The sequence below is a fragment of the Meles meles genome, chromosome 5 (genome assembly GCF_922984935.1).
Source record: "Meles meles chromosome 5, mMelMel3.1 paternal haplotype, whole genome shotgun sequence".
NCBI classification, from domain to species: Eukaryota; Metazoa; Chordata; class Mammalia; order Carnivora; family Mustelidae; genus Meles; species Meles meles.
In genome coordinates this window covers 125,180,108-125,247,632 of record NC_060070.1, presented here as the reverse complement: position 1 = coordinate 125,247,632, position 67,525 = coordinate 125,180,108, and the positions used below count along the sequence as shown (strand labels likewise).

Here is a 67,525-nt window from a genome sequence, read left to right as displayed (position 1 = left end):
CATTGGCCTCTAGGACACCTTGTTCCCTTGGCTCCTTTCTTAGCTCAGCTCCTCTGCTGGCAACTCTTGCCCTGCTCAGCTGGGGCGCCTTCTCTTAGTCACTCTACACCAGTGGTTATCTCTCATTCCTCCCCATGGGACCTTATGGCACATTGCGCTCATGTGTCTGTGCAAAGACACATGTTTTGTTCATTTATTTATTCCATTTTCTTTCAGTTCTAGATCTGTTTCTCTCTGCCTTGGGCAGTCATTCTAATGTGCTCTGTATCTTTCCTCTTGCTTGAATGTGTTTTTGTAAACTGTACTGCCATTTTGTGTACATGTACTCTTAAGTAAACACTATTAAAATGATATCATGTTATAAATTATTTTACTTCTTATTTTTTCATTCAATGTTATGATTTTAAGATCCATCAGTATTGCTATCTTAGAGAACTGAACCCAACCCTTGCATGATTTACAAGTCCATTCACTCATTTATTCAATCAATAAACATTTTTCACACACCTCCTATGTTCCAGGCCCTATACCAGGTGATGGGGATATAATAGGTGACCAGGAGTGGTCAGAGCTGATGGGGCAGCGAGGAAAATAGTGGAGGGATCACAATAGCAGACTTGACTGCTGGGGCTGCCAGGGACTCTAAATCATGGTGGGTAATTTTAACTTCGGTTTAATAGAACAAAGGGAATCACTGAAGAGTTTTAGTCAGGAGATAACATGATCAGAGGTTCATTCTGAAAATTCTTCCCTCTGTGGTGTGGAGGATTGACTGTATTGGCCCAGGGTGAAGGCCAGGAGGGCCTGGATCATTTCAGCAAGACATGTGAATCAAGAGGGTTGATGGAGGTGATGGGAAGACACTGTCAGATTTGAGAAACAGGAAGTAAAATCCATAGGACCTGGTGATGGGTTGAATATGAGTATAGAAGAGGAAGAGGCACCCAGGTGGACTCTAAGAAACTGGGCTTGTCTGGGTGGACAACGACAGGCAACTTTTGAGAGGAGGAACTCCAGAAGAGGTCTAGTTAGGGTGGAAAGGCAAGAAGGAAGGTTTTTGGTTTTTTTTTTTTTTTAATAAGTTTTATTTAAAAAATTTTTTTAAAGATTTATTTATTTGACAGAGAGAGATCACAAGTAGGCAGAGAGAGAGGGAGAAGCAGGCTCCCCACCAAGGAGAGAGCCCGATGCGGGGCTCCATCCCAGGACCCTGGGATCATGACCTGAGCCGAAGGAAGAGGCTTTAACCCACTGAGCCACCCAGGTGCCCCAGAAGGAAGGTTTTTGATGTTCAAATTATTTTTTAAGACTTCAGTAATAACAAATTATTACATGTGTATGTGTGTGTGTGTGAATTGTTTATTGTTGTTTGAAGCTGTTAACTTTTGGGGTGGTTTGTTACACAGCAATAGAAGACAAACACAGTGGATTTTCACCAAATTTGAAAGTTTTATTTGATAAAGTACGATTTAAAATATATGTTATGTGGCATACTCTGTATCTCATTTAGCAGACCTGTAGTGTCACCTCGAAGAAATTGGCAGTCACCCACCAGAGCAGATTAAGTTTATGTACAAGGAGAGGCCTGGAAAGACATTCCAAGCCTACCAAGATGCTGTGGATGAAGAAAACAAATGGTAATCACAGGTAAGAACCTCATATAGGAAGCTAGAACTGTGGCTAAACTTGGCATTAAGAGGTGAGAAAGTTAAAAAAAAAAAAAAAAAGAGGTGAGAAAGTGTAATCCTCCCATATTTTTGCTTGTTCCATTGTCCTTCCCTCCTGATGTCCCAAGATTCCTTCTTTTGTTATCTCCTTTTATCATCTCCATCTAGTTTAGGGTCGGAATGATGAAGACACATTCTCTTAGTTCTTCCAAGAATGTCTTGATTTCCCCTTCATTCCTTAGGGTATTTTTCATGGATGTAGGATTCTGAGCTGACAGTTCTTTTCTTTCAGCACTTGAAAAACATTGTGCCACTTTCTTCTGGTATCCATGGTTTCTGTCATTTGAATTGTTTTTCCCCTATAGGACATGTGTCATCTCTTGCAGCTTTCAAAATTTTTTGCCCTTGGTTTTTAGGAGTTTCGTTATAACGTGTCTTGATGTAGATTTCTTTGAGTTTATTCTGTTCATGGTTCACTCAGCTTTTTAAACCTGTAAGTTTTTGGCATGCCTGGGTGGCTCGGTTGTTGAGCTTCTGCCTTCAGCTCAGATCACAGTCCCATGGTCCTGAGATCGAGCCCCATATTGGGATCCCTGCTCAGCAGAGAGCCTGCTTCTCCCTCTCCCACTCTTCCTGCTTGTATTCCCTTTCTCGCTGTCTCTCTGTCAAGTAAATAAATACAGTCTTAAAGAAAAAAAAGTTTCAAGACTTTCCTTGGGAGATTAAAAAAAAAAACCAACCTATAAGTTTATGTATTTTACCCAATATAGGAATTTTTCTGCCATTATATCTTCAAATTCATTTTTATTTTTATTTATTTTTTTATTTAAAAAATTTATTTATTTGACAGAGAGAGATTGAGCATGAGCATGGTGAACAGGAGGGAGAAGCAGTCTCCACAGTGAGCAGGGAGCCCGATGTAGGCCTTGATCCTAGGACCCTGGGATCATGACCTGAGTGGAATGCAGACGTTTAACCAACTGAGCCACTCAGGCACCCCTCAAATTCTTTTTTAGTTCCACTCTGATTTTCCACTCCTGCTGAGACCCCAAAGACACAAAAGTTAGATCTTTTGTTATAATCGCAGAGGTTCTTTCTGTTCTGCTATTGAGCCCATCCAATGACTTTTAATTTTGTTTATGGTATTTTCTGTTCTAAAAACAACAACAACAACAACAACAACAACACCCTGTAGTGGGGGGCTCTTTACTATTGGGCAGGGATGAAAGTCTGGGATCCTCACTGATTCTTCTCTGATGTTACTCCAGAAAGGGAGAAGAGGTGCTCAGGGTATCAGAGTGCCAGGTCTCAGAGGAAGTCTAGGCTCTTCACTCAGCCTTTGCTGGTTAAAGTGGAGATGGAGCTGCATTTTCCCCCCTGGTGTTTGGCTGGGATAGACCATTATTCTTTTATTTTTTATTTTTTAGTTTCAGAAGTAGAATTTAGTGATTCATCAGTTGTGTGTAACCCCTGCGCTCATTCCATCAAGTGCCCTCCTTAATGCCCACCACCCATTTACCCCATCTCCCCCATCACCTCCCTCTAGCAAACCTCAGTTTGTTTCTTAGAGTTAAGAGTCTCTTATGGTTTGTCTCCCTCTCTATTTTTATCTTATTTTATTTTCCCTTCCCTTTCCCTATGTTTATATGTTTTGGTTCTTAAATTTTACATATGACTGAAATTATATGGTATTTGTCTTTCTCTGGCTAACTTATTTCACTTAGCATAATACCCTCTAGCTCTACCATGTCGGGGCAAATGGCAAAATTTCAATCTTTTTGATATCTGCTTAATATTCCATTGTGTATATATACCACATCTTTATCCATTCATCTATCAATGGGCATCTGGGCTCTTTCCATAGTTTGGCTGTTGTGAGCATGGCTGTTATAAACATTGGGCTGCGGGTGACACTTCAAATGGGATAGGCCATTATTGTCTCAGTTTCCTGTCTTGCTAGGTTCAAGCTGTTACTTTTAAAAATATAAAATTAGTTAAGTTCATTATAAAGTACTAAAACATACCAAAAAATACAAAGCAAAACTTCCTTTCCCCCGCCATCTGTAGTCCTCTTTGGCTCACTCCAGATATTGTTCTACAGCATTCACACAGGTCTGCCTACTCACATACATGTGTACGCACAGGCACACATATGTGTATTTATGGATATCTATGCTAAAGTGCCCAGTCTCTACTTAGAGGCTTTCTCTAGTGCCATGAGAGCTCACTTAGCCTCTGAAGGCAGACTAGAAGTTCCAGGGAATTAACATCTCCACGGGAATCCCCACCAATGAGGGATAGGAGTTTGAGGGTGCTATGGACCTGATGTTTGTGTCCCCCCACCAAAAAGCCATATGTAGCTGCCTTAATGGTATTTGGAGGTGGGGCTTTTGGGAGGTATTTAGGTTTAGATGAGGTCATGAGGACAGAGCCCCCGTGCTGGGATGAGTGTCCTTATAAGAGGAAGAGACCAGAACTCATGTTCTCTCTCCACAATAGGAGGACACAGCAAGAAGGCGGCTATGTGCACACCAGGAAGAGGGCTATCACTAGACACCAAATGTGCCACGACCTTGATCTTGGACTTCCCAGTGTCCAGAACTGTGAGAAAGAAATGTTTTTTGTTTAAGTCATCCAGACTGTGGTATTTTATTATGGTGGTCCAAACTGACTAAGATGATGGGAGACAACTGCTTCATCCCTAACGGGAACAAATCTGAGGAACATTCTATATAGTTCCTTAGAGGGCTCACAGTTTTAAGTCCCAAGGTCCCCCAACAGTAGTCCACAAATTAACACACACATTATTGGCTCTTCTTCCCTCTTTGTCTCACTCCTCCCAGCCCTTCGTTTCAGCTTCCTGGGCTCCAAGTGAATGACTTTTATGCAAGTCATAAGTTCTTGTCTCAGGACATGCTATTGGGAAACCCCCAGCCAAAACCATCATCATTTTCATGGCTCCTCACCACTGTTAATGAACACTTCACTGTCTCCTTTTTCTTTCTTTTGCTATTGTTAATTTCCTTCCTTTCTTTCATCTCAAACAAGGTAATGGAAACCTTGTACATATCTTTGCACATCTGTACAAACATATCCATCTAGTATAAATTCCTAGGGGTAGAATTACTAGGGGAATTAATGCACACTTAACTTTTTCATAGACACTTGCCTTTAAAAAAATCTGTGTACACGTATTTGGGGAAAATTCTACACAATCTCACCTCATTTCCTGATTCTGTCATATCAGTTCTGCTTGGAGTTTTCCCCCGGGTACCTGCTCTATGACTTCCTCACTCTGACTTGCATCCCCATCTCAGTAGCCGAGAGACCCCAAGTTCTAACTTCCTTTCACTGGATCATGAGGGTGAGAAGATTTCTGGTCCTTAACTGGAATTTGATCACTACAGTTTGGCTTTGGAGGCTCTGGAAGGCCCAGGTTTACTTTAGCCCTGCTTTAAAACTTGAGTAATGTATGGACCACTTTGGAAGAAATGTATGGACCACTTTGGAAGAACTACAATTCTCACGGACTTGATTTAAATTATTTTTACAATTTATTTATTATTTTTTAAAAGATTTTATTTATTTATTTGTCAGAGAGAGAGAGAGAGCACAGGCAGACAGAGTGGCAGGCAGAGGCAGAGGGAGAAGCAGGCTCCCTGCTGAGCAAGGAGCCCGATGTGGGACTCGATCCCAGGATGCTGGGATCATGACCTGAGCCGAAGGCAGCTGCTTAACCAACTGAGCCACCCAGGTGTCCCTAAATTATTTTTACAATTTAAATGTGTGCAAGCCCAGCTAACCATGAATTTTTGTACTTCAATACTTGAGCAGTTATAAAGCTGAAGAAACAAAACAAAGTAGAAATAAAAACACATAAAAGTAAAAAGACAATTTAAACAAACTAATTTGATGGGACGAATAGCTATTTCTCTGAAATGAAGTTGCTGCTGGCAGGATGAATACATACTGCCTAATACAGGTGCTCATGAAATTGACACAGTAATGCACTGTGTGCCTGGTGATGACTCAATTCTCCCCACTCTTGTGTCTATTCAGATTGCTAAGAAATCTTTGTCAGAACATGTTCCCTGGACTTCACTTGGTACAAATGCAATGCAGACAATTATAGAAGTGCTAACTTGACTGTGAGAAGGAAAATGCAAACATGAACAAACACAGGTACTTACATTCAGGGCTGGGATCAGTTATTTATGATCCAGAAAATGCTTAAATGCTTTTTAAAAATTACCAGAGAAACAAAAACATGGAATTTAATCATTTTCATGGGGCATCACAGGTTCTCAGGAGTCCAGGGACCTCCGTTTGAGAAATGCTATCTTAGTACTGACCTTGACTTCTGGTGTGACCTTGAGCAAATCTTTGGCCATTGTTGGATCTCTGTACGTTCTTTGTACACAAACAAGAATGATTGGAACCACCAGTATTTTTGGGAGATGAAGAATGTTAAGAATATTTTCAAGGACTAAAAGGAAGGGATAAGGCTTTTTACAGACTCTAGATTTGGGAAAATAATGATGGCTAAGACCCTCCAGTGCAGCTCTGGCTTTGGAGTAAAAAAGACTCGGGTTTGAACTCCAGATCTGCCAGTTGCTATGTCTGTGTGTGGGTGTTATTTGACTTCTCTTATATTGTTTCCGTCCTGGTAACAGTGGGCATATATCAAAATGCCACATCACGGAGCTGTGGCGAGGGCCAAATGAGATGACTCAGGAAAGTGCTGAGGGCAGAGCCTGGCCCTAGCAAGGCTCAGTAATCAGCAGTGTGATCAGGAAGAGGCCAGTGGCTGCTGACAACAGAAGAGAGAAAGAGTCTGAGATTCTGTCTATAAATAACAATATTTCTAATACATGACTATCGGGATATTTCACCCCAATGAGACCTGCAGCGACCCTAAGCCTCCACTCAGCCTTTCTTTTACCTCCTTCCCTATCTGCCCTTCCAAGCCCCAGGCTGGAATCTCTTTCTCTCCAGGCTTTCAAGTCTTAGTCCGTTAAGAAGTGTTGGCACCCGGGAAGCGAGCGCCCCCCCGTGGCCGTCTTCTTCTACAGGGACCACAGCCTCCCAAAAGAGCCTGACGAAAGGCGGAGTTTGTAGGGCCAGCAGGACTTAGGAGACTCAGGTGTCTAGTCTAGCCTCACAGAGGTTGGTCTGGATCCCCTCCTAGTTCCCTCCCCGTTTTGGGAGAGAAAGCCAGAGGAATTTAGGAGAGGAATGGGTGGGAAGCAGCAACTTGCCTCAGATGAGACAAGTTACAACCTCTCTAGCTCTGTTCCCTTGTATGAGGAGCCCTGTGCCACCCACTTCAAATGCTCCAGAGGAGACAACAAAATGATAGGAGAAAATTCCAGGAAAATATCTAGCATGTGCACTGCTTTCCTGTAGAATCTCAGCATTTTCTCATGTATTCTTGGCTGGGGGTGGGAGGTGAAACACTGGCTAGATGTGGACGGGATTCAGTCAGGATCCACTCCTCCCACCCCCTCAGCTGTTGCTCTGCCGGAGTCTGCCAACACTGCTGCCAGAAACCACCTTTAAAATCTACTCCTGCCATTTCCCAGCTCAGTATCCCAAGGTTCTTCCTCCTCACCTTCAGAATAAGCGAAACTCCTAATGAGATTACCTCACCTCACTCTGCCTCCCTGGGTTTACTCACCTGAGCAGACCCTGTCTTCCAGTCACAGCTGCTTTCTCACATACCCATGTTCATGCCCTCCTTCTTCAGCAAGGAGTGGCCCTGCCTCATTTCCGCAAATCCCTGTCTGATTTAAGGCCCAGTTCAAGCTGCAACTCCTTCCTCCATGAAGTCTTCTTGACCTTGACTCAGGAGGACCTAGGCTGCTCCTCCCCTGGGGTTTCCGCAGCCCCTTCCAGCTCCAGTTAGAGCACAGGTGATGCTATCTTCTGTGATTATAGACACACACACACACACACACACACACACTCACACACATACATATATGCATATACATGTCTGGCTTCCCCTCTAGACTGTAAATGCCTGGAGGACATGGAGTGGGTTGTGTTCCTCAATGTATGTCTCAGAGTGCTTGCTTTCAGAGGCCTGTCCTGCACAAACACTTAGTGACTATGGAATCAACTGGGAGGTGGAACTCAGAGATGCAGGGACACAGGAGGGAGCCACAGAGGGAGATCTGTGTTAGTGGACTTCTGGCTGGTTGCTTCCATGAAAAGCACCTGTGGTTTTCAGATGCCATCTCCTGTTATCACAACAGACTCCAGGGGCAGGTATTATCACAACTGTCTTACTGGTGAGGGAACTGGGATGTAGTAGGATGCAGCAGGAGAGGCTAGGTGCTGAGTGGCAAGTTCAATCCTATCCGCGGAGAGGCCAAGCCTAGCTTTCTCCCCTCCCCATTTGGGACTCTGCTTCCTTCCAGCTGTGGGAGAGGGGCTGTAACTACCTCTGTCCCTGCCCCACCCCCTCCCAGCCTAACCTCTAGCTACGAGGATCATATTTTCCAAACTAAGAATTGGTACCCTATCTGACAAGGACATCTGATTTCCGAGCTGACAGGTCAGCATATGTTTGAAATTGGCGCTGTTCTTGAAAACTGAGGGTGTCTTTAGCAAAATCCAGAGAGAAGGAAGTGGATTGTTAGGGACCCAGAAGGAGGCCTCAAAGGACTGCATCCAGTCAGTGCTAATCTCTCTTCCCTTGCCTGAATTTTCCCCCTTCGGCAGGGTCAGAGGCCCCCTGCCTAAGTAAGCCCTCAGCCACAGCTAGCCAGTGCTGCTTCCCCCCTCTCCCTTTGTCTGGGGTCTCTTTGTCTGGGGTCTCCTTTTGGTTCAGTTTTGAAGTCCTCTGCCCCCTCCCCTCCTTTCTTTTTGGCCTGGCTGCTCCCTAGCTCTCTGCGGGGCCAAGCGGCTCGGGGGAGGGGAGCGGGTCTGGGTTGCCATGGTCACGTCGAAGCCGGCCGCAGCTGGCCCCGGCAGCTGCTCCCAGCCCCCGGATAGGCGGATAGGCGGACAAAGCCAGGCGTCTTGGCAGCCCCAGACCTGGAACCCCAAAGGCCTCAGACGGGGGTACTGGGACCCAGGAACACTAAACTGGAGGTGAGAGGGCAGACGCCAGAGCTCAACTGGGAGGGCAGCAGTGGGGACTGGAGCTGGGCCCACACTTCACCGGGAGGGACCTGGAGGTCTGGGCTGGTGGTGTGGGAGGAAGGCAGCCTGGCCACAGCAGGAGGCCAAGGATGCAAGTGGAGTTGGAGGCCGTGGTGTGGCAGATGGACTGAGGGACTCGGATGGCCCCAAAGCGAGGTCTGGGGCCTCTGTGTCCTGTCACCCAGAAACAGGTTCCACCCAGCTGTTCGGCCTGTGTCTCCTCTGGTCCATCCCTCAGTTACCCCTTCCTTTCCTAGCCTCTTATATTTATCATTTCCCTCTGTCTCTTCGTTTCAACCCCAGTGCCTCAGTCTCCCTCCTCTTCCGCCATCTGTTGGTTTCACTCCAACCCCTTCTTTTTTCCTTTGCCCTTGTTTATTGTTCCCTTGGACTGTCTGTGCCTTTTAGGCCTCCTTACTTTTCTGCCCTACTTTCTAAGTGCCCCCCCACTCCAGTTAGCGGCTCTGACCAGCTCTCTTCTCCCCAAATCTCTATATCCCACCTTCTGTTGTGTGTGCCCTCATCCCCTTCCCCCCTTTCCTTCCTGTGACCCCCCAACTCCTCCCTCATCCTCTGAGTTCCATCCATTCTGTGCTGTCATTCCTCACCCCCAGGCTGCCCACTGCTGAGCTGCCTCATTTTCTCCCCATACTATGTCATCTTTCCTTCCTCCTTTCAACTTCTGGGCCTCAGTTTCCCATTTGTACTTGGTGGTACCAAGGCCTGACTCATGGTCGTGGTCTTGCCACCACCCTCTCCTCCCCACCCCCCCAAGTCAGTTCTCATTCTCCCCAGCTGCTGACTGGGCCTGCTTGCTCCAGCGGCAGCTGCATCTCTTGGGAAGCGGACTGCAGCAAGTGTGTGTGGGCCTTTCTGGTCCATCCTCCCTCTCACTGGTCCTGCTGGGCTTCTGTGCAGTGACCGGGTGATTTGCAGGCCTGAAGCTGCTGCTTTCTCCTTCGTGCCTCTCCTCAAGTTTTTTGAGCTCTTTCCCCTCCTCTCCTTCCTGGGCAGCAGGAGGCCATGGGCTTGAAGGGGAGTGCGGGAAGCTCGAAGGGAGGGCATGGATGTGGGAGGGTTGGGCCATCCTTTGGGGGCTCAGGAAGACGTGGGGGGTCTCTGGAGTTGGGAGTGATGCAGCAGATGCGGGATGGGCTCTAGGGCCATGAAAGGCTGTGCGGACTCTCAGTCTTTGGCACTGCTCTAGGGGCCCCTGGATAGCTGGGATTTCCCTCTCTGGCCCCTGGGAATCTCGGCTCAGAGCCCCGCATTCCAGCCGGCTCCAGCCCCCTTTCCGCTGTCACTTGACTCCGCTGGGCCCCAGCCCTGCATCCCTCACACTCCTCCAGCTTTGGGCTGGGGCGAGGTGGGCATCACCGACTAGGAATTTCTCCTGGGGGAGAGACCAGGGGACAAGAGTTTCAGGATTCTATGGTTTCCTCTACTCTCCCCCACTGGCACCCTCTGGCCGCTCCATGCCACCTGGCCCGGGAGCGTGGGGCTGGGGTGTGGAATGTCCCAGCGGGGTGTGAGGGGCTGCCTCTCCTTCCCTCAGGCGTCTGGAAACAGCCCAGCCGGGTCTGCCAGCCCAGGGTTCCTCGGAGCACAGTCCCTGGAAGGAGGGGTCGAGAGTCTGCCCAGGTGAGGTTACTGGGGAAACATCGGCCCCACCCCCAGCCTGGCTCCACCCCCGGCCCAGCCTCTCCAGGGCCCAGATTCCCCAGCGGCTGTGTCCAGCGGGGTACGTGCTCTCGGGAACCCCTGAGGGTTTGGTCGGAGGGGACGGTCGGAAGAGGCAATTCTCCGAGTGACCATGGGGCTGTTTATTAACCCGTAGCAGCTGAGCGTGTTGGAATTGGTGTGTCCCTGGTGGTTTGGCGCTCTTGCCCATACCGAGAGCCAACTTCTTCCTGGTAGTACTTTTGTGTACTTGTCTGCTTGTGACTTAGTGTTTCTTTCTTGGGACTGTGGTTGGGACTGCACGTAGGGGGTGAGCTGATGTCTGCTGTGAGGTGCAGTGGGGCGGGGATCTGCAGTGGACTCAGAGATCTTTCGGAGCCGGTGACATTGATAGGTGGCTGACAGGTGTGGGTGTGGATAGATGGTGGCCTGAGGCAGCGCCCAGGGGGGCGCAGCACTTCCCACCACAGCTCTCTGTCCTGACCCCCTCACCCAGCCTCCTTGCCCATCTTCTCTGGGACTCCTGTACCTGGTTCGTTTGGGCTTTGTCCAGTTTTCTCTTTGTCTCCATCCCCCATAACTCCCTCACCTTGTTCAGGCCCATGCCTGCCAGTGGTCAGGGTCTCGACCTCACCTGGGTCCAAGGGAGGCTTGCCCTGAGGACTCCTGGGCCTTGAGCAGGGAGCCCAAGGGAACCAGGCCCTGGGAGTCTGGGCTGCAGGGTCCTTGAGAGGACGGGTGGGGGGGGGTGGGGGGGTGGAAGGTGGAAGTAGAGAGAGAATGGAGTTGGGCGGGGGCTACATCAGGCTCTGGGGCAATCTGGGTTGGGTTGTAGAGGACAGGAGGCCAGAGGATGCCAGAGAGAAGCAAAGGTTGGTGGTGTGGAAAGTGTGAGTCTGGGACGCCTGGTTGGGCAGGTGAGCCCTGCTCCCTTCCTCCATGCAAACTCCTGCTACTGGGCTGGGCACAGGGCCTGTGGGAACCTGCTCCTTCCCTGTGCCCTGGGGCTGCCCCCTTCACCTCCCTCTCCAGGAACTGAGCCCAGAAAGGGGGAATAGGGAGGGAGCCATTCCCTCACGGGGCCTGGGTATGTGGGAGGCCCCAAGCGGGGCCTCAGCTACGTCTGTTCCATTTAGGGCCACGGGGAGGCGGAGGGGGCTGGGCGCGCAGCGTCGAGGGGACCGCGGCGTGGTTACCTGGGGGAGGCCGGGGCGCGTGGGGGAATGCGGGGTGGGCGTGGCGGGCCGAGGGGAGCGCGAGGCCGGGAGGGCTGCGCCGGGCGTGGGAGCGGCGGGGAAGACGCAGTCCGGGAGGGGGAAGGGCGGCTACCCCAGCAGGCTGGCGGAGGGCGGCGGGAGGGAGGGAAGGAGGGGGAGCCGGGCTGTGGGGAGGCGGCGCCTGGGCCCGAGCCGCCCCAGCCCTGGCTCCTCTCCCCGGAACAGGCCCCCGACAGCTGCTCGCGGGAGCCGCCTCCAGACACCCGAGCCCCGCCGGCGCCTCCCGCTCCCTGCTCCTGGCTCCCTGCGCCTCCCCCGCCCCTCGCCCAGCCGCCGAGGAGGCCCCGCTCCGGGGTCGGACGCCTGGGTCTCCGGGGAAGAGCGATGAGAGGTAGGGGGTGCGGCCGGAGGACCCTTGCGGGGCGGAGGGACAGAGGCCGAGGCCGGGGGCTTCAGGGGAGGTGCGGCGGCCGGGTGAGGGCTTGGCGGCGGAGGCAGGACGCTCCCGAGCTGTTCTAGGTTGCCCGGCTCCGCCAAGCGTGTCCCTGCCCGCCTCCCCAGTGCGCTGGCTTACTGTCTGAAAATGGGGGGGCACCTCCCTGACCTCAGAGAAAGTGTGTTTCAGCATTGAGGAAGGACCCTTTACTCAGTGTGAAGGAACTGACGCCCAGGAAGGCAGGTGCTCTCGTGTGGCTCCATTGAATCATTCCCTCTGGCCCCTGGAGAAGCGGATGTGCCCTCCCTCAGGCCAGTCCCTGCGGGCATCTACCTACTAAGTGCTAAGTCTCTGCCCAGTCAGCTCCCACTGGGGCAGCCTGCCTTCAGCCCAGCAGAGAGGCACTGATACCCCAACCCGCCAGTGACAGCCTCCAGATGGTCAGTTGGTTCTATCGTGAGGCTGTATCACTGCCTGGTGCGCCCCATCCTCAGTGTCCCATCCCCCCTCTCCCTCCCACACCCGCTTGGTCCCCTGCTGGCTGGACTTTCCTTCCCAGCACCTCTACCTGCAGCCAGTGCTATAGGCACATGGGTGCCTCGGGAGTGAGTGCTACAGTGGAGACAGGTGAAAGCTGAGAATCTGGGAAAATGGAGCGGTGCCTCTTTTTCTCATGGCCTTTCCAGCCACCACCTTGACTTCTCTCCAGCTTGGTCTTGGTGTGTATTGGGAGGTGGGCCCCAGTTGTCTTGGGATCCTGTGTCTGAGAGCCTGAGTGTACGTGTCTCACGGTGTCCTCTAATGGTAGGAGCATGTGGTATCTGTCATTTCACGTTCACGGATGTCTGAAGGTGGCTATTCACTAAGTGATGGCATGTGGATGGATTTGATGTGTGCATGAGTGTCTGATTGCCCCAGCTGGGGCAGATGTGTGTAACACATTTAAGTGTCTGTCTCTAAAAGTTTGTGAAGAGTTGTCTTTGACAGAGGGTGTGTGTGTGTGTGTTACAATTAGCCCCAGGGTTTACAGTTGGCTCTGCAAGTTTGCATGACTGATGAGTGGGGGTGGGGTGGGGTTGTGGAAGGTAAGGGGTGCGCAGAGCTGTGTGGCTGGTGTTTGTGGTGGGGGGTGGGGATAGGAGAGGCAAAGGAAGGACCTGCAGCAGTGACCAGGTCCCTGCTTTGTAATTGGGGTAGGGTAGGGTGGGGTTGGGGTAGGTCTTCTCAGCCTGTCCTCTGTGTGCCTGACCCAGTGGAGAGAAGTAGGGTGATTGGAGTGTTGGAGGGATTGCCCCAGACATCTGTGTGTTTTTCTGCTTGGCTCTGTGCCCTGTGCTTCTGAGCCTGCTCTATTTACCTCTTGCTTTGTGTTTCTCGCCCTGTCTCCCCCTGCCTCCTATCCTTTGCCTGTCTTTGTATCTTTGCCCGGGGCTCCTCTAGCTCCGTCTGGCTCCGATGACTCATCTGGGATAGGCATGAAGGTTACCCAGGGGAACAAGGGCCCCGCTGTTCCTGAGAGAGGTGGGGGTGGAGAGCGGCACCCAGGAATTCCAGGCCAGCCGCCTGGGACCCTGCAGCCTGCTGCCCTGCACGTGGCTCCTGGACCTCCTAGGGACCAGGTGTGATGCCTCTGGTTCTAGCTCTTCTTTGATGCCTGGATGCCCCCCGCAACTCAGTCAGCCCCCTCAGCTGCTGCTTCAGAACTGTGGGGTCTCAGCTGCCTCTTACATTCCTGCCCTAGAGCATGATGGGAGCAGCTGGAAGAGGACAAAGGGATGGGGGAGTATCCCCCCACTCTTCCTACCTCCTGGGGTGACCTGGCCTCCCTGCCTGTAGACCCGCCCTCGTCTCCAAGGCTACTCAGGCCTTTCCTCTGCACTGGGCTTTTCCTTCAGAGGCAGCCACCTTCAGAAAGTGGGAACTGGGGGGACAGGATGTCTGGGTCTTTTTTTTTTTTTTTTAAAGATTTTATTTATTTATTTGACAGAGAGAGAGATCACAAGTAGGCAGAGAGGCAGGCAGAGAGAGAAGAGGAAGCAGGCTCCCTGCGGAGCAGAGAGCCCGGTGTGGGGCTCGATCCCAGGACCCTGAGATCATGACCTGAGCCGAAGGCAGCAGCTTAATCCACTGAGCCACCCAGGCACCCCGGATGTCTGGGTCTTAAGAAGGGAAGCAGAATGAGGAGAGCTGGGATAGCAGGCTTTGGATCTGATGGCAGAGGTGGGGGAAGGGCATGAGGGGTGGCACGAGGGGTGGCACTAGGGGTCCCTCGGGATTCCAGGGCCTGGGGAGCTCAGTGCAGACCTCCAGGAAGAGGAGAGGTCAGAGCAGCTTCTGCTGTTCTGCAGAGGGTGGATAACCTGGATTCACAAGGAGATACCAGTTGGAATTGTTTTAGGTAGTGCGTGCCACCCAGGCCCTAGTGAAGAGCAGGGATTCTCGGACTTTCATGGTCATGGATCACCTGGGGGTTGTGTTAAAATGCAGATTCTGATTCAGCAGATCTCGGGGAAGGATGAAGTTCTGCCTGTCTCCCAAGTGCCTGCGTGCTGTGGGGCTGCTGGTCTGGGAGTGACACTGGGCTTAGTGGGGCTACAGAGGACAGTGAGATTGGAAAACCCTGGGGTCCCCACTTTTCTTAGAATTCTGGGATCAGGGCGCCTGGGTGGCTCAGTGGTTTAAGCCGCTGCCTTCGGCTCGGGTCATGATCTCAGGGTCCTGGGATCGAGTCCCACGTCGGGCTCTCTGCACTGAAGGGAGCCTGCTTCCCTCTCACTCTCTCTGCCTGCCTCTCTGCCTACTTGTGATCTCTCTCTGTCAAAATTAATAAATAAAATCTTAAAAAAAAAAAAAAAAAAAGAATCCTGGGATCATAGGTGGGGAGTGGACCAGAGTTTAGCCTGGTGTCTGGCACATGGGGAGCATTCTAAGAACACAGCTGATGCTGTTAAGCAGCTTTTGCTGTTGTCACTTTACTCCTGTTATTCCCAGAGCAACCCATTCTGCCTGTCTGTCCTTGGTTGTGACTTGGGCTCCTTGACTTTCACTCACCCTACCCCTTGTTTGCTCCTCTGCAGAGATGCTGCCCCCGCCCCCTTAGGCCTGAGGAATCAGGAGCTATGGGGCCAGGGGCCCTCACATCTCTGCCGCTGGTGCTGCTGCTGCTGCTCTTGGTGGCAACTGGAGATGCTGATATGAAGGGACATTTTGACCCTGGTGAGGAACCTGGCTCCTGGGTCCCTGAGGATGGGGCTTGGGAGACAGAGCCAGGGGCCTTGACCCTCTGCATGCCTGTGTTCACCCAGCCAAGTGCCGCTATGCCCTGGGCATGCAGGACAGGACCATTCCAGATGGAGACATCTCTGCCTCCAGCTCTTGGTCAGATTCCACTGCTGCTCGCCACAGCAGGTAACTGGCACACCTGGGGCACTGCTCTGGAGGGAACTCCTGGGGCCTCTACCTACCCTTCCGAGTCCTCTGCCCAAGCCCAGAGGCTGCTCAGAGGGCCAGTGCCAATGAAACCCCACCCTGCATCGTGAGGGGCTTGAAATACTAAAGACAGAGGCAGACCAGATGTTCCTTGTGACCTCTTGCTCCCTCCCAGGCTGGAGAGCAGCGACGGGGACGGGGCCTGGTGCCCCGCGGGGCCGGTCTTTCCAAAGGAGGAGGAGTACCTGCAGGTGGATCTGCGGCGGCTGCACCTGGTGGCTTTGGTGGGCACCCAGGGGCGGCACGCAGGAGGCCTGGGCAAGGAGTTCTCCCCCAGCTACCGGTTGCGTTACTCCCGGGATGGCCACCGCTGGATGGACTGGAGGGACCGCTGGGGTCAGGAGGTGAGACCGGTGGGGGCAGCCCCGAGGGAAGGTTGGCTCTCCTCTTGTCCCCAGCTATACCATAAATGCCACCTGTCCACCCATGACTGCCAATTTCTATCTTCTCTAGCCCAAGCCTCTCTCTTGAGCTCCATCTAGCATTGCAAACATGACCACCTTCTGGGCCTTTCCACCTGAATGTCTACTTACCATAAACCTACCTACCATAAACCTCCCAAGCTGAATTTGAATCCCATTCCCACCCCAAACCTGCTCCTTCCCCCAACTCAGGCCAGTTGCTCAGGCCACAAGCTAAGATGATACCGCGGATTCCTCTGGTCTCTCACCCTCCTGCTTCCAAAGCACCAGCAAGGCCAGTCTGTTCTACCTCCACATTTCCTGAATCCAACCATTTCTCACCACCGCCGCCTCTACCACCCCAGGCCACACACCACACCATCCCAGGCTTAGATGAACCTGCTGGCCTCCAGAGTGTTCTCCCTGCTCCTGTCCATTCCCACCTGAACTATCTCCACCTAGAGGCTTCGTCCACTGTGCCTGAGAAAATGCAGATCAGATGAGGCGCACCTGGTCCATGACCTTCCACTGGCTTTCCACTGTGGAACCAAAGCTACGCTCCTTCCTGGGTGCAGAAGCTTAGCCTGGCCTGGCTCTTGCCTGCTTCCCTTACTCCTCCCTCCTGTATTCTCACTCCACTTGGGCCCACTGGCTTTCTTGCTGTCCCTGGAACAAGCACGGATACATCCCACAGCTTTAGGACATTTTTGCTTGCCGGTCTCTGTGCCTGGAGAACCTCTCCCCCAGATGTCCCTGGCTTCTCCTTCCACTCAGTTCCCCTCTAGATATCACCTCCTTAGAGAGCCTGCCTCCCACTGCTTCAGCCCCACACCCTGCCTCTTGTTCTGCACAGCTGTTTTTCCTACTGGAATCTCAGTGTGGCATGGGGAGAGGGGAGGGACGGATGTTTACCACTGAGAACGTGCATGGCTGGCACAGAGTGGGCAGTCAGCTAATGCCTGCCGAGTGGACAGAGAGGATGGGGTGAAGGAAGAGGGGGAAGGTGGAAGCAGAGGTGCAGAGCTCTGAGAACTGGGTAGAATCTGTGCACGGTGGGATGCATGGCTTAGAGACAAATGGAGACAGGCAGGGTTTGGGGCTGACGCTGGAGGTTGAGGACAAAGTGTCGGGCTGAGAGATGTGTCAGAGGTCCTTTTTAAAAGATTTTATTTATTTGACAGAGAGACACACAGAGGGAGAGGGAACACAGGCAGGGGGAACCGGAGAGGGAGAAGCAGGCTTCCCACCTAGCTGGGAGCCCGATGTGGGCCTCAATCCCAGGACCCTGGGATCATGACCTGAGCCGAAGGCAGCCAACTGAGCCACCCAGGCGCCCGTGTCAGAGGTCTTTGCTACAGCCTCTCATTTTAGAAATGCCTGGCTGTACCCCAGAGCCCTGGGTGCTCGACAGCAGCCTTCATGAGTCTCCTTGTGGCCAGGGGATGGCAGCTGACTGGGAAGTGAGATCCAACCCAGAGCCTTTCCCACTCATCCTCCCTATTTCCTGGGCCACAGGTGATTTTAGGTAATGAGGACCCTGGGGGTGTGGTGCTGAAGGACCTGGGACCCCCTATGGTGGCCCGGCTAGTTCGCTTTTACCCCCGGGCCGACCGGGTCATGAGTGTCTGTCTGCGGGTGGAGCTCTATGGCTGCCTCTGGAAGGGTGAGTCGTTCAAACCCCTGAAAATTTGTTTCCTGGGCTGGGGCCTGGGGAGAACGGCCTTCAGAATCCCCTTTCTCTTGTTGGGATGCTGTCACTCTGAGTGTGTGGGGGGGTGCTGGCCAACTTTGTCCCCTCCATGCCCGTGGGCCTGTGGAGGGACACAGGAAGGGACTAATGGAAGGGAGCGGGAGAAAGGCTTCCTGCCTCTAACATCACCTCCACACCCTGACCCAGACGGACTGCTGTCTTACACGGCCCCTGTGGGGCAGACAATGTACTTATCTGAGGCAGTGCGCCTGAATGACTCCACCTACGATGGACACACCACACACGCTGTTGGCGGGTAAGAGAGGCAGGCTGTGCAGGGGGGGAGCCTGGGGTGGGAGGGAGGATGTAGTGGATGGGGTCAAGAGTCTGGCCAGTGAGATGGAAGAACTGGGGAGAGGGATAGGTTAGGTGGGGCCCTGGGGACACAGGATCAGGATTGAAGGGTAGCAAGGCAACTACTAGCTCATGTGACACTTTGTGCAAGTTAGAAAAAGGCACCTCTTTGCTAAGACACATCTGTTGGAAACTGTCACCATAAATACACACACCTTAGGCTACATGGTGCCCCCTAGAGGTGGTATCTTCCTGCAGCGTGCAGCCCCAAAGTACCACGGCAATTCTGGGGGTGAGAGAGAGAGAGCTACAGGGGGGAGGTTGAGGCCCGGGGTGGCAGAGCACATGGGTGGGTTGCCACTCTCTTCTCTGCCACCGTCTGGTTCCTCTGCTGTCCTGCTCTCCAGGCTGCTGTATGGAGGTCTGGGTCAGCTGGCGGATGGTGTGGTGGGGCTGGATGACTTTAGAAAGAGCCAGGAGCTGCGGGTCTGGCCAGGCTATGACTATGTGGGGTGGAGCAACCACAGCTTCCCAGCTGGCTATGTGGAGATGGAGTTTGAGTTTGACCGGCTGAGGGCTTTCCAGGCCATGCAGGTAAGCGTGTCCGGCTCCTCGGAGACCAGGGTGGTTGCTCCTGGGGTGCTCACTTGGGCTCTCCTGGCCTTGACCCTGTGTCCCTCCTCCCTTCCCCCCCAGGTCCACTGTAACAACATGCACACCCTGGGAGCCCGCCTGCCTGGTGGGGTGGAATGTCGCTTCAAGCGGGGCCCTGCCATGGCCTGGGAGGGGGAGCCTGTACGCCACGCCCTGGGGGGCAGCCTGGGGGACCCCAGAGCCCGGGCCGTGTCCGTGCCCCTGGGCGGCCGCGTGGGCCGCTTTCTGCAATGCCGCTTCCTCTTTGCTGGGCCTTGGTTACTCTTCAGCGAAATCTCCTTCATCTCTGGTAAGCCCCTGGTCTCTGCCCAGTCCTCAGCCTCTAGGATTGCCAACCCGCAGAACACCAAAATATCCACTCCCAGCACCAGATCTGTCTACCACTTGTGAGACTTCCCAAGCAGAGATGCCCGGAATAATTGGAATGTCCCCCTACTCCTTCCCCCCAACTCCATCTTTGCTTTATCAGCCCTTCCCTCATGACTGATACTGAGCCGGTAGGACAGTGTTGGCTATAAAAACACTGAAGTACTCTGTGCTGGTTGAGAAATAGCCTCTTCTCCAGGCCGCCTGGTACCCAAGATCCCCACCTGGGGCTCTCTCTCTCTGAGAGTCCTGTATCTCCTCACAACCCAGCAGCTAAACACTTGACATCCACAAGAGCCAGCCCCCTCCTTCGGATGGGTGGGTACCTATACTGAGTATCACCCCTGCTCCTAGTGGTAGAATTCCACAGGTCTCATGCCAGCAGCTTCCTTTTGGGGCCTCTTCCCTCTCTGACTCCGTCCTTTCTTCTTGTCCTTCTCTGTAGATGTTATGAATGACTCCTCTCCAGCTCTGGGGGCCACCTTCCCACCGGCTCCCTGGTGGCCACCTGGCCCACCTCCCACCAACTTCAGTAGCCTGGGTGAGCAGCCTGGGGCCTCCTCCCAAACCAGTGGGTCCTGTGCTGCCATTGCTACTGGGGCTACCCCCACTCTGGTGGGAAGCCTCCTGTGGTTCTGACTCTCTTGTCTCTGCCAGAGCTCGAGCCCCGAGGCCAGCAACCCGTGGCCAAGGCGGAGGGGAGCCCAACTGCCATCCTCATCGGCTGCCTGGTGGCCATCATCTTGCTGCTGCTGCTCATCATTGCCCTCATGCTCTGGCGGCTGCACTGGCGCAGGCTCCTCAGCAAGGTGAGCGGTGTGGGATTGGGGTCTGGGAGTGGGGGGTGTGGGGGAGGGGTGAGGGGATTGGGGGGTGCAGGGGGTTAGAGCGTGGAGAACACAGGCAGGGTGTGGGTGTGGAGACTGAGGCCAGGTGAGGCCAACGTGGATGGGGACGCCTGCATTAGTTTGGGTCCCGTGGGGACCACAGAACACAGTCTAATTAAGATAACCAGAGGTGGGCTCAGTAAAGTGCCAGGTTGCAAAGGAGTGGGCGGCCTTATGGAAATCGCAGAGAGTAGTGAAATTCCCATAGAACTGTCACCACTCATGGGCTGTGGGCATGCAAGATGAGAGGAGGGAAGTTACCAGAACCTGGAGGAGTGAGTCTGGGGAAAGGCTCCCTGAGACGAGCAGTGGACTTTGCTTCAAGGATACAGCTAGCCTGAGTCCTCCTCTCAGGGAGGGGCTGGGAGACTAATCACCCTGACCTTACTTCCCACCTGCCCAACAAACTCCTCTCCAGCCAACCCAAACTGAGCCAGTTGATAAAGTCCACACTTGTCAACCTCTTGGCGTAGGAGCCAGATGGGAAAGGGTGAGGGTGTAGCTAGAGGGGCAGAGAGGAGCTAGAGGAAGAGAGTTTGGTGGGGGGTGATATGCATGAAGGATGATGATTCTATAATTATCTGGTCAGATTTGGGTTGGAATCCATTATGGGACATCAGGGGACTGACCTACATGCTCTTGAATCTTTGTTTCTTTAGAAAGTGAGTTAATAGTGATACCACTATGTGAAATAGAGTTCATAGTAGATACCACTATGTGACTGTTGTGGGGACTGAAGGGGAGAAGGGGAGCTTGTCATTAAATGAGCTGGAATCATGTGCAGTTAACATTCCCATTCCCACAACAAGGCTGAGCGCCGGGTTTTAGAAGAGGAGCTGACAGTTCATCTGTCTGTCCCTGGGGACACCATCCTCATCAACAACCGTCCAGGCCCTCTTGAGCCACCCCCTTACCAGGAACCCCGGCCCCGTGGGAATCCGCCCCACTCTGCTCCCAGTGTCCCCAACAGCTCTGGTAAGACCTGCCTTGTTCTAGTCCTACCTCTGTCCTCTGCTTATTTTCTTATTGTATCCCTTTTTCTCTCTGTTTCCATTCCCTTCTTTTTCTGTCTTTCCAATTTCAGCTCATTTTCTTTATTTCTGTGCCCCAGTCACCACACTCTGTATCACTCCCATGTCCTTACCATATAATTTTTCTCAAGAATTTCCCATGTATTACCCCTAATCCGTAGTGGTCTCATTTTGTTTGTGTCCCATACACATTTCTCGCTTCTTTTTTGTGCCCTTTCATTGTATCTTCTAGCCTCTCTCCTTTCTTCTAGACTTGCCATGTTCATTCCATCCATCCATCCATCCATCCATCCATCCATCCATCCATTATCCATCCTTCTATCTGTATTTATGTGTATGTTCATCCCTCTCTCCATTCATTCCTCTGTCCACCATCTGACCATTTATCCATTATGCATCCATCCATAAATATTCATACATCTATTCACCCATCTATCATCCATCCATCCAACCACCCATCCACTCTTCCATCTCTCCATCCATCCATTCAACCACCCATCTGTCCATTTACCAATCCATTATTCATCCATGTTCATACATCTGTTCACCCATTCATCCATCTGTAGTACATCCATCCATCTACCATCCAATTACTGGATGAATCATCCATCCATCCATCATCCATCCAAATATATTCAAACATCCATTTGTTCATCTCTCCATCCATCCATCCACCATCCAACCATTCACCTATCATACATCCAGCCATGTATATTTATCCATTCATTTCTCTATCTGTCCATTCATTCATTCAACCATTCGTTTATCATCCATCCACCTACCCATCCATCTGTCCGTCTGTTTACTCATTATCCATCCAGCAATCCAGCACTCTCCAGATCCTTGTTTTATCCTGTCCCTGTCTCTCAGTACATTCATTCCCATCAGCCCTGGTCTTGCCCTATTCCAGGTCTCCTTGTCTGTCTAGCCTTGAGTCTCATCCCTTCCCCGTGTCTCCCCCCCTCCTTCTCCCGACAGCGTTGCTGCTCTCCAATCCAGCCTACCGCCTCCTTCTGGCCACTTACGCCCGTCCCCCTCGGGGCCCCGGCCCCCCCACACCCGCCTGGGCCAAACCCACCAACACCCAGGGTAAGCCCCTCTGCCTCTGGGCTCCTCCAGGCTCCCCATACCTTTACAGGGGCAGGGGAAAGTCCTCACACCTTGCATTCCCTCCTCTCCCTGCTGTGGCCTCTTTTGCTCTCCTGAGCTCCCAAGGAGGAAGCTCTAATGCCCTTAGCTCTCCTCTGCTGTGCTTGTTCCTTCTTAAAGCCTTTCCCTTGAGCACAGGAGTAGAAAGCTCCCTGGTTCTCAGCTGTCTTCCTCCTCCTCTTCTACCCCATCTTTTCTGCTCTCCAGAGCCAGAGAGGAGGTTGCTATACTGACCCAGGTTCTCTTATAATTCCTCCTTTGTTTCCTCTCTCTCTAGAGCTGCAAGGAGGAGGGCCTCTCACCCTGGGTTCTTGCTCTCTTCCCCCATGTGTACTCTCTCTGCAGTCCCAGAGGTGAAGGCTCATACCCTGCCCTTCCTGTCTGCTCCTCCTCTCCTTGGTGTTGCCTTCTCTCATTGTTGCTCCTTCCCCAGGGCTAAGAGGGGACAGCTCTGCTTCCTCTCCTCTGTCTGTAGATTCCTTGTTGTCCTGGCCGTGAGGAACTGTTCCCCTCTCCCCCTTTCTGTGTGCCCCTGTCTCTGCTTGTCTTTGAGCTTGGAGTATTGGGTCAGGGAGGGTTTGGGTAACCACGGCAGGGAGGAGCCAAGGCTGAAAGTATGTGTGGGGAGGTGCAGGTACGTAGAACAGCTAAGTGAACAGGAGGGGCTGGCGGTGAGTGGGACAAGGGCTTAGAAGGTAGGGGGTAACCAGATGACTAGCACCATCCTTCTTCTGATGGTGGGTAGAGGAATTCCTCTTCTAGTCAAGACTTCTGTCATGGTCTCTTGGGCTGTGCTGGGATCCCTAGAGAATAGACAGTGTCATTCTTTGTTCAACTGTTTCCATTGCCTTAAACTCTGGAACAGTTCACTCTCATCTCATGCCAGCATCTTCTCTGGTTTGAGGTTGGTGGGTAGAATACCAAGAAGATGGATCATAGACCCAGTCTCTCACCCAGCTGGGAGACGAGGGGCCTCTGGGAGGCTGGGGTGTGGAGAACCATGGCTCTCAACAGCTGCTCCTGATGCTTCGTCTTGTCTTCTTTCCCCTCACCCCTCCAGCCTGCAGTGGGGACTATATGGAGCCTGAGAAGCCAGGTGCCCCGCTTCTGCCCCCACCTCCCCAGAACAGCGTCCCCCATTATGCCGAGGCTGACATTGTCACCCTGCAGGGCGTCACCGGGGGCAACACCTATGCTGTACCCGCGCTGCCCCCAGGGGCTGCCGGGGATGGGCCTCCCAGAGTGGATTTTCCTCGGTCTCGGCTCCGCTTCAAGGAGAAGCTTGGCGAGGGCCAATTTGGGGAGGTAAGGAAGGTCCCTGCCCAGCTATCAGCAGTGTCTTGACTGTCTGGAGCTCTGATGTCATGCCCATATATCCCCATTGGTCAGAACCTGTCATCTGTGACTGTGTTATCCCAGTTGACCCTGTGACCTCAGTGAATCATGTGACTTTCTAACAAAAGAGCTTCTTTCCCCAGGTGCACCTGTGTGAGGTAGAAAACCCTCAAGATCTGGTCAGTCTTGATTTCCCCCTTAATGTTTGCAAGGGACACCCTTTGCTGGTAGCTGTCAAGATCCTACGGCCAGATGCCACGAAGAATGCCAGGTGAGGACCAGGGATGGTGTCTGGTAATAGGGAAGGGAGGCCATGAAGTATGGGGAATATGGTAGAGACCAACAGGGGGAGTGGCTGGGGAAGGAAGTTTGCAACTCAGGCTGATCTCAGGCCAGGTCTCAGTGTCAGTAGTGAGTCAGCTTGTCTGCTGGGGTTAGGGTGCTGGTCTGCGTGAGCAGGAGAGAAAGGGCAGATCAGCCCCTCAGTGTCCCTGCCATCTCCCCGCTTTTCTAGGAATGATTTCCTGAAGGAGGTGAAGATCATGTCGAGGCTAAAGGACCCAAATATCATCCGGCTCCTGGGCGTGTGTGTGCAGGACGACCCCCTCTGCATGATTACCGATTACATGGAGAATGGTGACCTTAACCAGTTCCTCAGTGCCCACCAGCTAGAGGACAAGGTGGCCGAGGGGGCCCCCAGAGATGGGGAGGCTGCCCCAGGGCCCACCATCAGGTACCCTCTTACCCAGGCTGGCCCTTCTCTGATTGCTCCCCGGGGAGGGGGTCTCCTCTTCCCTTGCTCCAACCTGGATCCAGCATGGGATGTGGGGGCAGGTAGTGAGGTTCAGGGGGGTGAGGAATACATGGCCATGTTCATCTGGGGACTGAGAAGCAAGAAGTTACTACAGGGGGTTGCTGAAGGGACTTGGACTCTGTCAGGAATCTCCCTCTGCTCTCGCTCCCCCTCACCGCCTGAGTCCAGACAACAGAGCAGCAGCTCCCTGGGTCAGATGAGCCAAATAAGCGTTGTGTGGGCACCTACCCCTGGCTCTGCGTGGGCATTCCATCTCTGCACCAGCAGTAGGCATGACCCAGTCCCAGGGAGTGGGTCCCCCGTTCCTCTCCCAGGAATCTGTGAGGTGGGTATGAGTCTGGGACTGCCTTCTGAGACTGCCTCCAGGGACCCTCTCTTGTTGGCTCTGTCCTCAGCTACCCCATGCTGCTACACGTGGCGGCTCAGATTGCCTCCGGCATGCGCTATCTGGCCACACTCAACTTTGTGCATCGGGACCTGGCCACAAGGAACTGCCTGGTTGGGGAAAATTTCACTATCAAAATCGCTGACTTCGGCATGAGCCGGAACCTCTATGCTGGGGACTATTATCGCGTGCAGGGCCGGGCAGTTCTGCCTATCCGGTGGATGGCCTGGGAGTGCATCCTCATGGTGAGAGGGCCTGAGAGAGGCAGGCAGGGCAGGGCTGGGCAGGGGTTGGCAGGGGAGGGCAGGACGGGGAAGCACTGGCTGCTCTGTGGTCTCTGTCGTCACTTGCCTTCCCCGCACTGCAGTTCCCTCATCTCTGAAGTGAGGGTTTGGGCCAGCGCTCTGTAAGTTTCCCTCTGGCTCTAGGGACCAGAGAAAGTAGGGAGGAGTGGTATGATGGGAAAGGGTTCAGGAGCCAAGAGTGGGTACAAGAGCAGAAGTCAGGGAGCAAGAGAGGTAAGGGGAGACAGGAGGCTAGAGATAAAAAGGTAGGAGTTAGGAGAGAATCAGGACCGGAAAATGAGGGTCATGGTGGAAAGGAAGGGTGCGTAGAAAAAGGAAGAGTTCAGAGAGAGGACTAGAGCCTGAGAAAGAAGGCAGAGCCTGAAAGAGGGAGGAGCAGGCTTGTTGGGAGGGGCCAGACAGGAGGAGTCAGGCTGGGGAAGTGCTGAGTGGACTGGACGGGGAGCTGTGGGGAGGTGAGGAGGGTCTCTGTTACCTGATGTCTTTCTCTGCCTTTGTTGCTTTATCCACATGCCAGGGGAAGTTCACTACGGCAAGCGACGTGTGGGCCTTTGGGGTGACCCTGTGGGAGGTGCTGATGCTCTGCCGGGCCCAGCCGTTTGGGCAGCTCACTGATGAGCAAGTCATTGAGAACGCAGGGGAGTTCTTCCGGGACCAGGGCCGCCAGGTCAGAGCAGACGGGAGGGAAGATAGGGTTGTGGGTCTGGGAGGGCCAGAGCCTGTCATCTTGGGAACTAAAGACCATTTGTTCCCTGCCTTTCGTCCACCCTGTCATAATGCAGGTGTACCTTTCTCGGCCCCCTGCCTGCCCGCTGGGCCTGTACGAGCTGATGCTTCGGTGCTGGAGCCGGGAGCCTGAGCAGCGACCACCCTTTTCCCAGCTACATCGGTTCCTGGCTGAAGATGCGCTCAACACGGTGTGAATCACACCCAGCTGCCCCTTCCTCAGGGAGGATTCAGGCAAAGCCAGAGGCAATAAACGAGGATTTTCATGGCACCCCCACTCCATTCCCTGTCCCAGGCACCTTTCACCACTGAAAGAGAGGCAGTGTGACCACAGGTAGGCTGGGCCTGCCAGGGAGCTGACGCCTTCCCTTCCAGGGACATACTCTCATGCCCCCTTCCTGCTCCTCTCTTAGAAGCCTCCGCCACCCACCCAGCTGGCCCTGTGGATGGGATCCTCTCTGACCTCTTCTAGCCATCCCTGGGGGGGAAGATAGGGGCACATATAGGACAGACACTGGATAAGGCCTATTGGAGCACCTGGGCCCCACTGGACAACACTGGTTCCAAGAGAGAAGGCTGTGGCCCCCCCAGCCTCTCTCTCCTTCCGTTACACACTGGATCCCATTGGCTGAGAATCTGCAAGAAGGGGAGAAAGATGTTCCCTTGTGCTAACTCCTGGAATTGTCCTTGACTTTGGCTTCTCCCTCCTCCATCCTCTGAAACACTGGACCTGGGGGTGATCCCTGTCCCCCACCCCCAGCCATCCCCACTTCCCACCTGCTGTGTTTTAGCTAGAACTTCTCTAAGCCTGTATGTTTCTATGGATTAAATACTGGGATTAGGGGGAAAGAGGGAGCAATGGCCTGTGGCCTTGGGGTTGGACAACTCTGTTGTAGCTGCCATATTGGTTTTTCTATAATCACTTGGGGTTTGTACATTTCGGGGGGGGAGAGACACAGATTTTTACACTAATATATGGATCTAGCTCAATGCAATTTTAATATCCTGCACTAGGCAGGTAATAATAAAGGTTGAGTTTTCCACAGGTGTGAGTGGATTACTTGCGGTTTTGGTAAAATCTGCTTCCTGTGTCTGTTCCCAACTCATTTCCATTTCCTTCCTTCTTCTCCTCCCCACTCCATTTCCTACTGTATCTTGCCCAGCACAGTGTTCTGTCTATAAGCCAGGCTCTTGCCTGTGGGGACCTCACGTCCTACATGAATGTATGAACTTTGTAAACTCCAGTGGGAGCTCTGCAGGAGGCTTAGAGGGGGCTGAATTAGGCCTGATGGCTTACCCTTGTTTGACCCATGGTCTTTGGCAGACTAGAGCGGTTTCTGATTCCTCCTCAGAATTGTTTTAAAATGCGTTACACATACACACATACACACACACACGTGTGCACACACAAATGTGTATATCTCATATATGGTCATAGAAGAAATCAATTGAGTTTACTAAAATGTTAAAAAAAAAAACCCTATCACATGGTAACCTATGTGTTTTTAAAATATATTTAATAACAATATCTAGCAGGAGGTGTATTAACTAATAACATTCTCCAAATAGTAATAAGCATAAAAGGTACTCAATACTCCGAGATTTCTATAAAAGTAGTGGGATACAAAAAGAGCTGTGGTGTCTCAGTGACAAGTCCTGGGTCCTGCTAATACTACCGGGGGTTTTGCTTATATTCATACTTGCAGGAAATGCTAAATTTCTGTTAGAGGTTAATAAAAACACAGCTGTACATCTTTGGGGCCCTAATTCTAGGACCCCCCTTCAAGGGTCTAGAAGTCCCAGGCAGAGACCCTTTGGATTTGGCTGATGAGATGTACAGATGAGCCGATAGGTGTGAGCTATTTGTGTGGGAACCAGAATCAAGAGCTTAAATTATTTCAGAGGTGTGGAAGGATGAGCCACAACCACCAACAGAGCATTTACAGAATTTTAAATTGGTTGGAAAAAAAATCACTTGCAAGTAGTGGAAAAGGCAAACTTATCTTGATGGAAGTTCGTGTGAAATAAAGACCCTGAGGTCTTGGTTGATGATATTCACCAAATGAGCCAACTGGATAAGGGGAGAAGCAGACTCCTGCTGAGCGGGGAACTTGATGTGGGGCTCGATCCCAGGAGCTTGGGATCGTGACTTGAGCCAAAGGCAGCCACTTAACTGACTGAGCCACCCAGGTGTCCCGTGATCTATGTTTTAAGACACGTTGATGGGTCAGGAGTTTAGAGGCCAGGACCCAGAAAGGTGAACAACAGATGCCATGGCTGTGAGCTGAGAACTCCCACAGCTCTAGACATATGCAATCACCTGGAATTCATTTGAACTTGTCTCAGAATTTTCAAACCTGCTCCTCCATGGGGTCCCGAAGTCAGTGAATGGCAGCACCATCCGTTCGGCTTCACACGCCAAAACCTTGGGGATCATCCCTGATGCCTCTTCTCCCCTCTTCTCACCTTCCAAGGCCAGCCTATCATGAAGCTCTGTTGATCTTGCTTCCCAGATTTCCTTTAAATTTGTCATTTCTCTTCATCTCCATCACCATCTTGGCACATGCTACCTCCATCTTGCCCAGACTACTGCAGTAGTTTCCCAGGGTCTATTCCTGCTCTTTGATTTGTTTTCCGCTGCCGCCAAACATGAATCTGACCCTGCTACTTTATTTCAAATCCTTTAATGGCTTCCTGTTGACCTTAGAATAAAGAACAAAATCTTCCTGACCAAGTTTGCCCACCTCATTCTTCAGCATCCTCCCCCACTCTGTCCTTTATACACCACTGGCCTAGCTCCAGTTCCTGCAACCGCCCACAGTCCCTTCTGCCATGGCCTTTGCAGAATCTTGTTCCCCTCCCTGCTGTCTTTGCCTTAAGTCCTGCTTGTCCTTCAGCAATCTTCCCCCACTTGGCCAACCAGATCAAATGCCCTCTTGCTGCTTTCAGGCACAGGACTTTCTTCTTTGTAGTACTTACTATAGATGTGATTTTACTTTTTCAAGAAAATAATGAATAACAATACTATTTACTGAGCACCTATTACATGCCAGGACAATACTTATTACATATTATATCTTATTTAATACAACATATGAAATAGTTAATGTTATTGCCATTTCACAGAAAAGAAAACTTAATTGTTTTTTTGGAAAGGACTTTATTTTTGCGAGAGCGAGAGCGAAAGCACAAGCACCAGCGTGCATGTGCACGACTAGTTGAGAGGGAGGGGCAGAGGGAGAGGCAGACTCCCCGCTGAGCAGAGAGCCCGTGCAGGACTCAATCCCAGCACCCAGAGATCATGACCTGAGCTGAAGGCGCCAACTGAGCCACCCAGGTGCCTAAAATCTTGTTTTAAGCAACTTGCTCAAGGCCACACAGCCAGGAAACTGCAAAGCTGGTCAGAAGCAGCCAGTAGGCTCTGGGCTCTCTGTTATTTCTCTCCAGGATGCTGCCTGAGGGGAGGAGGTTATGAACTCTCCATCCCAGGTTGGATAATCCTATTTCGGGAAGCTCCCAGGATCCCAGGCTGATTATCCAGCTCTAGAAACAGCCTGTACTCAGTTCTTGACATCAGACAAATTGCCCCCATTCACTGCATCCCTTGAGGCAGGACTCGCCAAGAGAATCTCTGATCACAAAACGGTCTATAGCTGCACCACCCAATAGGTAGCCACTAGTCACATGTGACATTGACTACTTGAAATGGGGCTAATGTGGCTGAGGAACTGAAGTTAAAATTTTAGTTAATTTAAATTTAAATAGCCACAGGTGGCTATAGTGGCTCCTATTCTGGACAGGGTAGCTTTAAAGAGTTTTCTCTACACTATAGGGAACTGTCACCTGGTCCGCCCAGCTTCTGCTGGTTTGCACCTGTCAAAATGAAGCACATGACCTATTTCAGTTTTACACACCCATAAAAAGCTTCTTACAAAGACAGCCCTGAACTAGGCAAGCCATTTTGTAATCTGCTTTTCTCCCCCTCATGATAGTTCGGCCACTATGCATACAGTGTCCTTTCTAAGTGTTGCCAGTATTCTACATTGTTGTGATGACCCACATTTTGGGACATTCAGGCTGTTTCCATTGTTTTCACAATACAATAACAGACACACTCCTTTTTTTTTTTTTTAAGATTTTACTTATTTATTTGACAGAGAGAGATCACAAGTTGGCAGAGAAGCAGGCAGAGAGAGAGCGGGAAGCAGACGCCCTGCAGAGCAGAGAGCCCGACCCAGGGCTTGATCCTAGGACCCTGAGATCATGACCTGAGCCAAAGGCAGAGGCTTAACCCACTGAGCCACCCAGGTGCCCCTAACAGACACACTTCAGTAAATATCTTTGCATGTCTATCTCTGTATCCATGAGGGAGAACTTCAGTATGATACATTTCTAAAGGTGGAGTTGGTAGGTCAAACGGCAGTCACATTCAAATAACTGGACATGACGCCAAAGCCCCCTTAAAATGGTGTGACTGAAGTCGACTTTCAACATAAGTATTATAAGTACTGTATGCTCCTGTGTGGTGACAACGAGGTTGTCAATCCCTAATTTTTTTTTCTAATCAGATATTATATTGTTTCTTTAATTTGCTCTTCCTTAATTACTGGTAAAGATGAGAGCTTTTTCATTTGGTTATAAATAATTCATATTTTTTCTGTTTATTGCTTGTTACATCTTTCTACAGTCTTTTTTTTTTTTAAGATTTTATTTATTTATTTGTCAGAGAGAAAGCACAAGCAGAGGGAACAGAAAGCAGAGAGAGAAGCAGGCTCCCGGCTGAGCAAGCAGCCCCATGTGGGACTCAATGCCAGGACCCTGGGATCATGATCTGAGCCAAAGGCAGAGGCTTAACCTACTGAGCTATCCAGGAGTCCCTCTTCCTACAGTCTTTCTATTCTGTTCTTCTTCTTACCCCTTTGTAAAAGCTCTCTGTAGTGTCTATTTTGTTAAATATTTCTTCCAGACTAATTTGTCTCTTATTTTACTTAAGGTTAACCATAAAAACGCTTTGTCAGTTTTGTGTCATTCTTGAGGATTTTATGCAGGACTGTTAAAGAAACGGAAAAACAAAACAAGCACGAGTGAGCATAACAGGGTCTTACACAGTTCTTGCCATTTTGGTCCGTGTTCCCTCACATGTACTTCAAATCCCAGCCTCAGGTTTTTCCAGATGAACGATTGTGGGCAAATTTCCTAATCTCACTGGGCTTCGGTCTTCTAGTCTGTAAAATGGGAATAATAAAATTTGCTTTATAGGAACTTGGGAATACTTGTAGTTCTGGCTTTGGCTTAAGACGTTCCCTTCCCTTTCCCGGCAGTAGCCTCATGAATCAAATCAGACCCAACAACTGGTTTCTTTAAAAATTGTATTAAAGAAACGGGGTGGTGGGACCCTGGTGGACGTGGTAAAATTAACACTGAGTATATACGCGCCGAGTGAGGAGTAGTGCTCTTACCTCGTAGGAACGCTCTATAGAGTGCTGTTCTCCGTGAGGACCAAAGAGCTGAAGGAGCTCGGTTTCGTGAATCTCTAGGAGCGTCTCACCTAAGCAGCCATATCCCCGCCTCCGCCAGGAAGCCCTCGGGGGTCCCGCCTCCCGCCCAAGTCGGTCGGACTCGCCGTTAACTGCGCGACCAGAAAGCGACGCGGAACCAAGTGGTACGGCCTCGGAAGTCTCCGGCTCTCTCAATTAAAGGCCAGCCTCCTTCCCGTCGGCTTCCTCGCGGTGCCTTTTGGGAGTTGTAGTCAGACGCGCTTCAGCCCACTCCGGGGCGAGCCGAGACAAGACTCTAATTCCCAGAATGCCCCGTGGCGGGCGAATGAGTGCAGCGCCTATTCTTAGCTTCCCTACTTTTCCATTCCTTCCCCTCCTTTCCTTCTCTGAATCCTCAACTCTGGACTCCTGTCTAGTTGTTTGTCCTTCTCCCCATCTTTTCCTCTCATTTTCCTTCATCCATTCTCCTATTCCCAGGAGCCAAGGCGAGACTAGCTCCGATTAAGCGACGACTTGAAACTCCGGGTGCACGAAGGGGGAGCGACACGGAGTGGTAGGGGGCCCGAGGGAAAGGGGATGGGGGAGGTATGAGAGTTGGGTGAGAGGCGAGGAGTAGGAGGGAAGTAGGAGAGACGTTAGGAGACCCGACATGTCGATCAGGGTGAATGGTTCATTGTGCCCGGTAGGACCTGTGGGTCCAAGAAACAGATGGGAAGGACTAACATATTTGGAGCTCATGGACTGATCTGACCAGGAGAGGGCAACGGAGAGGGGATTGGGCTTAAACAAGTTTCCTTGCAACTGCTTAGGTAAAAAATAAGACAGTGAAATTAAAAAAAAAAAAAGTTTTTTCTAATATGGGACAATTAACAATTCTCCAGTTTGGAAATTGAGAGAAGACTGGAGTTGAGGCCAGAAGTGCGGCGAGGGGCAAGAGAGAAGTGGAGGTTGTTCAGGTCTGGGAGAAAGGAAAGGAGATGAGTGACACAGAAGAGGAAATCTTAGAAAGGATGGGTTACTACGGGGGCCAGCGGATCTGGAATAGGAATGAGGTGACGGATGATACTGGCATGGATTGTGGGGGTGCACTTCTAATTTTGCATCTCTCAGGTGATGGAGAGCACCCCCTCAAGGGGTGGACTGAACCGAGTACACCTACAATGCAGGAATCTGCAGGAATTCCTAGGGGGCCTGAGCCCTGGCGTATTAGACCGATTGTATGGGCATCCTGCCACCTGTTTGGCTGTCTTCAGGTAAGGACCCCCTTCATGGCAGGGACCATGTTGAGGAAGTGTAATGGGGCCTTCAGACTGGAATAAGTTATCATGAGTTGAAGCTTAGCCCTGGGGGGCTGGAAGACTGAAATGTGTCAGGCGAAAACAGATGGAGCTAGTGGGAGCAGCAAGACTGGTAAAGGTGTGGGGCATGGGATGAGATGTTTGAGAGGCTGTTGAGGGCAGAGATGCAGATGAGGCAGTTTCTGATATTAACATTTTACCTGTACCCCCTTCCAGGGAGCTCCCCTCTTTGGCTAAGAACTGGGTGATGCGGATGCTCTTTCTGGAGCAGCCTTTGCCACAAGCTGCCGTAGCCCTGTGGGTGAAGAAGGAATTCAGCAAGTGAGTCTCTGTTGCATGCTCAACCAGATACGGATTTCTCAACTAGCTATTCCAAGTGTTCCTTGGAACACTTCCAGGAAATGTTAATGGATACACCACAAAACTTGCATTTAAATAAGTTTGGGAAATTCTGTGTACTGTATCTTTCTTCTTGGAAAGTTGTGATGTCTGCAACATGGTTCTGGTAAGGCATTGCCGTAAAGAAATTTGCCTTAAGAAGGCATTGTTTTTGCTGTGTGAAATGGTGTTTCAAGGGAAAACCAGTTCAGAAAAGGCAGACATGGAGGCCTTTATGGGCCTCCTCCTTTTTGTTCTCCACACACCCCTGCTTCTGTTTCAGAGCTCAAGAGGAAAGCACGGGGCTGCTGAGTGGCCTCCGGATCTGGCACACCCAGCTGCTCCCTGGTGGTCTCCAGGGCCTAATCCTCAACCCCATCTTCCGCCAAAACCTCCGCATTGCCCTTCTGGGTGGGTATGTCACTTCCATCTTCCTAAGCTAGGCCAGGGGAACTAGTATTTAAACTGCCGGTGGGGGAGGGGCCTAAGGGCCTCTCTGGAACCTTGTGGGCTTCTCCTTTAGGAATAATTTGGACGAGATGTAGCTGCATGATGTAGGAAAGGAATATGAGTCTCTCATTCATAGCCCATAGAGATGAAGGGGGAAAGATGACAGAGGAGCAGGCAGGGAACACAGGCAGGGTTCCTTACTCTTGGTCCATTCTGGCATAGGGGCAAGGCCTGGTCTGACGACACAAGTCAGCTGGGTCCCGACAAGCACGCCCGGGATGTTCCCTCACTTGACAAGTATGCCGAGGAGCGATGGGAGGTGAGGACTTGGGACTCTGTGTCTCTGTGTCTCTGCTTGTGCTCCTATGTCTCGTGGCCCTTAGAGGCATTGTTCTCTCTATCCACTTCTTTTCCTCAGGTGGTCCTGCACTTCATGGTGGGCTCCCCCAGTGCAGCTGTCAGCCAGGACTTGGCTCAGCTCCTCAGCCAGGCCGGGCTCATGAAGAGGTGAGGAAACCAGAGATACATCAGATCCCTGCTAAACTGAGTATCTGGGGTGGGCTAGGCGTGCAGGCAGTTATGAGAAAGGAGAGCTGAGTGGAGTATGGCCAGAGAGAAACAACAAAAAAAAAATGTGAGAGGACAAGTGGGGATGATGGCCTCTCTCTGCGTATCTCTGCCATCGTCCCTGTCTGTGTCTCTAGCACTGAACCTGGAGAGCCACCCTGCATTACCTCAGCTGGCTTCCAGTTCCTGTTGCTGGACACCCCTGCCCAGCTGTGGTACTTTATGTTGCAGTATCTGCAGACAGCCCAGGTGAGGAGCTATTTGCTGGCATGCTCTGATCTTCTCAGAACCCACTGAGAAACTACCTTGCAGACTATTCCCTGATCCCTCATTTTCTCCCTCCGTTCCTGTCCCTTTGTCTCTGCGCATTCCTCCCTAGAGTCGGGGCATGGACCTAGTGGAGATTCTCTCCTTCCTCTTCCAGCTCAGTTTCTCTACTCTGGGCAAGGTAAGCAGGGGGATGGAGCTGGGGACTTAAGACAAGTTGGTGGGTAGAGAGATGAGAAGGGGAAATCAGGTTATGGGCAAAAGCGTGAAAGATAAGAATGAATAAAGCATAGACAGGAAAAGAGGGAATGAGAGTATGAGTTTGGGAAGGGGGAGAACGGGATGTTTTGATTTCAGTCGACCACTTCTCTTCCCCAGGATTATTCCGTGGAAGGTATGAGTGATTCTTTGTTGAATTTCCTACAACATCTACGTGAGTTTGGGCTTGTTTTCCAGAGGAAGGTATGCATACCCAGATACGTAGCTTCTAGGAAAGAGGCAGGGTGGTCTGTTGCCTTGGCCTTTAGAAAGGAGTGGGGTCTCAGGGCGCCTGGGTGGCACAGTGGGTTAAAGCCTCTGCCTTCGGCTCAGGTCATGATCTCAGGGTCCAGGGATCGAGCCCCGCCTCAGGCTCTCCGCTCGGCAGGGAGCCTGCTTCCTCCTCTCTCTCTGCCTGCTTGTGATCTCTCTCTCTCTGTCAAATAAATAAATAAAATCTTAAAAAAAAAAAGTGGGGTCTCAGATGGTAGTTACACTTGTAATGAGTATGGCCTAAGTGTAGAATTGCTGAATCACTATATTATGCACCTGAAACTAATGTTACCTTACGTGTCAACTATACTAAAAAAAGAGTGGGGTCTCAGGCGGCAGTAGCTAGAAGGGAGTTGCCAGGACTGAGTACTTGGGTCCCTTGGGGTTGTTAAATTGGGAGTTGAGGCTCTTGCCATCAGAGGGGTCTGGTGCCTCAGGCAGAAAGGTGGTTAGTGACACCTGAGAGTGAGCCGGCCCTCTGTCTTTCCCTTCTGTCTTTTCCAGAGGAAATCTCGGCGTTACTACCCCACACGGCTGGCCATTAATCTCTCATCAGGTGTTTCTGGAGCTGGGGGTACTGCCCATCAGCCAGGCTTCATTGTTGTGGAGACTAATTACCGACTGTATGCCTACACTGGTGAGGCCAGACAGAGGGCCCCAAGCAGCAGATAGGGGATGGAAGTGGGGAGAGGGAAGGGAGCAGGAGGGAGTGCCAGTTTGTGTTCATGTTTACCTGGCAGTTTACAGAGCTCTCTGACATTCCTCATCATACTTGAAGGTCTTGAGGGAATCGGGGTGTGGGAATAGCCTTCTCATCTTCTCTTCCTATCCCTGGGCCAGAGTCGGAGCTGCAGATCGCCCTCATTGCCCTCTTCTCAGAGATGCTCTATCGATTCCCCAACATGGTAGTGGCACAGGTGACCCGGGAGAGTGTTCAGCAGGCCATCGCCAGTGGCATCACAGCCCAGCAGGTATTGTCACTTGGGGAAGGCGGGGGCAGGAAGGTAGGCTGCACTTGAACTGTGGGGTACAGGGCACTCATCTTATAGAAGGCTGATATCGGCTCTGTTGGAGTAGATGGTGGCAAGTTGTCTCTGAGCATAGACCATGCACTTGAAGAGAAGTCAAGGTGCTAAGCGTCAGGAAAAAGCACAGGAGTGGGGGAGGTATAGATTTGTGTCTCTACCGCCAACCCCTTCCTAGCTGCATAAATGTCCTGGTTGCTTCATTTCTCTGAGCCTCATGTTCCTCATCTGAAAAATGGAAATAATAACAGTTCTCCCCTCACAGGGTTTGGGGAGGATTCAATGAGAGAATAGCAGTAAAGCCTTTGGCTCAGAGCCTGTCATGCAGTAAGTCCTTAAAAAATAATAGTTGCTGCTATTTTAAAAAAGAAGAAACAACTATCGAGAGGGCAAATGTGCTAGAGAAGAAATAGCAGACATGACCAGTGGGAACAGCAACTTGGGATGACAGCTGGACAGGGATGCCTTTATGACAGGCATATGGCTATGGATTTTTAAATAGCTGATATTCCAGTGACATTAGGTAACAGTTTAGGTACCTTTCCTGCCCTCTTACTTGAGCCTCTGATTCCATTCTTGTCTGTTTTCCTAGATCATCCATTTCCTAAGGACAAGGGCCCACCCAGTGATGCTCAAACAGGTACCAGGCTGCTGGAGGCTGACAGTTCCTGGCACCTGGCGATGCAGTGATGGGAAAGAGGACAGCCAAATCTGGGGAATGAGTAGAGGGGTGGGGTTGTCTGGGGCAGTATTCCTGAATCTTTACAGCCATTGCTTGCCCCTACAGACACCTGTGCTGCCGCCCACCATCACAGACCAGATTCGGCTGTGGGAGCTGGAAAGGGACAGACTCCGGTTCACTGAGGGTGAGCTGCTTCTGGTGGTTGATTCTTGGTCACTGGCCAGGGGAAGGACAGTTTAGTCTTGATGAACTGAAAAAGCTATTCATGTATTTTATATATTTATTGCATGAAATGGGAGAGAAAAGCTGGCAAGACACTTTATTTTGGGGGTGAGTGTGCAGTGGTAAATAAATTGTCTCAACTCAGTGGAATGTGGATTTAGCTAGAAGAGGGAAATTGGGAGCAACAATTACAGTAATTTCTCTGTGGTGAGCATTAGTTGGTTTTTCTTATTGTGTTATATTGCCTTACTGAACATGGCTGGCTCACACTACTGTTAGGATGAGCTCTAGGACAGACGAGCATAAAGAATTTAGTTTTTAAATTGTGGCTGGCAAGCCCAGACCACTGCCCTGAAGCTGCTCCGCAGGGGCCTCACGTTTTTTGCCCTTTCTGCCTCCCGGCTGCCCCTGCCCTGCGGACTCCAGGTGTCCTGTATAACCAGTTCCTGTCGCAAGTGGATTTTGAACTGCTGCTGGCCCACGCTCGCGAGTTGGGCGTGCTGGTGTTCGAGAACTCTGCCAAGCGGCTGATGGTGGTGACCCCAGCGGGGCACAGCGACGTCAAGCGCTTCTGGAAGCGGCAGAAGCACAGCTCCTGAGAGCGCGGGCTCCGGGCGGGGCGGGGCGGCCGCGTGGAGGCGGGCGCGGCCTCAGAACTCAGGTGTTTTTATTTACACGTCGGACTCTTAATTGTTTAATAAAGTTGTGGAAATGAGCCACGCGGCCCCGGGCCGCTCCTCGCGAGGCTTCCTCTCTCCTCGGAGGGCCCGCTTCCTGCGGCGCCGGCAGCCATTGGACCGGAGGGCAGCGAATGGGGTCGAGCCGGCTACCGCGCATGCCCGGGGCAGGGCCCCGCCTCCTTGCGCCGTGCGGCTCGCGGGTCACCTCCCGGGGTCGTAGTCGCTGCTTCCCTCGGCGCCAGGGGCCGCGGGGCGCCCTGGGATAGCGGCGGGCTGGCCGGGTGAGCGCGCGCAGGAGTTGCCTGCGGAGGGGTGGGAGGCGCCGCCGCCGGGATCCACGCGGTGCGACGGGCTGGGAGGACCGGGCGGAGTGGGCCCAGGGGTAGCGCGGGACTCCTTGCTGGTGTCGCTCTCGGGCGCCCTGAGGTCGACTGTCTCCCAGAATGCCTGAGTCCTTTCCCCGCATGTGTGTCGGCGATCAGCCACAGTCGCGGATGCACAGGTTGAGGGCGGCAGACGCCCGACACCATGCCCTCTGGCCCTCACTAGTAGGCGTTGTGTGGGAGGGGATAGACAGAAAAAAGACCAGTGCTAGTAGAAGGCAGGCAGGGAATAAGGAAGAGGGTGTGAACCACGCAGCCACAGCTCTTATGTGCTCTATCTGGAACAGATCTTGGCCCTTTTCAAGCACTCCTGATGCCTCATTTGCCTTTTGGCTATTTTCGATCACCAGTTTGGGGGCTGAGGCCCTTAGAGGGTCTCCCCAGATTCCGTGCCCTCTCTACCCACTCAAAGCCCCATGGATCCTCCATCTCCCAAAGGAACCATGAAGCCAAACAGAAGCGCCAGCGAGAGAAGCAGGCGGCGCTGGAGGCTGGGATAGCCCGAAAGAACAAGGTTAGGGGTCAGTTTGTCCTTGGTTCTTTGAGAAAATTTTGGAGGGGGCTGGAAGAGAGACTGGTTGGATTCAGATGCCTGGCGTAGGCTGGAAATTGTATTTCCCCACCCCCGCTTTTTGGTCATTCTTTCCAGTCACCTGCAGAATCCAGTAAGGCCTGGACTCCTAAAGAGGTAGTGTTGTATGAAATCCCCACGGAACCCGGTGAAAAGAAAGGTAATTAGGGAACTTGAAGGCCTATTCATTCACATGTTTGTTGCCCACTTGGGCTGCTGAAATGCAGCCCAGGAACAAAGTTCAGGACTTAGTGGAGCTCTCCTCTGCTGCTGCAGATGTCTCTCGGCTTCTGCCTCCTGCATACAGCCCTCAATATGTTGAGGCTGCCTGGTACTGTTGGTGGGTGCGAGAGGGCTTCTTCAAACCAGAGTATCAGGTTAGTACCTGGAAGGGAGGGGTACTAAATAGTCCCCAAGACAGAATGGCCATTGAGCTTGGGTGGGCATAACTGAGCCTCAGAGTCTAGAGCTTACAGCCAGCCTGCCCAATAAAATGGGAGGGCTTGTCTTAACCCCTGGTGTCCAAAGGGTTGTCTTGGCAGGTTTTTCCCTTTCCTGTTACTTGCTGGTTTATCTTTCCTGCAGTTCTTTCTGCCTTGGGGACACCAGAGGGTGCTATTCCCCCACGTAACCCAGTCATCTCTTGCTCTTTGACTTTTCCACTTTATAGACCAAGCTGCCTCAGGCTACAGGGGAGACCTTCTCCATGTGTATCCCACCTCCCAATGTCACTGGCTCCCTACATATCGGGCATGCACTGACGGTGGCCATACAGGATGCCCTGGTGCGCTGGTGAGAGGGGTTGGGGATGCTTGCTCTCCTGGAGGGGAAGGAGGAAGTGAGGTAGTGTGGAAGCATTGAGAATAAACATGCAAGCTCAGGGGTTCATGTGAGGGTGTTTGTTTTGCAGGCACCGGATGTGTGGGGATCAGGTGCTGTGGGTTCCTGGCTCAGATCATGCAGGAATTGCTACACAAGTATGCATTTTGCCACTTTGCCCTTTCGTTGGGTGGAGGAGAGTTTTCCCAAAGTGATCCGATTCTGTGTTCATTTGTCTCCCTAATCTTACTGTAGGCTGTGGTGGAGAAGCAACTGTGGAAGGAGAGAGGAGTGAGGAGACATGAGCTGAGCCGGGAAGAATTCCTTAGGGAGGTGTGGAAGTGGAAGGAGGAGTGAGTACGATGGGTAGAGGTGGAGGGGCTGAGGTGGCAGGCTTGGCCATTCTCCCTGACTCGATGGGCTCTTGCCATCCAGCCCTAACCTCCCTCAGAGAGGGGAACTCTGGGTTCCTTTAGCTTTCAGCAGGGTCTCCAAGCTGTCTCTCTGTGTGTATTTTATATATATATATATTTTTTTTCTAAATGCACATATTTGTGGGTGTGGACATGTATGTATTAATTTTTTATCTACTTATCCCGTTTCCTTACCTTTCACCATCTCTTCTACTTACCTATTCCTCTTCTTCATTTGCCTGAAATTACTCTCATTCTTACAGGTCTGTTACCATGTACCACTTTCTCTGTAAAGCTTCTTTTGGTTTTTCCCAAATTAGCTGCACCCTCCTCTGTTACCATAGAACTTTATGTTTTGTTTTGTTTTAAGTATATTCTGCACCCAGTGTGGGGCTTGAACTCATTGCCTCGAGATCCAGAATCATGTGCTCCACCAACTAAGCCAACCAGGCGCCCCAGAACTTTACACTTATTTTAATGCCACAGAAGTTCCCTGCTGAGTTTGTGTGTCTGTCTCCATTGGCTTCTAGAGGCTAGATTAATGCCATACTCCAATACTCAGCATTGCCGGTAGTATCACTAGGCCTGGTACATAGTTGGTGCTCAGGACAAGTTTGCTGACCAAAATCTGTCTGGGCACAGGAAAGGTGGAGAGATCAGTGAGCAGCTCCAAGCTCTGGGGGCCTCCCTGGACTGGGACCGAGAGTGCTTCACTATGGATGCTGTGAGTGCTCCATGCCTGGCTCCCTGTGGGTATTGAAGCAGTGTCTAGAGACAGGTGTGGGCAAGCAGGATGCTGTGTGTGTTGGGGGTAGTAGTAGAGAGGGAATGCTTGGGTCCCTGAGTGGGATGATGAGCTAAGACGGGGCTGTTGGATAGAGACGCTGAGGTCATTTCCTAGGGCTCCTCGGTGGCCGTGACTGAAGCTTTTGTGCGACTCTACGAGGCAGGCTTGTTGTACCGGGGCCAGCAGCTTGTCAACTGGTCCTGCGCTTTAAGATCAGCCATCTCGGATATTGAGGTGAGGCAGAGGAGGAGGGCAGGTTGGGAGAGCTCCTAGGTGGGCAAAAAAAGCTCAGACTTTGCAGCCAGATGGGCAGGATTCACTGAGTCCTGCCACCTACCAGCCTTGGGACCTCTGGCTGGGCATTAGCCTCTGTCACCCTCAGCTTCCCCAATCAGTTAGGGTTGATGGAAATGCCTATGTCAGGAGGGTGTCGTGAGAATTAAATGAGAATTCATGGAAGGTGTTCAGCATGATACTGGCACACAGTGTAAGTGCTCGGTGAATGTTTCTGTAACTGTGACTGAATTGAGGGGGAGGTGGCTCCTGAATCCTTGGAGTGTCCTTAGATGGGCTGCAGGGAGCCCAGGGCAGGTGGGGGAGTGAAGATGGGAAGCCTGCTGCTTGGATTCCTCTAGGTGGAGAGCCGGCCGCTTCCTGGCCGCACGGAGCTTCGACTGCCTGGCTGCCCCAGCCCTGTGTCTTTTGGCCTCCTCGTTTCTGTGGCCTTCCCTGTGGATGGAGAGCCTGGTGAGGGTAATCCTCAGAAAGGTTGCCTGCTTATCTCTGCTTTCTTGTGCACATGTTGGGTTGATGGGAAGGAACCCACAAACCCATTTCCCACACGGCCTGGTGGGAGGCACGTAAGGAACCTTGAGTAGTATTTGTGTTCTCGTGGGCATTTTTTTCTGTGTCATGTGAGAAAAGTGCACGTGGTAGATGCCTGTCGGAAGCTTAGCATTATTCTACAGGAGGCTGCCACCCTGAAAGAGACAAAAAATTAATTCTGAAGTGTGATTTGAAGAGTGCTTGGTTTTTTTAGTTGCTTTTATTCATGATCTACCTGTTTCTCCCATGCACATTTTTGAGAAATTCCTTAGCACCAGACAGCCTCCCAGGCTTCTGGTCATCAGCTTACAGGAAACCCCCAGCTCCTAATTTTCTCTAGTTGCTCCTGGGGGCCTGTTCAACATTGACAGGTTCTCGCCTCCTCCCTTTTCTGGTTCTTCTGGCTCCAGTTATGGGAGTGAGGGGCCATGGCAATGACCAGTGTTGAGTGCTTGACTTGTCTTCAGATGCAGAGGTTGTAGTAGGAACCACAAGGCCAGAGACATTGCCTGGAGATGTGGCTGTGGCTGTTCATCCCGACGACTCCCGATACACGGTAACACACAGTGTGTTCTCTGCCACTTCTCTGCCACTCGCATGTCTCCCTCATAGCTTTCTTTTCCTGTCCTTTTCGATGGTAGCTCCTTCTTTCCTTTAGTTTCATCTTCCTAAGACTTTTCTCGTGTCAGCTCTCCAGTGTCTCTGATTATATGCCTTTCTTTTCTTGGTGTTCTATTTTTTCTCTAGCTCAGTGGTTGATAAATTATGGCCCATAGGCCAAATCCATCCCATTGCCTGTTTTTGTATGATATGCACTTGCCTGTTTACACATTATCTGCAACTGGGTATCGTGACCTCACTGCTGCAGTGGCAGAGCAGAGTAATTGTGCAGGGACTGGATTTGCCTCTTGGCCTGCAAAGGCTAAAATACACCCTGGCCCCATAAGAAAAAGTTTACTGACCACTGCTCTAGCTCTTTACCTTCTGGTTTTCACCCTAATATTCCCAGGGTTCTCACGCTTAGCCCAGACCTTTGCACTCTACATGTGTGCCTATCCTTGATCTCGCTCCCTTCCTTTCAGCATTTGCATGGGCAACAGCTTCGTCACCCCTTGACCGGGCAGCTTCTCCCCCTCATCACAGACTCTGCTGTTCAGCCACATGTGGGCACAGGTAGGTGGAGGTCACGGAAAGGCAAGTAGGCTGGGGATTCCGGAGGAGTGGGGAGCACCAGGAAGAGGAAAGGAGGGGAGGATAGTCTCAATGAATAGTGAGATGAGAAGGAGGCATAGACCAAGAAGAGAAGGGAGGGATGGGGGCATAGGCAATGACAGAACCGCTGGAAAAGGTGAGGGGTCAGTGCTCACGATGGTTCTCCTCTCCCAGGGGCAGTGAAGGTGACTCCAGCGCATAGCCCTGCTGATGCTGAACTGGGGGCCCGGCACAGCTTGAGCCCCCTGAGTGTCATTGCGGAGGATGGCACCATGACGTCCCTCTGCGGGGACTGGCTGCAGGTGGTACTGGCCTCAGTGTCACCCCATTCTGTGGGGGCACTCTCTGCCTTTTCTCGCCTCCTCCCCTCTCACTTTCTTGTTTTTTTAGCAACCTTTACCTTTTATTGTTGCCATCATCTCCCCAGGGTCTTCACCGATTTGTGGCCCGAGAGAAGATTATGTCTGCGTTGAGGGAGCGGGGCCTGTTCCGAGGCCTCCAGAACCACCCCATGGTGCTTCCTATTTGCAGGTAACCCCATTTTAACTCCTTTTATGTAGGACTTTTCCAGGAAGGGAGTGAATAAAGCTGAAGAAGTCAAGAGGGTGGGCTCTCTACCCCTTTGCGAGAGAACAGAAGCTCTGTGTCAGTTTTATTTGCTGCTCTCTTCTCGGTTCTGAGGGCCTGGCTTGTAGTAGGGTCCCATGTCCTTTGGGGGAAAAGCAGAGAACCCAAGGAGCAGCACACTTAGCCTGTCTCTTTCTCAGCCGTTCTGGGGATGTGGTTGAATACCTACTGAAGAGCCAGTGGTTTGTCCGCTGCCAGGAGATGGGGGACCGAGCTGCGCAGGTGAGGCTGCAGTGTGCGCAAGCGGCAGCGCCTTGGGTGGCGGGAACTCCCTGCAAACTGGAATGAAGAAACAGGGAGGCTGAGGCCTCCTCATCCACAGACCTCTGGCCCTAGCATTTGAGAGGACAGCTATGGGATGGAGGCAGGTGGCCTAGACGGGGCTGGCTCTTCTCCCTCTCAAACCCAGAAGCTCTTCGGGAGCCTTGGGAGGTCCTTTCTGAGTAACAGCACTACCTCAGAGGCCGCTTGTCCCATCCGGGAGGGTAGGTGCAGGAAGCGAAGCACTGTCTGAGAGCCTTTTTCTGCAGGCTGTGGAGTCAGGGGCCCTGGAGCTCAGTCCATCCTTCCACCAGAAGAACTGGCAGCACTGGTTTTCCCACATTGGGTAAGGGTGAGGGGAGCTCTGCGAAGGTGGGGTGGGGCGATGCCCTGCTTATGCCAAGGAGTTACTGACGTCCTTCCCACAGGGACTGGTGTGTCTCCCGGCAGCTGTGGTGGGGCCATCAGATTCCTGCCTACCTGGTGGTGGAGGGGCACACGAAGGTTGGTCGGTGGAAGAGGATGGGAGGGCTGGGCATGGTGGAGGGAGAAATAGCCATAGCACGGAGTCAGAGTACTTCCAGGGCCAGTCCCGGCTCCCTGCCTTTCCTGGGCTTCATGCCCTTAGTCATGTCACCCACATGTGGTCAGAGCTCCCGAGCTGGACCTTCTTCCTCCCACTGCCAGAGGGTGCCAGCCGTTCCTAGATCACACGGGAGAATGTGAAACTCAGTGATGTTTCTTTCACACCTGGCAGGTGTTACTCTTCCTCACTCTCCTCCACCCCTTACTTTTTCTGTAGGATGATAAGGGAGACTGTTGGGTGGTTGGGCGGACAGAGGCGGAGGCCAGAAAAATAGCTGCAGAACTGACAGGGAAACCAGGGGCAGAGCTGACTCTGCAGAGGGGTGAGTGTCTGGGTTGTGAAGGGTGGGCGGCTGGGCTGTTGGGGAGCAGATCCTGAGGTGGAGGAGGTGGGGTTGGGAAAGTTGAGAATGGGGCAGAGGGCCTGATAGTGATGTCTGCTGGGGGGGACGGGTACAGGGATGGGGGGATTGGGCTGGAAAGATGCACAGCAGTGGGCTTGAGGTTCCATCTGCCCCCATTCCCAGATCCTGATGTCCTGGACACATGGTTCTCTTCAGCTCTTTTCCCCTTTGCTGCCCTGGGTTGGCCCCAAGAGGTGAGACGGGTTGTGAGCAAGAGAGTGAAGGTGGGGATGATGAAGTAAAGACCTTGCTCCCCCAAGAACCTCGAGGAGAGCTACAGGCACAGAGCTTGGCTTCTCATTGCTTCTATTTTTCTCTAGACCCCAGACCTCGCTCGTTTCTACCCCCTGTCACTTTTGGAAACGGGCAGTGACCTTCTGTTGTTCTGGGTGGGCCGCATGGTCATGTTGGGGACCCAGCTCACAGGGCAGCTCCCCTTCAACAAGGTAATGGCCCTTCAGTGCCCAGCTCCTCTTTTTGACCCCCCAGTTTTCCTTAAATCTTGTTCTTTCTTCTAACCCCTATTGTGCTGTTGTCTGTGGTCCCAATTCCTTTTTCCTGATTTACTAACTCCTCTAACCCCTGATGCACAGAGGCATCTTCCAGGGAAATCACCTCCAGGAAAAGGCTCTCCCAGCCCCTCTGCTGACTGCCTCCTTGCTCCCAGGTGCTCCTTCATTCCATGGTTCGGGACAGGCAGGGCCGGAAGATGAGCAAGTCCCTGGGGAATGTGTTGGACCCACGAGACATCATCCATGGGGTGGACCTGCAGGTCAGGATGAAGAGTTTTGTGAAGGATGGCATTTGTGGGGGAGACGGGAGCTTGAGGAGAGAGGAGCCAGCTGGGAGGGGATAGTGGCTGGGACCCTTGTAGGGGCAGGGTCCCTGACCAAGGCCACTGAAGTCCGTACACATCCCAGGTGCTACAGGCAAAGCTGAGGGATGGGAACTTGGACTCCACAGAGCTGGCGATCGCGACTGCGGCACAAGTGAGTCACCAGCGTCTGCCTCTCTCAGCCTCAAGCTCGTGGCCACCGTGCTCCTGTGTAGCTCAGGCTTCTGGCCTTGCAGCTGCATAGACATCGGCCACCCCTCTCCCTTTGATTGCAGAGAAAGGACTTCCCTCATGGGATCCCTGAATGTGGGACAGATGCCCTGCGATTTGCCCTGTGCTCCCATGGGGCCTTGGGTAAGCCTGGGCGAGGGAGGGGCTAGGGCTGTAGGCCCCACGATAGAGGGGTGGGCCAGGACTCCCTGTGCCACTGCCACCCACGTGCATGCTCCCCACTCCCTCTCCTTCTCAGGGGGCGACTTGAACCTGTCTGTCTCTGAGGTCCTGAGTTCCCGGCATTTCTGCAACAAAATCTGGAATGCCCTGCGCTTTATCCTCAATGCCTTAGGGGAGAAATTCGTACCCCAGCCTGCAGAAGAGGTAGGAGAATAAGAGAGGCTTGAAGGGCAGAATCATCAGGTGTCTGAGGGTTGAAGAAGGGATTTGGAGGGAGAGGAGATGGGAGTCAGTCATCCTGTCCTGAAGCCCCCTTCTGCCCGCAGCTATCCCCCTCGTCCCCCATGGACGCCTGGATCCTGAGCCGTCTTGCCCATACTGCCCAGGAGTGTGAGCGAGGCTTCCTTGCTCGAGAGCTCTCACTTATCACCCATGCCCTACACCACTTCTGGCTCCACAACCTCTGTGATGTCTACTTGGTAAGTCAGACTGGGGCCACGGTGTTTCATTCCGCCCTGCATAGCTGCTTCCTGTTCCCCTTGAGATCGGGTTCCCTGGCAGAGAACTCTTTTTTTTTTTAACTTAATATTAAATATTTACAGAATCATTTTTTAAAAAGATTTTTTATTAATTTATTTGAGGGAAGAGTGAAGGAGAGAGTATGAAGAAAGGGAGGGTCAGAGAGAGAGGGAGAAGCAGACTCCCCACCGAGCAAGGAGCCTGATACAGGCCTCTATGTGGGACTCCATGCTGGGCTTTATCCTTGTACTTGATCCCTGCACTCCAGGATAATGACCTGAGTTGAAGGCAGATAAGACACTGAGACACCCAGGCGCTCCTCTGTCTTTCGATAGGCAAAAAACCTCAGTGCTTTGCTTTCAAAACTAGGCAAACCACGCTGGCAGTTTTATCCCCCTTCCCACCCCTAAGACTCCCTGCCATAGATTTCCACTTTTCATTTGCTCCAGAGTGTGTTTTGGGACAACCAGTGGTGTCCAAGATGCTGTGTGCTCCTACCTGTGTTTACCCACAGCATTTTCCACGGGCAGGGCAGCAAATATATGGGAAAAGGATGTGGTCGTGGTTTTGGCCTGCCCCCGACCCTATGGCTTCTTCCCTAGGAGGCTGTGAAGCCAGTGCTGTCGCACTCGCCCCATCCCTCAGACCCCCCTCAGGTCCTGTTCTCCTGTGCTGATGTCGGTCTCCGCCTCCTCGCCCCACTCATGCCCTTCCTGGCTGAAGAGCTCTGGCAGAGGCTGCCCCCCAGGCCTGGCGGCAGCTCTGCCCCTAGCATCTGTGTTGCTCCCTACCCCACTGCCCACAGCTTGGTGAGTCCCATGGGACCGGGACCACGGGTGAAGGGGTGGGGAGCAGTCTTCTCGAAGGGTGTGGTGCTGTGGGTCACGGGTCTACTTTAGAGTCTTTAGGAGGATGAGTTGTTCCATGTGAGGGCAGTCTTAGCCCAGTGGGCAAGAGCAGGACCACACTGCTGTGTGACCGTGCCTCAGTTCCCCATCTTTAGCCACAGTTGTGATGAGAATTAGATGTTAGTCCTAGGATGGCCCCCAAATGTCTGCGGTTTTAAGCTTTAATAATGTCAGAAGGGTAAATGCCGTAAACTTACCCTCAAATGATTTAAAGTTTAACTATGTACATTTTCTTATGCTTATTTGGTTCTGTGAGTTTTGAGTAATGGAGTTTAAGTTCTAACTTACTTCTGGTCGTTCACCATCTTTGATGAGAACAGTTAACAGACATCAACCACAGCCGCCAACTGAGACCTGCTTAGGCGGTGTCCCAGGTTTTGCTTGAGGTGGTGAATTCTGTGTGTGGTGGGGAGGACAGATTCTGTTGCCCTAAGCAGACTGGGGTGTGCAGGTGTGGGACAGAGCCAGGAGAGTTGCTCCTGAGTGTCCTGGGAGCCTGCTTGTCAGCTCTGGGTCTTCATCTGCAGGAGCACTGGCGCCAGCCAGAGCTGGAACAGCACTTCTCTCGGGTCCAGGAGGCTGTGCAGGCACTGAGGGCTCTCCGAGCCACGTACCAGCTCACCAAGGCCCGGCCCCGAGGTGAGCTGGGTTCTGGGTCCCTAAGTCCTGCAGAAAGAGGGGGCTGGCAGAGGAGCATGGGGGAGTCCAGAGTTAGGAGGTGCAGGATGGGCAGGGAAGCAGGATCTTGTGGTTTGACCCTGACAGTTTCCCTTTCTTCTTCAGTGCTGCTGCAGAGCTCAGAGCCCGGAGAACAGGGCCTCTTTGAGGCCTTCCTGGAGCCCCTGGGCACCCTGGGCCGCTGTGGGGTCGTGGGCCTCTTACCCCCAGGTGTTGCGGCGCCTTCCGGCTGGGCCCAGGCCCCACTCAGTGACACCACTCAGGTGTACATGGAACTGCAGGTGCCCAGAGGAGATTGGAGGAGGAAGGGAGGGATTGAAAGGATGTTGGGAGGAGGGCAAGGGGCAGGCTCCGTAAAAGTGAGGAGGGCTCCTGAGAATGGGGTGGACAGAGGTATTGGACAGGCTGCAGGTGAAGCAGAGCTGCGGGTGGTGCAGAGAGAAACCTGAACCCTCGCTGTTCTCCCGCAGGGCCTGGTGGACCCCCAGACCCATCTGTCTCTGCTAGCTGCCCGAAGACACAAGTTGCAGAAGCAGCTTGATGGCCTCATGGCCTGGACCCCATCAGAGGGAGAGGCGGAGACTAAGAGGCAGCAGAGGGTGAGGCTGGAGGCCTGACTCCCTGTAGGCTCGTGGGCTGGAGGGTGTGGGCCTTATGTCTGGATCCTCACCTGCTGCTCTTCTCGTCCAGCTTTCTTCCCTCCAGCTGGACTTGTCGAAGCTAGACAAGGCGGCCTCTCACCTCCGGCAGCTGATGGATGCATGTCCCGGCCCTCGGGAGCTCTGAGCACCAGCTCACTCTTGGGGAGGAAAAAAACCTGCCTTTGGGGACAAACATCTGGCAGCTGTCAGGGCATCGATGGCACCTCTGAGATCATGTGGCTCACCTCTCTCATTTCATAAATGGGGAAACAGATTGGCTTGGTCGGTGTCACTGGGTGTCCTCGAGATGCTGACATTCCTGCCCAGCCTCCCTCCTATGCAGTCCCACCTGGAAGTTTAGGAATGAGATAAACTTTTAAAATCCCAAACATTACTGTCTGTGGTCTTTTTATCCCTCTGCCTCTAGTGGTGACTTTCTTGCATCTCAGTTGTTCCCTGAGACTTTGGTCTAGGAAATGAGGGGGGCTGCTGCTTAGCCCTGGACTCTGGGCTGCAGTGGAAGTGTGTATGCTGGTGGTGCCTGCCTCACTGGAAGAGAGAGGCATGTCTTAGGAGGATCTGGGTACCGTGACTCGGGTTCCACCTACTTTGAATTATTGCCAGTGCCTTGGCTTGTGCAGGCCCTTCCTCCTCACCAGATGGAAGCTCCCCTATTTCCCTGGCCTTATCTTGGGGGCTGCTGGAGAGGAGTAGGTACTTCCTGTAGGCCCGAGGGGCTGCAGGGTGCACTGGGGCTGGAGTGCTGCTCCCATTCTGTGTCCGTGACACCAGGGTGTCCACATGTATGTCCCCACAGATAAAGACATCCACCGACCCACCGTGAACACCTCATGTCCTCCCCGTGGAATTCGGGGACCTTCTTACACGTCCAAGTTATATTCTGTCCAGCAGCTCTGAGTAGCTACTATTTATGGTGGTCCTATCAGGGTCTGGGTCTTCAGTGATGCCATTGAGAACCTCAAGGTAGATATTTGCTCCATTTTGGAAATGAAGAAATGTCCTCTGAGAATAAAAGCAACTTGTCCCAAATATCAACTGGGATTCAACCTAGTAAACAGGTACAGTTCTTTTTGGCCACTATAAGCAAGCTTCATATAGAATGGCGGCTTAGGCAAAGTGGACATTTCTTCTGGGCAGAGGTAGGTCAGGGCTCTGCAGAAGTGGAGGCCCACACCTCAAACTGAATCTGATTTTGTGCCATTCTGCTGCACTCCTTCCAACTTGGTGTCTAAGATGTGTTCCAGCTCCCATCCTCCCTCTCCCCTCCCCTGGCCCCATCACACCTAGAAGGCAGAGGAGGGGAGAGCAGCAGCTTCCTGTCTTTCCCCCATTCAACAAGTACTTCTTGAGTACTTACTACTGTGTGCTAGGCCCTATTCTGGACCCTTGGATTCATCAGTGAGTGAAACAGATCTTTGCCCTTGTACTTTCATTCTAGTAAAGAGAACACATGTAAATAAGTACACTGCAGCGTGTCTGAGTCATAAATGCTATTGGGGAAAAAGAGTAGACCATGGTAACGGGTGGGGAGCAGATTGTAGTATTAAGTAGGGGGTCAAGTAGAACTCATTTCGAAAGTGAGATTAAGCAAGGACTTGCTGGAGTTGTAGGAATTAACCAAGTAGGATGTGTGGGAGGGAAGGGCCAGAGCAAAACTAAGATGTGAGCATTCCCTGAGTACTCAAAAGTGTAACAAGGAGACCAGTGTTGGGGGCAAGAGCGGGGGTAAATTCCATTGTGGGGTAGGGGGTTGGGAAGGCTTGAGGCAGACCATCCAGGGCTATGCTATCCAAAATGGTTGCCACTTAACTAAAATTAAACACAAACATCAGCTCCTTGGTCACACTAGCCACATTTCAAGTGTTTGATAGCCACATGTAACTAGCTAGTGTCTATTTCATCTATATTGGTCAGTGCAGGTCAGTCTTGGAAGAGAGATTTTTGAGAAAAGAATCAGGAAATCACAGCCTGGTGCTTCTGGGCCCTGAGATCTAGGAATCAGGTTAAGGAGCAGTTAGCTGTTTGCTCCTCCAGTCTTTTGGATATCCAGACATCCAGTCTCCCAGCTTGGTTAGGGCCTTATACCTAACCCATTGGGGTTCACCTGCCCACTGGTGCAGGCTAGGAGCAAGTCATGAAATACTGGGGCCCTTTGCGGCTCCCAGCTGCTTCTCTTCTAGGCTGCTGGTCCCAGGACAATTGTAGAAGAAACTAGAGGAATTTTTTCCTTTGTTTTGTTTTGTTTTGTTTTGTTTTTAAACTCTCCCATTTATATGGAGCCAGGCCTTCACCTCCCTCCAAAGGAGTCAGCATCTAATTTCACATGGTGGTGACGGTGTGTAGGTGGGAACTATGATAGGCAGGAGTGAGAACTATGGAGAACAGGAAAACGATTATATTAATACTCCCAAATGGTCAGGTTTGGGCTGCATGCTTGCATTTTGAGAGAGGTGGTAAGAAGTCAAGACAGTCTTGGGCGAGGAGTCAGATGAGTGCCTGTGTCAAGGCTATCAGGAGGATGAGGACCCTAGACCCCTGAGGGGACAAGGATTTATATGTTGGGACTAGGGTTCTACCTTAACCACCCCTACTGCTGATTCCTACAGATCTGACATGTGTCCTAAATGGCTGATGCATGTAATCCTCCCAGGAGTGCAAGCAGCAGGTACCGTCAGTCATCCCCATGTGAAGAAATGGAGGCACCAAGAAGATAAGAAATTTACCTAGGACTCAAGTGTAGGCCTATGGGACTGAATGTCCTCAGAGTCAGCCAGTACGAGCTCTGCTCCCCCACCCACCCCGTCCTCCCCACCACTTAGGCCAGGCTGGCCATCTCCTCACAGGTGGAACCTCTCATCTCCCACTGAGGCTGCCTCCCACCCCTACCAACTACCCTAACTGACCTGTGTGGAGTCACACAGGTTCTGTCCACATTGCTCTCTGGGCTCCTGAGCTCCCAGCCCCAAAGCTGAAGCAAAGAGAGATGAAATGAAAATCTTGCTTAAGCCAAGGCATTTGTCTGGTGTCAGACCTATCTGCTGCTGATGGCCCTCAAGTGACTTACCCTTGGTAAGCCTCAGTCCTCATCTGTAAATTTCAAGACTTCTGCGAGCATCGAAATGGGAAAGAATTGAGCCTGGGACAAAGTAAGAATTCCATACAGGCGGGGAGCCCGAGTGGCTTAGTGGGTTAAAGCCTCTGCCTTCAGCTCAGGTCATGATCCCAGGGTCCTGGGATTGAGCCCCTCATCGAGCCCCTCATCGGGCTCTCTGCTCAGCAGGGAGCCTGCTTCCTCCTCTCTCCTCTCTCTCTGCCTGCTTCTCTGCCTACTTGTGATCTCTGTCGGTCAAATAAATAAATAAAAATCTTAAAAAAAAAAAAGAATTCCATACAGGCTTCTTTGCTTTATTTCTAGGTGTTATGAGGATCTCAGCTTGAAGTGTTAGTTCACGCACATGGGTATATGAGTGTGGTATGTGTGTCCCCAAACAGTTAATTCCCCAGATTCTTTCTAGGCCTTTCACACTGGTGTTGAAGGACAGGATGTCCGTCCTGGAACCCCTCTGCTTAATAAGGGGGAGAGTCAGAGACTTTGGTGTCCCAATTCCGTTTTCTTTCTTTCTTTCTTTTTTTTAGATTTATTTATTTATTTGACAGAGAGCATGCACACAAGCAGGGAGAGTGGCAGGCAGAGGGAGAGAGAGAAGCAGACTCCCTGCTAAGCAGGAAGCCCCATGTGGGACTCGACCCCAGGACCCCGGGATCATGACCTGAACTGAAGGCAGACACTTAACTAAGCCATCCAGGTGCTCCCAATTCCGTTTTCCTGCTGGACCTCCGCTCATGAACACACAAAGGCAGGTCATTGAATTCACATTTACTGCCCCTCAGCAGGGTTAGGGCATCCCTTTTGTACCTCGGTGGCCAAATGCCTGAGCCAAGGGAAGTACACAGGTTTCGACTATTCTCAGACTTTGCAGATGACGTGGAGTGGGGATCCTGCATGATGGAGGGTGACATTGGTCCCTGATGGGAGGTGGAGGAGGAGGCAGAGCTGGGGGAGAGAAAAGGTTAGAGGGAAAGGTGTAAGATGGCTCCCATTCATCCCTTGGTGGTGGCCAAACATCAGCAGAGAGGCCCACACTGAGTCAGAAACACACTTTGAGGTCATGCAGCCCTCTCTCCCCTCCCAAAGAACTACCTTCTCGAGCAATTCCAGGAAGTTGGAGTCATAGGAGAAATTTGCTAGAAAAGAGTCCTTCAGCTTCAGCTGCAAAATCATTCCTGGCCCTAGGGATCCAAAAACAGAGTTTAGGGCCCAGTAATTAAGGCCATATTCCCTCAGAGACACACATACCCCTTCCCCTACACCCCCTATCCCCAGTTCCTCTTCCCTGACAATGGCCTTCCAGAACCTATCGATGCAGGGGTTCAGCCCCAGACTGAGAGCTTAGAACTGGGTGCCCTGTCCCTCTCACCCTCCTCTTTGGCCTCTTCCTGCCATGAGCACCCAGGCCTCAAGCCATCTCGCCCTCACCTGTTCCCTGTGAGCTGCCCAGGAGAGTCAGGAAGAGAAAGAAGGGCATCCTGGCCCCCATTGTGGCCACCTTGCTTCTTGCTTCCCTGATGGAAGAGCTGTCTGAAGCTCTGGCTGGCCTCTCCTTACCAGGCCTGCCTTTCTACACTCCACTCAATCCTTAAGCCCAGGTGTTGGGGGAAAATGGGAGAGGGAAGCTGGGTAACTGGATTTTCTAGTTTTCCCAATAAGGCTTAAGGACCCAGGAGAGGGCCATTCAGTGGGCTATTGAGGAAAATAGAAAGTGGTTCCCTTTCCTCAATCCTGTGCCTCCCTTTCCCTATATCTGGAGACTTGGGGAGGGTGCCCCATCCTACAGAGAGGGAAGTTAAGGAGGTGCCCCTCTGTAAGTGTCTGGGCCCCACCCAAGCCTGGGCCTCTCCTTGCTCTTTAGAGATTAATGATTAACTGCAATTAATTTCCATCATTCATGCCACGAAAGGGCTCAGGAATGTGGGCCCAAAAGGGAGGGGTAGATTACACCCAAGTTTCTTTCCAAACCCAGGTATCCTGCTGCCCCAGGCACAGCGGTTTCTAGATGAGAAATCTGGGTAAGGGGGAACCTTCATCTTTGAATGTTTTGTTTTGATTGTTCTAAAACATCTACTCAGGTGGAAACACAAGTCTCATCAAATATCCTCCCACCCCCTGCGTTATGAACACTCATCCTCCCAACCCACAGCTATATACGCAGGCATTCTGAATGACGAAAACAAGGACAGATATGGAGGGAGAGTTTGGAACCCATCTAGTTTACCATCTTTCTTTACAAATTAGGAAACCAAGCCCCAGAGAGGGCGTATGACTCACTAAGGTCACATCACAGGTTTGCAGCAGAGAGATTAGAACCCACCCCTCAGTATGCCAGACATAGAGACAAGCTCAACGGATTGACACACTGGTCACATAAGCCCCTAGAACACACAGAAGCACATGCCCTTTGTCTTCCTACTTGCATGCCTGTGTATCATCGCCCTCTTCCCTGGAAGACCAGTGGGCCCGAGCACAGAGGGATGGAAGCAGTGAGACCACTGGGCAGACTCAAGGAGAGAAGCCAAAAGCAAAAGCAAGGAAATGGAGAGATGGAGGGAGACACTGTCTACACCATAAAGATAAATAAAGTGAGGCATCCAAGGACCCCCAGACTTGCACAAGAGAGCAGGCAGAGAAGAATGGAAAGAATAAATGGACAGAAAGATCAGCGGGCACCACAGGTACGAGCAGGGGGTAGGAGGCAGGAGCACAGGCAGATGCACTGGGGCATCTGAGTCTTCTTAAGAGGAGAGTGGGGGCACCCTATGTCTTTCCCAGCTGGTGCCCATAACTATATAGTCGTGGCTGACACTGCTGTTTGCTAGGAACATTAGAACCATTATTTCCTTTAGTGCTGGTAACGACCCTGTGAAGTACAAACCAGCTCACGCCATTTTAGGGGTGAAGAAATGACTTAAATCTCATGACTTGCCTGAGATTGCACAGGTTGGGAGTAGTGGATTCAAAGCAGTCTGGCTTCAGAGCTAGGTTCTGAACTCCTGCATTGCACTGTTCCAGAACATGACTCATGTCTTCCCTGGTACTCCTCTTTGCCCCTTGCCCCTTCTCTGCTGAAAGAATAGAAAGCTTTGTGGGCCACAACCAGCGAGGTGAGAGATGGCTCAGGTGTTTACCCTGCCCTGAGCAGGCCCCAGGTCCTGACATCCTCCACCTTCGCCCAGCTCCCAAATTCTGCTTCCTCAAGGGACCCATGTATCCTTACCCCCGGTGGTTGTACTCCTAGGAGCAAGAGGACTCTGGGATAGGACACTCTCCCTTTGAGGAAGGTCTGGGCTGGAGATTGACTTGAGCATGGGAGATTGGTCTCAAGTCTGGGAAGAGTCTAAGGGCCAAGTAGGGGAGTCCTCAGCCTCTCTTGCTCACTCTCCCCCTCCCCCAGTGTTTCCTGGGATCAGGCTGGGACAGGTTAATCCCCTGAGGACAGCTTGGTGACCTCTCCCTGGGGATGGAGATCCTGGGGTTGATGGAAGCCCCGACACACTTGGGTCTCCTGAGACTTGTAATCAGCTTTAAAGAGCCAGGAGATGGGTCTGGAAAGGCAGGCACTGGCAGGCACCGTGGATGCTGCACTGGTGCTGTTCCTGGGCCTGCAGGAACACCATCCACCAGCCCAGTTGTGGGCTCTGAACCCAAGGACATGGCCTACTCTTGTAACCCCATTTATTTTTCTTCTTCCAACAGCTCAGCTGAGCTCATCAGGAAACACAGTATCTGGAGACATCCTGACTACCTCTGAGAGTCCCTCAAACTCTTGAAGATACCTCTGCCAGTCTCCTATTTCTTTTTTTTTTTTTAAGACTTTCTTTATTTTATTTGACAGACGGAGATCACAAGTAGGCAGAGAGGCAGACAGAGAGAGAGAGAGGAGGAAGCAGGGTCCCTGCCTAGCAGAGAGCCCGATGCGGGGCTTGATCCCAGGATCCTGGTACCATGACCTGAACTGAAGGCAGAGGCTTTAACCCACTGAGCACCCAGGCGCCCCCAGTCTCTTATTTCTGAGGAGATCTCTGCTGGTCTCCTCACTGTCTCTGCTGGTCTCCCCACCATCTCTGGGGAGATCTCTGCCAGTCTCCCCACTGTCTCTGCTGGTCTCCCCACTGACTCTGCCAGTCTCCCCACAATCTCTGGGGAGAGCTCTGACAGTTTGACAGTCTCTGTACCATCTTTGTGAGTTTCTCAACAGGTTCTTCAACTTCTGGGGTTTTCCCAGTAGTGCTCAGACTTCCACTATGACCATTTCTGGGAGCACTGCCGTAACAGTCTTAGTGTCTCAGTAATATTTCTGTTGCTCAGTCCATCTCTGAAGGTCTCTTTAGCTTGGCCTGGGGCTTGGGGCAGGCAGTAAGTCGACAGTTTCCCAGAACCTCACTGAAGCAGTGCCCTGGCCTTGGTGGCTCTACAAAGGCCCCCCTTCCGCTTTTTAATTTACAGAGTTCTTTTCTTGTAGTTAGTGTTTTTTGTATCCTGCCCGGGACTTTTTTTTTTTCTCTCCCAACGTCAAAGTAAAAAAAGTATTCTCTTATATGTCCTGCTGGCAGCTTTATTATTTAGGCTCTGAAATTTAAGCTTATGATCTGTCTTTGATTAATTTCTGTTTCTGGAGTGAGGTAGAGGTTGGTTCATTTTTCCCCTTGTGGATAACCAGTTGTCCCAGACCATTTATTTCAAAGACCCTCCGTCTCTGCCCGCCATTGAATTGTGTGAGTACCTTTACTGAAAGTCAAGCAAGCCTATATGTGGAGATCTATTTCCGGACTCTCTTCTGTTTTTCTGTGTATATTCTTATGTCAGTGCCACAGCACTTAATGACCAGTTTTGTACCAAGTTTCAAGATCTGGTAGGGTAAGTCTTCTACCTTTGTTTTGCTTTAAGATTTCTTGGCTATTCTCAGTCTTCATTATCATAGAGTCAGTTCATCATCTTATACCAACAACTTGCTAGGATTTTGACAAAGGGTACGCTGGGCGTAATTTCTTCTTCTGCTCTCACTCTGATCTCTTCTGGCCATGTTCTCCCTCCGCCCTTCTAGGAGCTGTCTGTCTCCCTCACAGTAGCCCCTGGAACTGCTTCCACTCTGCCTGGCCTTCTATGCCCAGCATTGCTGTTTCAGGAGTTTCCACTCCCACAGTGGCTAGAGCGGCCACCACATACACTGAATTCAGCCTCCAGACCATTAAGGTGCTCTTATTTGCACTGGGCCATTTACCAGTAAAGATGGTGGTTGGGCCCATTCTTTTATAGCCAGCCCTGGCTCTTGGAAAAGAGTGTAGGAACAGGCGTTAGTGCCTGCTTTCAACTGTATTTTGAGTATGTCTAAGAATGCCTACAATTCTTAAAGGGGTTTTGGTCCTGCTTGAGCTTCTGGTCATACCAACAGCTGGATGTCTGTTACCTGACTGCTTCCTTAAAAGGTTTCCAACTTCCTTCCTCATGGCCTGATCTGTCTTTCTGGTGCAAGAGGCATTCCCTCCAAGGATCCTGTTCCCCTCCTCCCTCTGTTTCCTCTTCTTCTCCCCTCCATTCCCAGCAGGGGAGGCATGAGCAGCCTCTCCCCAGGTAGCTGAGGGCAGGAAATGAGGGGAGGGAAGACAAGACAACAGGCTCTAGCTCCCCGTGATCAGGTGGTGGGAAGGACTGGGGCCCAGAAGAAGGAGAGAGAGGCCTGTCTGATCATCCTCATAGCAGATGTGTTGCAGATGAGAGAGACATAGACAACAGAGCCAGAGATAGTAGAGGAAGGTTCAGAAAGACAGAAATATGTGGATGTCAGTGAGGAGTTTAGAGACCAACAGACACACATCCACAGTGTCGGGGAAGAGGTGGCTGTAAAGAGGTGGATGAAAGCCCTTAAAACCCCTTCCATTGAGATTCTGCTCTCAAGATGATAGCAAAGAACTCCACAGAGAGTTGTGGTCTTTGGGCTGCATAGACATAGGAGTCACAGAAGGAAAGATGGAAAGTCATGGAGGGCAGTGGAGAGCTGAGGGTTAAGGTCCCACCTGCCTTGATCACTTCCTCTCTGTTCCTCAGGCCCGAAGCCTCAGGAGAAGAGCTCTGTCTGGGACTGGGCCATGGTGCTGATTAGCCTTACTGTGGTGGCAATAATGGTCAACCTACTGTATGGTATCGAGAAGGTGAGTGAAACTGTGGCCCAAACGTGGAGGTCCCAAGGCCAGTGGGGCTGGGACCTGGCATTCCAGGACTCTGAGAAGAACAGGGGCTTCAGGGAGGAGGATGACAACCTGCCACACTTAGAGGTCAGGGGAAAAAGGAAACCTTGTCTGGGTGGCTGAACCACTGACCACGCAGGGATAGGGATTTGCGGCCACTGAAAGAGAGGCTGGGGAGGGCTAGAGGCTGGGAGACAAGCCCAGGGAGACACTAAATTTAGCTCCAAGCAGTGAAGAGCTGTCTGCTCTGTGAATCATATCAACCTGGGTGTTGAATCCTAGCTCTACCATTATAGCTGTGTGATCTTGTGCAAGATACTTAACCTTTCTGTGCTCCAGATTTCTCATTAATAATAATAATAACTAATACTTAAATAGCACCTATTATATGCCAGGGACTATATACATACCCATGTACCCATTGATATAGGTGCTATTATGACCCCTCATTTTAGAGATGAGGTGTAGTCCTCATTTGATAGATGAATGCTGGGTAAAAGGAAAATGATAGCATCCATTTCAAAGGGCTGTTGGAGAATGAACTCTATATGTGAAGCACTTAAGTGCTTGGGATTAGTAAGTGCTTACTAAATTAGCCTTATTGATCCCTATTATTGTGTTGCTTGAAAAGGAATGCTGAGAACCTGAGCTGTCAAAAAGAGACAGCAGTCTTTGGGAAGAGCTGAGGGCTGGACAGCAGGTTCCGGGGGCCCTCAGTTAACCCAAACTATCCATCCCTCATCTCACAGGTCTGTTGGTTCCAGAAGGAAGTGAGTGTGGAGTGTGGTTGTGGTTCTGGGAGTTCTTATAACTGCCACCACGAGGACAGCAGCCAGTGCTACCCTGTCAAATGAAGGGATGGGGCCAGGATAGCTGAGTATTCCTCCCCCTTGGACCTTCCTTTTTCCTCTCCAAAAGAGACTCATTCCCAGACTCAGCTTCCCATTCAGCTAGCTGGGACCATTTCCTACAGTGGATTCCTCGGGCTACTGACCCATCCAGGTCTCCTCCACCAACATTGTAAGGGGAAGTCCATGGTCAGTCACCAAGTGGGAGGCTGAGATTCCAGTCCTGGTCCTGCCACCAGCCTGCCATCTGGTACTTAAGTTCTCTGATGCCGTTTTCTCATCTGCAGAAGGTAGGACCAGAGCTCCATGGTCTCCAGGGATCTTCCAGACTTCATGGAATCTAGGCCTGGATGGTTGGAACTTTTGCCCCTCACCCTTTCTTCCTATTCTACCCTCTTCCACAGAGAAGGTCATTAGCTAAGGACACTTTGGGCCTCCCCAGCTTAGGATGGGGGATTCTCCCTTCACAGCCCCTTTCATATGGAGCCCCTTTGGGCTGGCTCCTTCCCTCCCAAGATCCAAATTCTCTCACTGTCTCACAAGTTTCTCCTCACAGGTGAGGAACCCTGCTCTGTAATGCCCCCTTAGACCAATCTGAGTGGATGAAGGACACAATTCTTGCTAAATAAAGCACTAGCCGCTTCACTTGTCTCCTAGCCACTGTGTATTTGTTGAAGCACATGGGTTTTACCATAGGGCAGGCACTGCCTGATTCTGGTCTCCTATTTACCAGGTGTGTGACCTTGGGCAAGTCACTTCCCTGATCTGAGGTTGTTTATTCTCATCAGTAAAAGGGAGGCTGGCATTGTTAACCTCATAGGTTATAACGAGGTAAGGTTCTTAGCACAGTCTTTTGTACATAATAAATGTTCAAACGTTAGAAGCTAGTAGGGTTGTTTTGTGACTGGCCCCTCAGCCTCTAGCACAGCAACCTCTACTCACACTAAGAAATCAACTTGAGCCTCAACTAAACCCCCCAATTCCTCTAACCCAGATCTATGGATCCTCTGGGGTAAATTGTGGCTAAAAGAGAAGGGGGGATGTTTATTTACCCAGCCAAAACAATCTCAGCACTGATATACTGACATACTGGTCTGGAGAGTTCTTTGTTCTAGGATCTCCTGGAGTCTCCATCTTTCCTTTCTCCTGATTCCTTGTTGGGGGGACTGTCCTAAGCAGTAACATTATGTTGAGAAGTCTCTCTGGCCTCTATCACCCAGATGCTAGTAGTACCCCTCCAAGTTGTATCTCCGGGTTTTGCCAGATGTTTGTTGGAGGAGTAAAACTGTCCCTCTCTGTTGAGAACCACTTTCTTAGAGGTCTGGGTCCCTGGGGGAAAGGGTGAGGTTGGGGACTCATGGAAAAGGGAGTTGTCAGTCACTCTGAGTCCAGATGGAGTTGCAGCGGAGGATCTGCTGCTGACTTTGTTCCCCCATCTTCTAGGGTGCATTGCCTCCTAGTTCTGACGAGTCAGTCTTTAGCCTGACTCCATGGAGACTCATCTAACTCCCATTAATTTCATAAATGAGCAGTTGGCCTGTTCTCCTCTTCTCAATCATTCCAGCCCTGCCTAGAGCTTAGGGACAAGTCATATCAAGTGATGAGATGAGAGAAATCAACATGTCCAGTCTACCGATCCTCCCATGAGCCCCACTGCCCTGAGATCCTGGCCCTTTAGATCTTGACCTTCTTCACTCTCTCTGCCATCTCTACTTCCTGCAGAAACTCATTAGGTGGCCTAGGTACCCACTCCATACAGCCCAGTAGTATGTGCTTACTGATTGTCTACTGTGTTCCAGGTGCTGATTCAGGTGATGGGGAAGCAGCAGAGGTCAAGGCAAAGACCTCGCCTACAGGGTGCCTACTTTCCATGAGAGGAGGCCCACTGGGAGCAGATCAAGTGAGTCATAGTGGGGTGGTGACTTGGACACTTGGACTCATGGCTTTCTCTCTCATTATCCTTGGTAGTTTGTTCCCCACTGCAACTCCAGCTGCAGACAGGTCATTTGGGAGTCCAGCGAATGAATTTTGACAATCTTCTGAACTAATGCTTGCTCTAGGCAAGAAATCAGGAGAAAGGAATGATGGAGACTCTAGGAGATCCTAGAAATGAGATGTCTACATTTCTATATGGTGTGGATGAGGGGGGCTTGGAGGCAAAGAGATGGTCGCTGGGCTGATATGGGAGAGGAGGGGGGGTATGGGCTGAAGGCAGAGCCCCTGTATACCAAGCATCTCCACCAAAGATAAATCTCAGCCTCTGTATTCTGCATCCCTGTTGAGGTGTGTGAGGTCAGGTTCTGGGCTTCTGTATCTGTCTTGTCACTTGTCCCTGTCACTGCCCCCATTGTCTCTGCATCTTGTTGTGTCATCTCTGGACATCTGGAAGCACCTGTCTCTGCCATAGTGGGCCATGTGAGGGTTTTTCTCTTTGCTCTTTCACCTGATATGCATGGACGGCTCCACCCAGGGCAAAAAGAGTGACCATGTGTGAGTAAGGGGTGTGGAAAGCAGGGCTGACGTGAGAGAGGCAGGAAGGCAAATGTGAAGCTGGAGAAGAACCAGAATTTAGATCTCTTCCCACAACCTGACGACCCAATCATCTCCCTCTCCACTCCACCCATGAGAGCTCAGTCCTTCCAGAGTCCAGCCATTTGCTCCCTACCTCCCCAGAGCCCTGGAAGCCACCCCACCTAGTCCCCACTCCCTGTGCTGGGGCTGGGTCAGGAGTCTGCCCCCTCTGTGTTCCTTTTCTCAGATCCCACCCATTCAGCAGACACCCAGGGCCTGGCTCCATGACGCGGCTGCTGCGGTCTCCCGTTATCAGGGCACCCCTGTGGGGTGGGGTGGTTCCATTTGTTTAAGGTTTAGGCCTGAGGGGCCCCAGCCCCCATGACGTCAAATATGGATCCATATAAGCTGAGGAGACCCCAGCCCATGGCTCCAAGCAGCTGTTCAACTCCGACATGGCCCAGCCAGTCCACTGCATCCGCTCCACTTTTGGCCTCCAGTGCTGCCTTCTCGTCCTCCTAGCTTCTTGGGAGGCAGGTAAGATGCCCTCAGAGGCAAAGGGGTCACCATAACACAGGGAGACAAAAGACAGAGAGGGATTGTTTCTTAACACTTATAGGGTTGAATGACCAATCAAAGAAATGGATAGCAGGTGGATGAGTGTGGAAGGGGAAGGGGTGTTGGTACAGGTTTGTTGCAAAAGTTGCCTAGAATGTTCACTGCTCAAGTTTGCTGGCTAATGGGCAGGTAGGAGATGAAATCCAGCCTGTGCTTTGCTTCTCAAGACACAGCCTTTTAGGCTGCATCCACCCAGAGGGGAACTTCTTCCAGTTTATATAAAGACACCATACAGGCTGGGACAGCAGTGGGGACCTGATATTTGCTGAGCATCTGTTCAGTGCAAGGAACTTACAGGTGCTCACAGTACTTCATCTCATTTTATCTCCTCAAATCCCCTAAGGTGGTTAATAATATCCTACTTTATAGTGAGAAGAATGTGACCCAGAGAGGTAAAGGGACTTGTCCAAAGTCATGCAGCTAGAGGGTGGCAAACAGGGATTCTGACACTCCACATTGCCTGCTTCCCTATGGAGGCATGGGGTGCATTTCTCTTCCAAAAGCCCTGTTTTATGCTCACCTCAGTTCTACTCTGGAGTGTGGCCCATTTAACTAGTCTAGACTTCCCCACATCTGGCTGATACCAATAGACAATGCTTACTGAGCACTTACTATGTGCTAGGAACTGGTGTACACACTTCATCCACGTTTACTTGTTTAATCCTTATAACAACTTGATAAGATATGCGTATGTTTTTGTCTCTCCATGTTATAGCTGGAAAATATTTCAGGATTCGGCGAGAAAATGTTTATGGAAAAGTTTAATGAGGAAAACAGAACCATAAGTTAAAGTGAAATCACCAAATTAATTCACTTAGTTAAGAAAGAGCTCTGTGACTGACCCTAGGACATAGAGAGGCCAAACACAAAGGCAGTTTGGAGGGGACCTGGGTGATTTGAAGGAGGGTCTTCATAAGGCAGACATACACAAGTAGATTTGGAAGGACTCTCTGTGTACTGGATAGGGTTATCCATGGCAACGATGTTAATGATCATAAACCAGAGCCCAGAAAGTTGTGAGTCTGGATGCTCCAGACAGTATTTGGGTCAGGACGGGTAGAAGCTTCTCCTTCTAATAGTGTTTGGCTGAGGGTGATATTGGAGGAAGTTTCTTCTTCCCTGAGCTCAAGTCATGTTGGGCCCAGAAGCTGGGGGCGAGGGGATCAAGTGTATGGTAGATGGTAAGGGAAGGGGCTGAGGAATCTTCAAGCTGCCTCTGCTAGGTCTCAGCAGTGCGTTCTATTTGTGCCCTAACTTGATGTCCTTCTGTCTACATGGAGGGTCTGGGGACAGAGGCATCAGGGCCCTCCTCAGCCTCCCAATCTCCAGTCTCCTCTCTTTGCCTTCCTGTCCAACTCAGCTGTAAAGCCTGCTCTCCCACCTGCTGCTCTCCACCACCTTTTGTTGTGCGGCTGCCCAGGAAAAGGAATTTGTAGGTACAGAGCAAAAGGGCATGAGTCATGAATCAACTCCATATACATTCGCTTTTGAGGGAGATTTGCTCTAGGACACAGACAGGTGCAGGGCAGACTTGAGATCCAAATTCTAGAACAGAATACTCTGGGCTCTGTGTGTGTTGTCTGGGGAGATGGCCATTAGAACTTGCCTGGATGGCATGGAGGGGAAGGCTGAGGAAAGGGCCAGGGAAGTGGACACTCAGATCCTGTAGAGAAGAACAAGTGGATGACAGGTGGGGAGGGCTTGAGACTGGGATAAGGTTGGGATGGGGTAAGGTTGGAGCTAAAATATGGATCTGGCTGGGCACATGACTCTGTCCAGCAGGGAGTGAAGCTAGGGTAGAGAGGGAAGAGTGATGACCGGGGAGGATGAAGATCTTTAGCCCACAGTTCTAGCCCTTGTCCCCCATCATTTACCCATAGGACTAGTCAATACCCAGGCTCAGATAACTGGATCTTGGAAACTAAGAGTCTGTGTCATGTAGCCATAGAACCAGAGGTGCAGAATCTAGATTAAATTAGGGCAGCACAAGTGGGGCTGGGGTCGTGGTGAGAATCTAAAAAGAATGTTTTCCTATAATAAATGTTATTTGATTTAATTTATATGACAGAAATAATATATGCTCATTATAGAAACTGGAAAATTGAAAAAAATGAGAAAGAAAAATAAAATGTCTCCTAATACTCCCCAGTTACCTACCTAGGCAACCATTTGAGTATATTTCTCATTAGTCTCTTTACTCTCAGTTTTAGGTCACATATCGAGCTTATGTTCTATAGACATTTCAAGCATTTAGCCATATTACTACAAATGGAGTAAGTCATTTTCTAGGGGCAGGACACCAAGAAACACCAGATACGCTCTTTTGGGTGAGGCTGCTCTGACAGCGACCCTGCATCATGAGTCACGTAGCAGGATGTCCATCTTCTTTTCAAATAAGAAAATGAAACAGATTGAACAAACCTTTGGAATTACACATAGTTTTGATGTTGTGGGGTTTGTTTTCATTCTTTAATCCAGGCTGAGCATCCACCTCCAGTGCCTTGTGCTAAGGCCAGCATTTCCTCTTTGCCTATCAGTGACCAAAAAATTTACTTTCAGGCCATTATTGTAGTCAGGGAAATAAAAATATCTCATGGTGATAAGTTCCTGGGAAGTAAAACTGCTACCAATGGTAGATTTACTGGGGAGAAGAGATGGTCATCTCATGGCTGGTGAAAGGGGGTGGTGTTAGTCACTGACTTGCTTCATGGGTGAACTCAGAACCAAGGAATTCTTTGAGTTTGACTCCAGATTTTACCATTGATGGCTCCACAATTTGGTGATGTAGACCTGGAATTCTAAGATGCACTTATCTGAGTCTAGTTATTGATTATGTGGCCCTTGGGGTTAAATGACAGCCAGTAACCCAGAACTGGTGTGCTGAGGACTTCTTTTAACATCTCAGGGGCTCAGGGGACCTTAGTTGGTTAAGTGTGTGCCTTTGGCTCTGGTCATGATCTCAGGGTCCTGGGATTGAGCCCTATATTGCACTCCCTGCTCAGTGGTGAGCCTGCTTCTCCCTCTCCCTCTGCTTGTGCTGTCTCTCACTCTCTCTCAAATAAATTAATAAAATCTTAAAAAAAAAACAACCATACATCTCAAGGGCTCAATTATTTCACATGACAGAAATTACCCTTTGGTTTTCCAACCTTTGAAGGTCACAGCTATGTTTGCTTTTTTACTTAATGTGCATAAGCAAAGGTTGTTGGCACTGCTCCTGAAGAGTTTTCATCAGTCTTAAAATAGTCTGTTAATCACCCATTCAACAAATAGGTATAAAGTGCTTCCTCTAGGCTGGGGACCTAATAATGAATAAAACAAATAAAAATCCCTGCCATTGTGGGAAGTACTCATTATATACTAGAGAATAATGAGTGTCATGCTGATAAAACACAGAAAGGGGAAGTGGCCCAGGAATGCAGGCTGCCCTTCGGAAGAGGTGCTCAGGGCAGACCTCAGAGGTATATGGAGTAGGTTGGTCAGGAAAGACAGCAGTGGCTGCAGAAGGCCACTCTCAGACTCCGCTTACTACCAGGAGAACAGGGCAAAGTATGAGACTATTTCAAAGACTACAATTTGGATTCAACAACTCTTTTAAAAAATCTTTTATGCTCAAGCTTTTGCAGTTGACATCACTGTTACTTATAGTTGAGGATGTGGAGCTTCCGAACATTTATGTGACCTAAGCAAGGATGCAAAGCTGGTGAGGGACAAAGCCTGAATTCTGATCCTGCCCTCTGATTCTTTAAGGCCAGTGGAATTTTCCACTGTGCTGCTGGTGCTCATTTCTTCACTCTGTATATTTATTCAGCCCATATCACATTTAAAAGCATCTGGCATAGGGATTCCTGGGTGGCTCAGTCAGTTAAGTTTCCGACTCTTGATTTCAGCTCAGGTCATAATTGCAGGGTGGTGAGATTGAGCCCTGTGTCAAGCCCCGTGCTAAGTGTGGAGTCTGATTCATATTCTCTTTCTTCCTCTGCCCCCCAATTCTCTCTCTAAAAAAATTAAAAATTAAAAAAAATCATCTGGGGTATAGTGAGAAGCCTGACTTTGCCAATTATTTAATCTCTTTGAACTTCCTTTCCTTACCTATAAAACAGTAAGATCATATACTTATCTCACAGGTTTGTGGTGAAGATTAAATAAACAAATGTAGAGACAGCATTCTTTAGGGTTTCCACAAATGCCCGTGTTCTTTCTTTCCCAACAGATGGACTGACCTATAGTTTGTGTAATGTAGTCTTAACAAGTAGGAGCCTGGGCCTAGGAACCCAGAATGTGTGTTCAAACTCTGGCTCAACTTCTTACTTGGGGAGTGTCCTTGGGGAGATTACTTAACCTCTCCGAACCTTGTTTTCTCATCTGTAAAAAGGAGAGAATAGTGAATAGTTCTCAACTTCAAAGGGCTGTTGTGAGAAGTAAATGAGCTAATACATGTCCTCATTCATAAGACCCACCTGTCTCACAGTACGTGTGCAAGAAAGGTTGGCCATGGCCATTGCTGTGAGATTGTGTGCAAGTCACCATTCCTCCAGGTTGAAACTGGAAACTCAAGTTTCTTGGCTGTAAGATAGGGAGGCTGACAGTTTTCTAAGGCACCTTTTGGGGGGCTATGAGATCAGTCATCCTAGAAGAAAATACAGAAAGAGATGTCTATGAGGCAACCACCTGAGCTCTTGGCCTAGAGAATATGGCCAGTGAACAGCAGCTATCATTGGGATTGCTGCTGAGGGAATTAAAGAATGGAACTAACATAATGGAGTGAGGGCCTGAAAATTCAGCCCTCCTTTCACTCCCTAACCTCTAATCCCTTCAGAGACTTGGGCTTCTCTAGTATCCTCACCCCCTTCTTTCCCCACCCTATTTCTTTCAAGGAGTTCCCCAGTCCTCTACTCTCATTGGGAGCAGGGAGGTGGGTAGACTGTGCTTTTCTATGATTGGGAATGGGTCCAGGTTCTGGTTGCCGCCTTGAGTTAACACAGACTGGAAATCTCAGTTATGTAACAACACTACTCACTCTTTGACGATCTCCTAGCTAGGTATCAGAGACATCCCCTCTGTCCCCATTAGTTGTTTTTCCATGTAATTAAGGCCCATATCTGCTCATTGATAGAGGTTTTTTCTCTCACACCCTGTCCTTAAACATGGTCAGTCCCTTTCAGAATTCAGCTGCCTCATTCACTCCTCTCAGGACCCCCAACCAGATACCCTTTTCTTTAAGGAAGGAGACCTTCATCTATCCCAGATGACTTTAGGTGTGTGAAGGGGTGGGGGAGTCAGTGGGGAACCATAAGGATTGAGTCATCTCATCTACTTCTCTGCATCCAGACCAAATTTGAACACCAAAATGAAAGTTTCCCATCTCCCTCCTCTATCCACCCTCCATTCCTCTTCTTATCTTTCATTCATCATCTGTGTCTACTTATTAATCCCTATGGGAAGTTCTGCCAGAAACCTTACCTCAGTCTCTCACATAGTTACATTTGAGATGGAGCTTGAATGTTATGGAAAGATGGAGATTCTGATATTTGTTCCCTTTCCTCTCAGTTCTGTCATGGAAAGGGAACTGCACTCCATAAGTATATAAACTCTAAAGGAGCATTTGTGGAACAAAGTTCCAGTCAATATCTGATCTCAAAATCTTATGATTTGATGGGCAGGGCAAGAGGTAGAAATTGACAGGCATACAAATAACTAATGCCAAGTTGAAGGTAGCAGGAAAGGGTATTAACAAATAATTTTTGGAGCACTAAGATGAAGCTAGATCTTATCTGTTTGGAAGGATCTGGAAAGATGCTATAAAGCCAGCAAGGTCTGAAGCTGAGAACTGAAGAGTAGATGAGGAAAAGAGGTATGGTGACACTCTTGCTGAAGGCACAACCTGAACAAAGGTCCAGAGACTAAAGGAGAGTGGGAATTATATATCATAGAATTCTGGGAATACTGGCTGGGGAGATATATCTAGTACAATAAAGGGATCCCTAGAGACAGAAGTGGACAGAGAAGCAAAGAAGAACATAATGGAAGTTT

General features: G+C 51.0%; 4 protein-coding genes and 1 long non-coding RNA gene across 14 annotated transcripts; 3 read left to right on the top strand and 2 right to left on the bottom strand.

The window, feature by feature from the left end:
• The first annotated feature begins 10,565 nt into the window (after positions 1-10,565).
• On the top strand, positions 10,566-26,784 carry DDR1 (discoidin domain receptor tyrosine kinase 1). Of its 3 annotated transcripts, XM_046005859.1 has the most exons (19): positions 10,566-10,729; positions 11,939-12,104; positions 15,227-15,365; positions 15,455-15,557; positions 15,754-15,982; positions 17,555-17,702; positions 17,937-18,045; positions 18,491-18,677; positions 18,780-19,026; positions 19,549-19,644; positions 19,761-19,912; positions 20,800-20,965; positions 22,000-22,110; positions 23,231-23,475; positions 23,649-23,776; positions 24,020-24,238; positions 24,715-24,949; positions 25,527-25,676; positions 25,792-26,784. In XM_046005859.1, the coding sequence occupies exons 3-19, from the start codon at positions 15,269-15,271 to the stop codon at positions 25,930-25,932; spliced, it is 2,763 nt and encodes a 920-aa protein (XP_045861815.1). In that variant the 5' UTR covers positions 10,566-10,729; positions 11,939-12,104; positions 15,227-15,268; the 3' UTR covers positions 25,933-26,784. The 3 variants fall into 3 exon arrangements, with proteins under 3 accessions (XP_045861815.1, XP_045861816.1, XP_045861817.1); XM_046005860.1 differs by lacking the exon at positions 11,939-12,104; XM_046005861.1 differs by lacking the exon at positions 22,000-22,110.
• Positions 26,785-28,350: 1,566 nt separating this feature from the next.
• LOC123941977 lies at positions 28,351-31,398 on the bottom strand. The gene is made up of 3 exons (XR_006818373.1): positions 31,195-31,398; positions 30,841-30,960; positions 28,351-28,437 (listed from the first exon to the last, which is right to left on the bottom strand). It is a non-coding gene; the product is annotated as an uncharacterized LOC123941977 (long non-coding RNA).
• A 160-nt stretch (positions 31,399-31,558) lies between these two features.
• GTF2H4 (general transcription factor IIH subunit 4) lies at positions 31,559-37,368 on the top strand. Its single transcript, XM_046005259.1, has 14 exons — positions 31,559-31,786; positions 32,344-32,486; positions 32,748-32,852; positions 33,193-33,324; positions 33,582-33,678; positions 33,778-33,866; positions 34,064-34,175; positions 34,306-34,374; positions 34,572-34,655; positions 35,229-35,361; positions 35,565-35,695; positions 36,342-36,389; positions 36,537-36,615; positions 37,080-37,368. Exons 2-14 carry the CDS (start codon positions 32,347-32,349, stop codon positions 37,250-37,252), a joined length of 1,392 nt encoding a protein of 463 aa, XP_045861215.1. The 5' UTR covers positions 31,559-31,786; positions 32,344-32,346; the 3' UTR covers positions 37,253-37,368.
• A 119-nt stretch (positions 37,369-37,487) lies between these two features.
• VARS2 (valyl-tRNA synthetase 2, mitochondrial) lies at positions 37,488-48,361 on the top strand. 8 transcript variants are annotated; one of them, XM_046005254.1, is made up of 30 exons: positions 37,488-37,614; positions 38,004-38,230; positions 38,366-38,447; positions 38,564-38,664; positions 38,958-39,079; positions 39,198-39,264; positions 39,362-39,459; positions 40,162-40,243; positions 40,421-40,540; positions 40,942-41,053; positions 41,605-41,687; positions 42,214-42,304; positions 42,518-42,645; positions 42,771-42,874; positions 43,111-43,192; positions 43,501-43,577; positions 43,660-43,735; positions 44,034-44,139; positions 44,344-44,414; positions 44,541-44,666; positions 44,888-44,992; positions 45,141-45,209; positions 45,331-45,409; positions 45,525-45,652; positions 45,775-45,927; positions 46,570-46,776; positions 47,403-47,514; positions 47,659-47,834; positions 48,024-48,152; positions 48,244-48,361. In XM_046005254.1, exons 2-30 carry the CDS (start codon positions 38,030-38,032, stop codon positions 48,337-48,339), a joined length of 3,183 nt encoding a protein of 1,060 aa, XP_045861210.1. In that variant the 5' UTR covers positions 37,488-37,614; positions 38,004-38,029; the 3' UTR covers positions 48,340-48,361. The 8 variants fall into 8 exon arrangements, with proteins under 8 accessions (XP_045861210.1, XP_045861209.1, XP_045861206.1 ...); XM_046005253.1 differs by having other exon boundaries at positions 41,599-41,687; XM_046005250.1 differs by having other exon boundaries at positions 40,942-41,059; positions 41,599-41,687.
• A 3,716-nt stretch (positions 48,362-52,077) lies between these two features.
• SFTA2 (surfactant associated 2) lies at positions 52,078-53,099 on the bottom strand. Its single transcript, XM_046006399.1, has 3 exons — positions 52,753-53,099; positions 52,417-52,505; positions 52,078-52,269 (listed from the first exon to the last, which is right to left on the bottom strand). Exons 1-3 carry the CDS (start codon positions 52,811-52,813, stop codon positions 52,183-52,185), a joined length of 237 nt encoding a protein of 78 aa, XP_045862355.1. The 5' UTR covers positions 52,814-53,099; the 3' UTR covers positions 52,078-52,182.
• Positions 53,100-67,525: the final 14,426 nt, after the last annotated feature.

Excerpts from the sequence above, each read along its gene's own strand:
- VARS2 (XM_046005250.1), top strand. The coding sequence starts at position 38,030 with ATGCCTCATTTGCCTTTTGGCTATTTTCGATCACCAGTTTGGGGGCTG. Across the intron at positions 39,265-39,361 it reads ATGCAGGAATTGCTACACAA|GCTGTGGTGGAGAAGCAACT; the intron begins GTATGCATTTTG and ends ATCTTACTGTAG. Across the intron at positions 45,928-46,569 it reads ACCTCTGTGATGTCTACTTG|GAGGCTGTGAAGCCAGTGCT; the intron begins GTAAGTCAGACT and ends CTTCTTCCCTAG.
- GTF2H4 (XM_046005259.1), top strand. The coding sequence starts at position 32,347 with ATGGAGAGCACCCCCTCAAGGGGTGGACTGAACCGAGTACACCTACAA. Across the intron at positions 32,487-32,747 it reads ACCTGTTTGGCTGTCTTCAG|GGAGCTCCCCTCTTTGGCTA; the intron begins GTAAGGACCCCC and ends ACCCCCTTCCAG. Across the intron at positions 35,362-35,564 it reads CCGACTGTATGCCTACACTG|AGTCGGAGCTGCAGATCGCC; the intron begins GTGAGGCCAGAC and ends TCCCTGGGCCAG.
- SFTA2 (XM_046006399.1), bottom strand. The coding sequence starts at position 52,813 with ATGGGGGCCAGGATGCCCTTCTTTCTCTTCCTGACTCTCCTGGGCAGC. Across the intron at positions 52,506-52,752 it reads GGGCAGCTCACAGGGAACAG|GGCCAGGAATGATTTTGCAG; the intron begins GTGAGGGCGAGA and ends TTGGATCCCTAG. Across the intron at positions 52,270-52,416 it reads TCCTGGAATTGCTCGAGAAG|CTCTGCCTCCTCCTCCACCT; the intron begins GTAGTTCTTTGG and ends TCTCTCCCCCAG.
- DDR1 (XM_046005860.1), top strand. The coding sequence starts at position 15,269 with ATGGGGCCAGGGGCCCTCACATCTCTGCCGCTGGTGCTGCTGCTGCTG. Across the intron at positions 19,913-20,799 it reads GGCGCAGGCTCCTCAGCAAG|GCTGAGCGCCGGGTTTTAGA; the intron begins GTGAGCGGTGTG and ends TCCCACAACAAG. Across the intron at positions 23,777-24,019 it reads GATGCCACGAAGAATGCCAG|GAATGATTTCCTGAAGGAGG; the intron begins GTGAGGACCAGG and ends CCGCTTTTCTAG.